At 39.5% G+C, this 72,089-nt stretch overlaps 2 protein-coding genes across 5 annotated transcripts in view; one reads left to right on the plus strand and one right to left on the minus strand.

The window, feature by feature from the left end:
• Positions 1-538: 538 nt before the first annotated feature.
• FNIP2 (folliculin interacting protein 2) lies at positions 539-49,561 on the minus strand. 4 transcript variants are annotated; one of them, XM_027882848.1, is made up of 18 exons: positions 49,440-49,561; positions 28,181-28,307; positions 26,618-26,752; positions 25,483-25,583; positions 25,329-25,400; positions 24,585-24,685; positions 24,324-24,413; positions 23,105-23,176; positions 22,360-22,489; positions 18,806-19,007; positions 18,160-18,248; positions 17,154-17,300; positions 16,848-17,017; positions 12,345-13,650; positions 11,392-11,548; positions 9,396-9,596; positions 5,595-5,710; positions 539-4,360 (listed from the first exon to the last, which is right to left on the minus strand). In XM_027882848.1, the coding sequence occupies exons 1-18, from the start codon at positions 49,532-49,534 to the stop codon at positions 4,282-4,284; spliced, it is 3,390 nt and encodes a 1,129-aa protein (XP_027738649.1). In that variant the 5' UTR covers positions 49,535-49,561; the 3' UTR covers positions 539-4,281. The 4 variants fall into 4 exon arrangements, with proteins under 4 accessions (XP_027738649.1, XP_027738648.1, XP_027738651.1 ...); XM_027882847.1 differs by lacking the exon at positions 49,440-49,561 and adding an exon at positions 33,313-33,573; XM_027882850.1 differs by lacking the exon at positions 24,324-24,413.
• A 9,591-nt stretch (positions 49,562-59,152) lies between these two features.
• The window catches only part of PPID (peptidylprolyl isomerase D), a 15,652-nt gene continuing 2,715 nt past the window's right edge, over positions 59,153-72,089 (plus strand). The window contains exons 1-7 of the mRNA XM_027882835.1: positions 59,153-59,286; positions 60,992-61,132; positions 61,573-61,679; positions 66,158-66,346; positions 67,121-67,243; positions 68,872-68,978; positions 71,492-71,633. Of these exons, the coding sequence (XP_027738636.1) occupies positions 59,202-59,286; positions 60,992-61,132; positions 61,573-61,679; positions 66,158-66,346; positions 67,121-67,243; positions 68,872-68,978; positions 71,492-71,633 (894 nt within the window). The 5' untranslated portion in view covers positions 59,153-59,201. The remainder of the gene's footprint in view (positions 59,287-60,991; positions 61,133-61,572; positions 61,680-66,157; positions 66,347-67,120; positions 67,244-68,871; positions 68,979-71,491; positions 71,634-72,089) is intronic.

A 72,089-nucleotide genomic window follows, 5' to 3' on the forward strand; every position in this document is an offset into this window, starting at 1 on the left:
TAAATAAGGATTTTCCAGTAAGCTGCAGGATACTGAAGAGAAAGCCAGGTTGTGGAGACTTAAGAGGGAAATTGATGACCTCTTTATTTTAAACTAAACTTCATCATTTAGCAGACACAAGGTGTCACTCATTCCCATTTGGATGAGCAATTTCAAAAATTGAATATTTTACCTAATAGTGACACATTTTTCAGGCAGCTCAAATGCTTATGAAAAGAGCTAAGTGCCAGCCACATAAGGGTGTAGAAACTCCACAGGACCCATTCCAACAGTCAGTGTCTTCATTTTCCATTATTTTTTGCCATTATTTTTCACACTATAAGAGCTCTTGTTACATATAAGTGGAGTAAAGCTTCCAAAGATGCTAAAAGGGTTAAATCAGGTTCCAAATTTTGTGGAGTCTTCCTGTCAGACACTTCTTGCAAGTTACATACTCTGCTAATGGGTTATTGAAGGTTCATGTGCGTTTAGACCTCAGCTACAACAATAACAGCAATTTCAGAAGTTTTAAAAAGGAAGATACCAAATACCACTTACATTGATTTCAGAAAGTTTATTGCACCAAATGCCGCAAAGAAATAGACCAAAATGATAGCGTACATGAACAACTATAAGAAAAAAACCCATGTAGTTTGACATTGGTATTCAGTCATTCCTAAAAAAGCCTATGTTCTCCAAACATGCAACAGCAACACACATTTTTTTCTACTATGAAAAACCTGCTATGTATGTCAAATTAGCTCATTTGACCTCAAAAAAAAAAAAAAAAGTCTAGACTATATTCAGTAGTTCAGACTTGATTTTTATTTGGATCCTTTTAACTGAAGTTATAGTTGGGGGTAAGTGATCATTTTGCTTAAACCTTATATACAAGAATTTGGTGCATCTAAAAAGAGTTTTTGACTTCAAGAGTAAAGATGCATACAGTAGTAGGGAGTGGGGAAGATCAATCTAGAATTCTGGAGGATGCTATTTGAAAAGTGAATTACAGAATCAGTGCCTATTAGTTTTTTTGGGGCAGAAGAAAATTGTATATGTTAGTTCAGAGAGTACCTACTTAAATTAAAATGTTTAATTCTTGGTATCGTTTGGGGTTAAAGAATTCATTTAGCTTAAACACTACAATTTAGCAGTTTATTTCTCCCCTCTGCTTAGTCTTGCCTGAAAGAATAGCATACATTCTTTAAATTTCACTGTGTAAACGGCAATTATGTGGGATTTTGGAAAGACTGTGCACTCCCACTTAACCAAGAAAGTATGTATTTAAGTTTACAAAAAACCTACATAATACTGATAAAAACAACTTTGGAATATTTGAAAATTAAGCTACATTATCAATTTTTAACACATCTGTACATTCATATCACTTTTCATCCTATTAAAATAAAACCAGAAACATGCCCTAAAAATGTCTAAAAACCACATCTGTAAATACTTACTGCCCTGTCATGCCACACCAATTTACATAAACATCAAGATGCTACTGAAAACAAGTTAAAGACTTTGAGTCAAAAAAAAAAAGCCCTAGAAAGTGGAATCCTGTCAACTGAGGTAGTACGTTTGGTGGAGGGGGAAATATATAATTAGCTTTCATCTGTGTAAAGCCTTTTAAAGGTAATAAAGAGCTTTCATTTTGAATTTTCTTTCCCCTAAAACTAAAACTGTAAGAATAAGATAGTTCAACGTGTAATTTCTGAAGAGCAGCAAAATGTTAGAGAAAGCAGCAAGAACTATAAAGTTTTAGCCTGGGCTGAAGAAAATCCAAGTGTTTTTGACCATCGGCTCACGTGCCACCATAAGGTTAATCGATCTCTTGCCGAAGGGCAGATTTTAAAAAAAAAATTTTTCTTAGTAGTTGATGTAGTAAAATCAGGTATTACTGACTATGGTATTTATATTGAAATCACTGAATGTCTACTGACCTCTGACTTCTTTAGTACACTCTGTGATAACAAAAGCACATCTCTACATTAGCTTCTATTTCTTGGAAGAATCGTCAGTGTCTGGTCAGATAAAAACCCAACTTATACTTTAAAGAACTGGAATTGACTTCTAATGATCTCAGCTACTATTTAAGAGTGACATGAAATAGAGAAAATACATGAGGATTCCTATATACACTCAGGGGAAGCAGTTTCATAGTCTTACACATGCACACGTTCTCCATCAAAAGAGTAGTTTAGGAATATGTGTCTTGCTCTATGGTTCTTACTTTGTCTTAAACCTTGTGAAATAGAAAGCGGTATCTGCTACAAGCTATATGCAGAGGTCAGTTTACTTTCCAGCAGATATCCAGAGACAAGAGAAGTCTCCTTAACTACAAGAAGGAGAAAACCTGAACCATAGAAATATTTTAGCCTTTTTAGGCAGAATACTAGGGAGAAGTATGAAAATGCAATAAAAAGTAACATTTGGAATGTCAGGTCAGAAAACCAGCATAGAAGGAACAGCTTTAGAAGTGTTATCAGAATATTAAGTATCCCTCCACGTGGAAACAACCTCTTTTCACAGTAGTTCAGTCTACCTATATCCCTCAAAAAGCAACACAAGGTTAATCAAGACCCCCATCACATTTAAACAATTCACAATATGCACATTTCATTATTTCAAATCATTGAAAGTTTACTGTAGAAAAGTCCAAACATCAAGGTAGTAGGAAATAAAAACACTTGCAGTAAAAGTGTGTCCCTTCAGTGTTAAAAATCTGTAATCATCAAGGAGAACTCACAACTGGTGACCAAGAGTTTCTTATAAGAATTCACTATTTTCAAGCAATTGTGTTGCCAGCAATCTGCTTGCAAGATGACAGTTTCAGACACTGCATTCACAGTGGCTCACAACAGAACAGTCCAACATCGAGTTTTTTGTTTAAGAATGCTTTGATCCTTTGTTCTCTCCTCAGTCTGGTCCGTAGTTTTATATCCAGCTTAACAGTGCTTGATGAAAAAAAAGCATTTTTTTACATTCATTTTAATCAACCACATGAAAACAGTGAAATACAAAATTTTATTTTGCTTTCTAGAAACACCAAAGGCCAGTATCAACTAGTGGAGAAGTAGTTTCTGGTGTCAAGAGTAGTTAACCTATTAAGGAAAGGCACCTGGATGATAGTTCAAGATTTCTGTAGAATCAAAAAGAGTAATTGCAAACATTCATTGTAATATCAAATATTGGGGTTTGTCCCCTACATTTCATTTTACTTCAAACAATGTTCCTCTTTTATTCCTACTGAGATTGACAACTTGTAAGTTGGAAAAAAGTAATACTTTTGACTCAAGGTTTGGTGGGGGTTTTTTGTTGTCTTTTATTTCCCCAATAGGATTGTCTTCAGTTTGTGCCAATGGCTTGGTGTATGTGTGCACGGACACGTGCTGACAGCACTGGCATCATTCAGAAGGTTTTCAGATTCATACTCCTTGGAGATGGTGATACTTGATGACACCAAGACACAGGTTTAGTTCCCAGGACTACAGTCATACAGCAACTCAAGAGTTATTAAAGTTGCATCAGCAACAAATGTAAACTTGTAGCAGAAGTTCCATAAGGCTTTCCCCCAAAATCCCTATCTTGGAAGTCCATTCCATTCCATCTCTAACCATGGGCCCATTTGAATGCCTCCTCGTTAAAACAGAAGCAGTCACAGCTCTCAGCCTCTTGTCCTTAAAACGAAAAGTCACATCAACCTCACGCACACCTCCATTTCCACCTAACGTTTGGCTGCTGAATCCAGGTTCCTTGTTCCGAGCCCATCACTTCTACTATACAAAATCACGCGTATGCTCCGCAAGAAGATCACATCCCACCTAATACACTTGCGTATGGGAATGCTATATACAGAGTTTACAGCTCCTCCTCCTCCCCAGCAAAGAAACATACACCACGCCACACTCACAAGCATAGTATTACAAAATCCATTCTAACCCACTTGTTCTTTTGACTGGTACTTCATGGTTTTGAGCAGCGTTTTGGATGGCAGTTCCTGGTCTGCCACATAGTGTTAACTTTTGTCCTCTGAATAAAAATAAAATACAAGGATGCAGTCTCTTTCTTAAGTCAGAAGTGAGATTGTAAGAAAAACCTGAATGCCTCTGACGTTATGTAAACTGAAGTCCTCCGATAAAACATCCTGTTGAAATCAGAATCGGAAGGTGGTAGAATGTACAGTCATCACCTGCTTTCCTCAGTGCTCACCTTTACCAGTGTTTGGCACCTCTGTTCTTCATTCAACATTCCCCTTTTCTTAATTTTACTTTAAGGGAATGACTATCCTGAGAGTTTAATTTATAAGAGTATTTGAGCAACATATGGGGAATGAGTACTTGCTATAGCAGCCAACAAAGGCAAGTCATTGGATTCAATCCTAGGAATTAAAAAAAAAGAGAGACAGACTTTAAAATATACAGTCACCTTCACAAGTGAAACACAAGAAGATATTTTTCATTCACTTTAAAGAAACTGGAAGTGTAAGTTCATTGTTTAATTATTATTTATTGCCATTACTCATAACATACCAGTGAAGGTAGGTAATAATCAGGAGTAGGTTTAAAATCAAGAAGTATGCTACCATTTAAGTCAAAAGACAGTATTACATTCTGTGCTATATAATCTTTTGTAGTTTAAATAAAAAAACCTTTTAGTTATTTGCTAAGCTATGAGCCTTAGCTTGTAGTCTTCCCAGTCAGTAGGTACCAATAAGCTCAGTTTAAGAAAGTACTAAGTATCAGCTTACAGAAGACTATGCATTTCAGGTTTTGAATATAACTCAGTTCACTATATCGTAGCACTTTCTTACCAAAAATGACCAAAAACTGGAATTACTAATTATTACACAGTATCAGTTCAAGGAATGTCTCTCAAACGCATTGGTCAGTTTCCAGCCATTTCTAAACATGAAGCTGCTCAGAGGCCAGGATCTACTTATATATTTACATATATTTAAAACATACACATGCACTGAGAAGAGTGCTTATTTCAGGTTTCCATTATTTACAGCTACGTTTCTGCATAGGAAATCCTGCATAGTCTGGAAAAAGATTAATTAGATTTAATTTACAGTGCTAAAAAGCATCTTGAGAATGTGTATTTGCTTCTTCTCCCTTTTCTACTGTCAGCAGGCACATCACTCAAGGTTATATGCCAATCAAGTACAATTATTAGGAGATAGCTGCCCAAGAGGACACCTCTTCGTTTTCCTACATCTGCTTTTTGAGACCTTCTCTTCCCTCAAGATACAAATGTACCACCTAACCTTCCAAAAATTCCAAAGTATGTGCTGGGATGAAGTTTTCATTAAGGAGATCACAACAGAAGGGAGTGCATATGAATGCATGTATAACTTTCTAATGACCAAAATCCAAACCTTCTTTATTCTGAAGATTTAAGAGTAACAGGTAATTTGTTCTTGCTGTATAAATGTCTCCTCCTGATTTCCCAATAGCTCAGTAGAACCTATTTTCACACCTTATTAGGCATATGAAAGACTGTTAAATATGAAGCAAGTCCTTGTGAGAACAAGATGTCAATATTCAAATGAAAAGGAAAAATAACTGCCCCAGCTTTTGCCAGTGGTTAAGACTGATACCTGCAATACTCACCCCAGTACAATTCCTAGTTCTTTTACGTGCACTCTTGTATGTCCTCGCAGATATTCTGAAAGCATTTTGCTTTTGAGATACATCTCTTGTAGTCTGTCCTCAAGATGCATTATGCACTGTAAACACAGATCAAAAACCTCAGAATGGCTTTAGCAATTGCATGCAAACATTACAGATATGTAAGCATATCACTTTACCTTGTACCTTTGCTAGAAGGTAAACTAAATCTGTATTTCAGCATCTAGAAGAGGCAATTGGCTTTGTTACAACTGTGCTACAAACATTAAAAAAGTTACGGTATCCCACAAAGAGGAAACCCCTGACAGAACTGGGGCATTCCAGCTCCCCTGGTCAGCCAGTTTGTTGCACTAACTGCACATCCATTTTCCACTAAAGCAAGCCACTGTGTTTCTGCTGACTTCAGCAGTTTTAGCTGAGTTCAAAACCATTCAGAACACCTTACTAAGAATCAAACCAGAATTCTTGGATCAAGATGTCTTTGTTACACATCAATACAATTTTTCTGAAAGACTTAGTTTAGCCAACAGTTCCTAAAATTATCACTCTAGCTCTAAGGCTCTAATGCCATTCAAGAAACTAACACTCAGAAGGTGGAAGACACCAGCACCTTATTCATCAAAAAATTATAATTATTTTACCGACAGCTTTACTGTAGCAGATAAGATACAAATCCATTTTAGGCTTTTGTTTTTATTATTTTTAGGTACTTCTAGTTTAAAATTGCTTAAATATTTGATGCTGATTGCCAAAAGGTAATAGTTCAAGTTGAAACATCAATTTAATCACACCCCTTTTCTTTCAGCAGTGGAATGCTAGAAATGCATATTATTTTTAAATACAGTCATGTGATGCATGGTAACTTCTCATACATCAACTACAAGAGAGCAGATGAACTTCAGCTTCAAAGAGAAATAGGGGTTATTTTGGTAAGACAAGATCAATAGTTAGCATGTCTTCACAAGGAGAGTAGGTAAGATGTCTTATCAGGTATTTTGTTCTAGGACAAAAGGCACATTCAGTTTGATATATTTCTTCTTTTCATAAGGATGACCACTTCAAAAAAGTTAAATTAGTTCAGCTCTCTAAACTCCAGGAGATGAAAGCAGGAAGTGCATGCAGAACCTCACATTATCAAACATATAATCATCCAGCAGGCGTAGACAGCAATTAGAAACAGTGTCAGCAAACAGCTTCAGGCCATTGTCCCATGTACTTGGAATTGAATAAAAGCCATAAGTATTAGAAATGAGGTCTGGTAAAACCTGCTTTGTTAATTAACAAAATAATGATGAAAAAAATAGACTCAGGCTTGTAGGTAGCCTACCATGCATTTTTCTGATTGTCTGGAGCAAGATGAAGATTTTTTATGATTTTTGAATAGCTAATACCAAGTCTTAATCATGGAAGATGAAGAGACGCATTTTAAAAAATGTGCTACATGGTAGTAGAGTAAAATAATTGATACCAGTGGAGGAAAGGCAAAAGCTTTTTGGCAGGAGTTCGCTCTATTTGCTTCAAGTAAATTTTCACTCAAGTCATTATATAATCATAACACTTCTGATTCTGGCCAAAAGGAAAGCATTCTTATCTTTTCCATTACAGGTAACTCTAATAAAAAATGCCTATGAGCACTTCCTCAGTGGTTCAGGGGAGCATGCAGATGATTCACAAAGCAGCAGTTCAATATATTTCAATTCCAGTATTTGTATAAAGGATTATGGTCTATTTTTTTTTTTTCCAAGTTGTGAGGCAACAAGTAAGAATGACACATAATTTTAAAAGAGGGACTTTACATAATATTATCTGCTCCTCCTGCAAAGAAGCAAAAGACATTTCTCCCCACAAGCTCGGTACATGAACCCCTTTTGTTGAAAACTTCCAGAGGTCTTTTGTTTTTAATGTTAGCTTCCTTTGTAGTTTTTCTCATTGACTAAATGGAAAAAAAAAGTCAAAAAGTCAAGTTACTTCTAAAAATAGAAGAGTAGCTTAAATGAGTTTAAAGGTGCAGGTAAAACTTCTGGCATATTGCTGAAATGCAGCAGTTGCAATCATCACTTCCCTCTCACCAGGGTGTACTGCAAAGCTCTCTGCAGCACTATTACCAGTCTGAAGTGCCAAAAGAAAGATATCACCGCTTGCCTTTCATCTGATCTCAAGCTCGGTTTTGTTTTCGGTTGTACCAAAAAAACCCAAAAATACTTATTCATCTGAACATCTAAAGAAACGTGCACTGCTAATGGAAACTTCAAACATGCTGCATTATGCTCATCTCTGACTGATACTAGTACATCAGTACATATGGTTTCTGTCCAAATTTAAATCAATAGAAACACTACAATAAAAAAGTCACACTTCTCCCCCTAGAGTTTAGTAGAACACTTAACTGCCATGCACCGATGTTCTGCTTTAGCAGAGTTGCACCATCCACCAACAGAAGGATCAAAGTGTCTCCAACACGAATTATAGAAAATTTATCAACTACTAGCACTGTCACTTCACTGTTCCTTTTTGTAAGAAAGAGCAAATAAAAATCTGAAAATCATTCTGCCTCCAGACCCCTCCCAAACCATACAGAAATTGCATACACAAATCCCCAGGCAACATTGTAAAGAACACTTCAGTTGCAGAAGTAACTGTTCAGTTTAAAAATGCCAGAATTTAAGATGTGACTGTGCTAGTGTTAGGATGTAATTTCAATCAAATATTTTTTGATGCCCAGAAGAATCCAAAGACAACACTGAAAAATGTGTGCACATATTTTCCCTAGCACTTGACTTGAAGAACTCAGTGCAATCAATACTACTAATTTTACCAAAACAGTGCCAACTAATACTACTTACAGCTGTCAGTATTTAGCTCTATCTTTCCCTTCCATCTGCTGGCACAGTCATTACACAGGTTTGCTACAAAGTTTCTCGAGGCTAACTGCTGAAGGACAGATCAATTCTGCTAACTGGATGCTAAAGGAGTGACCTCTGAAAAAAAACCACTCCATCTCCCCTCACCTACAATCATGCATTAAAAACTGCATTACAATTACTGCTGTCAGACTCGTGGGTAATTTTGTTGTAATAGCAAAGCCAGTGTTACTGATTTGCTCTGATGAACTCCACAACAAACGAGGACAGGAAAGGATGCTGTGGGACAGGGAGTAGGCAACATGACAAAGAAACATCCTCTGCTGCAACCCACCAGTTCTCCCAGGTGTCTCAGCCCATTAATCCTACAGAGACATCAGCAAGACAGTCCTTTGCTGATAGGGATGGCTAAAATTTGCACAAAATAGAAGGGTCAGATAAACGCACAGAGGCACAATTATTTGGAGAGCAGAGAGAAGAGGCATCCGCTGCATGGGGTTGAATAGAAAGCCCAAGAATAGAAAGTTGTATGACAGAAACAGGTTTAAGTAAATAGACACTTCAACATTTTAAAGAAAAGAAGTGTGGAAATCATACAAACAAAAAAAAAAAAAGAACCAAATTTAAGAGTCCTAAACAAACACATGAGGACAACGCTTAAAATTGCCTAAAAAAAATCTGAGTTTTGGCACATATATTTTCAAGTAGTTAACGCTAATTTGATCTATTAAACATAAAATTACAGCCAAACCAGCATCCATTACTGAACTGTAGTATGGATTCTTTTCAATGTATTGTAATAACTCTGCATTATTTCAGGCATTAGTTCATTGATATAGCAACACTGTATACAAAACTCTGCATCTGCCACCTGAGCTAAACCATTTTCATTAGCTTCAGTCTGCAGTAAGGAAATACTTACAAAGTCAGCTGGGACGTTGAGTTTGTAAAGCTGTAAAATAGACTGCAATAAACTGGATACTTGACTTGAAACCAAAACATCCTTGCCTAATTTCATACTGTCCATCATCTTTCTCTGGCTTGTAGCTACTTGTACGTTCCATTTATCTGTGTCTGCAATAATGCAGACAGCTTCTGCTATGGGCTCATCTAGCACTGGATGCTGCAACAGAAACAAAATACAATTATGTGACACTTCCATATGCATTTCCACAGCTCAGCTTGAGGTTCAATTTTTATTCGCACTGAAGTAGGGAATAAGAAAGTGATTCAATGTCCAATGGGGAACAAAAGGCATCTCAAAAAATTGTAAGGAATACCAGCTTCAGTGACAGGATTTATATTGAGCAACTTTGGATCAGGTCTTAACTGCCAATTTGATTGAGGCATTTAGTTCTAATTAATGCTTCCAAATCATTACTCCATTTTATTTTTCTTCACATATTCCACCTACCCTGAAAAGATAAATTTATTTCAAAATGAAGAGAATAATAATTACACTAATCCGGTGATGGTGAAAGTATGTTCAATGTTTCAGAGACATGTGAGGGATTTTACTATTCAGAATCAAGGACAGGGTATCACAGAATAGTTAGGGTTGGAAGGAACCTCTGGAGATACCTAGGCCAACCCCCTGACCAAGGCAGGGTCCTGTAGAGCAGGTGACACAGGAACATGTCCAGGTGGGTTTTGATTTCCTCCAGAGAGGGAGACTCCACAACATCCCTGGAAAGCTTGTTCCAGTGCTCTGCCACGTTCAGTGTAAAGTTCTTTCTCATGTTGAGGTGGACCTTCTTGCATTTTAGTTTATGGCCATTACTCCTTGTCCTGTCACTTGTCCTGTCACTGTCACCACCAAAAAGAGTCTGACATCACTCTTGACCCACCTTTGAGATATTTATATGCATTAATGAGATTCCCTGTCTCCTCTTCTCTAGACTAAACAGGCCTAGCTACTGCAGTTTCTCCTCATAAGAGATGTTCCAGATCCCTAATCATCTCTGAGGACCTTCACTGGGTGCTGCTCTCCAGTAGCTCCTTCTCTTTTCTGAACTGTGGAGACCAGAACTGAACACAATACCCAAGATGTGACCTCACTAGGACCGAGTAGAGGGGGCAGGATCACCTTCCTCGACCTGCTGGCCACACTCTTTCGATGCACACCAGGACACCACTGGCCCTCCTGGCTGCAAGGGCATGCTGCTGACTCGTAGGTAACTTGTAACCCACCAGTGAAGTTACACAGCACCATATGAGACCAATCTGATGTTGTCTCAAGAAGTTACATGCCCACACATCACTGTGTCGGATATTACATGCAGTCATGCCAGCAGGATGATTCTTAATTGCTATAGAGAAGCTGCAGGCAATTACTAGATAAGCATTTTAAATTGCATATTGAGGTCAGACAGTTATTTCAGTGAAAGGTTAGTTACAAATTTTATAGTTTAGGAGTACTTACAGTACAGTAAGAACATGGCAAAGTTCCTATCCAAAGACAATTACTTTCTGTAGTCAGTCATTTCTATTACAGTTTAGTATCATACAGGCCCCAACAAGACTTTACCTCCCTTGCAACACATGCAAGTGGTAGAATATGATGTTTCAACTTGCATATTGTTTTTCTGAAATACAGGTAATTCTGTCTGCTATTGTGATGGAAGAGAGAAGCCACTTGAGGGTTTTTTTTCCTTGTCACTTCAAGTTGCAAACAATCTTCCTTGTGTTTATCTTTGAAGAGAAGCCTTAAGAGAGTATAAATGAAAGCACACGATTCTTGTGTGAACAGGCTTTGCATATAATGTATTAAGGGCTTAGACCTTTCAAGAAGGAAGACTTGGCAGGTGTGGCTGTTCAGAATAGGTAAGTAAAAAAGAAACCTACTGAAATAATCTGCTTCTGTAGATCTCAGTAATACCACAACTCCTGCTATGACTCAGAACAGTACTTTAACTCACGTGCATCGCGTGAAGTAGATCTGCTAGTAGACACTGCTTCAGTTTTTCATCATTATTTATTCCATGCAGCACTAGATCAGGTATATATGTATGACAGTAACCACCCAGAAGCGATCTTCCAAAGTTTTTCACACACTGACTGCTGATGGTATTTGACCTGAAATACGGAAATGCAAAGCAAGTAAGATTCTAGCTTGACAAACTGCATTTTACATGGACATGAAGTTAGGTTTATCACCCCTGCTTCTACTGCAAATAGTAAATCAACAACTGTACTCCAAGTACATGTAAATGTTCACACCAGTAAACATTTACTGGTGCTCTTTGAAACAAGAATTTTAAAAGCCTAAATTTAACAATGTACGTATCCCTTCAAATTTATAAACAAGGAAATTTACATGTACTAGAGCCTGTGGTACATATGAACTCTGTTCTGCACCTAAAAAATTTGCTAATTTTGAGTTTTCTCCAATTCTCATGCTTAAGGTAGGCCTAGAAACCTACCTTAAGCATCATCAAGTTCCACATGTACCTATAATGCTCAAAAGTTTTCTAATAGGATGCCCATATTTATTCCAAATCTGTCTTTAAATTGTCAATTATGTCAAATCTAAACAATTATCTGTTTAAGCAAAGTATTCCTTGTCCTCAGATGATATGTCTACATGTCTACATTAAACGTTACAGGGAGTTTTTATACAAAAAGTTTGACCACTTTTTGTTAGACATTTGAACTATACCTTTGTTACAAAACTTCTCTACACCTGTTGTCTTTGTTTTCTTTTTACCCAATCTGTTTACAAGATTTTTAACCACATCAGTGTCTGTTACTGATTCGTTTGCAAGGAATTTAGTCAAGACTCCAGAGGATTTCAGACTTGAAATTCTGAAAAACTCTAAAGTAGTAACAGCTGTTGACTTAATTTAGTTCTAAATTAATCAGACAACTTTACCTTGGTAAAGGAAGTTCCACTTCTGAAAATTCTCCAAGTCGTTTGCTGACATTATCACGATGCACTTCATCAGGGATACAACAATCACCTTCTTCATCACTGGCTCCAAGAGCGCTGTCTGAACTCTCGTTCCTTGGAATGTCCCCTTCAACTCTGAAGGAGGTTTTCCTTCCAGCATCCCCATAGGGGACATCTTTAGAACCTACTTTAGGGGAACCCTGTTTGACAGCAGAATCTGCTTCTACGCAGTCAGAGGAATAGTTCTCTAAGCTGCCAGAGCATAAAGTTCTATTTTCTTTTATGTTTGGCAATTTTACAGTTTCTACGTTATCTGTGGGCAAAAGCAGTTCATTAGATATTGTATTCTTTAAATTCATTTCAGTTCCTTTACTTTCCATATGTTGGTTAAATATACTCTCCTTCTCCTCACACGGTGGGATTTGAGCATAGCAAGCTTTACGTTTACTGAAGGGTATAAAGGCAGCTTCACAACTGTCTTCTTGGTTCTGAGAAGCATCCATAGCCAGACTTGGGGAACTGGAGGCACAATGTATCACCTCTGTATTTTTTCTGAATGCCCTCAGATTTTCTTCCATTTCTCTTCTACGAGTTTCTAAGTCTGACTCTGGTGAGGCAGAACTTCCAATCTGAAAGGTGACCTTTTCTAAGTGGGAACTCCTGTGGCCAGACCTTTCAGGACAAGGTAAGGCAGATGACCTACTAGAAAACTGTTTTTCTGCTTTTTTCTCATTCTGGTTCTTGTTCTTCTTTACATCCATTAAATCCTCTAATTTAGATAACTCTTCAGAGGGATAGGATACTATTCCCATGTCAGTGACAGTTCTTTTCCTGCCATCAGCTTCTCCTTTACAGACACTGCTAGTTAGACAGTCCACAGATGCTTCAGAGCTCTGACTGGCCTTTCCTATTGCTTCCTTCTTTTCTTTTGAAGAGACTGGGACAGCATGAGTGCTTTCTGGATCTACAATACTGTTGTTCTTACTTCCGTCATTCTTTGGAGGTAGAATTGGAGGCACAAGAGCAGGTTCATTTTTAACAGTGACAACCACATAATCAGACTCTTCTACCTCTCCCTTTTCTAGTGCAGTTGTGATCTTGCTTCCATTCAGCACTTGCTCTCCTTCTCCAGCCTTCTCGCTCCATGTCAGCTGATTTTCCTGCAGCTCAGAGCACCGAATGAAGTAAGTCAGAACATAGAGCAGGCGCTGCACCAACTCCTTGCGTTTTCCAACAATAACAGTTCGAGTCAATCTAACTGGAGAGCCTATGGCACCGTACAGATCACCTACACAGGAAAGCAAAAATTTCACAGGATTATGTTTGATTGTAACATAACCTTCACTGGTCAAATTCAACACATTTTGAAACAGCATTTACTATGGACATAAATCAGACAATTAATTTCTTTCACAGTAAATTCATAAAAGTTTAATAGAATAAGGAAAGGAGTCCCCTACTGTTTCTTACACCTGACTTTTGTCCAGAAGTGTTTTGGTGTTTTTTTTAGGAATTAGCTGCTATTACTCATTTTCTTTCTGTTCAAAGCCACTCAGCTTTTTATTCACACAATACTTACAAGATATTATCACTTGGAAACTGACACAAGAGGGGGTGAAGAGGAAAGTAGACTCAGGAAAACTTCAAAGCGAGCTATAGTATTTTCTATTTTTCTACTTATTTTCTTTCACATCCAAGTGACTTTTTTTGCTGTTAAACAGCAGAAAATCTAAATTACATTTTTCAGGACTAAGATATCAAAAAAAGGATGAAATTAGCTTAAAAAATAAGGTTCAGGAAAAAGAGGCCTTATTGAGCAAAGCACATGGCAAGTACTTGGAGTCAGCCTCAGTAACAAGAGCATTTATCTGTGGCAGAGGGCAGTGGAGAACTAGATAATTTTACTACTTAAAGTACAGCTGTAATATGAAAGGTAGGTACAACAACATCTGCATCCCCCCAAGAACTACTTCTTTACTAGATTGTTTATCCTAAAGAACTGCTTTTTTAATAGAACTAAAGTCACACATATCCAACTTTCAGCATATATATTTGGGAGAGTGGTGGCTATCTTCCAGTTACTTATAGTCATCTATCAGCTACAGGGTTTCTACTCCAAAGTTTGAGAAAGTAAACACAGCTAGCCAGTAAAGGAATGTTCACATGCTCTCTCAAAGATGGGCTAACTCAAGAAGGGTTTATTACCAGGTTGAGTTAACCTGGTTGTCTTCACTCGTTAGAAAATACCAATTAAATTGTCTTTGCTTAACCAAAATTGTGACTGATCTCACCAGCACATGGGAGACAGCCAGTAAAAGCTCAATTTTCTTCAGCCACCTTAAGTGTTGAGAGCAGACTTCTCTGCCTTGAGACTTTATCAGCTACCTGCTAATCTACTGGATTGTTTTAGGTGCTAAATCCTTGCTCTGAGCTGCTCAAACACTATTCCGGACAGAGTTTGCCATCAGGATTTTGTATGAGACCTCAAGAAGCAACATTATATTAAAATTATAATCAGAGCTTCAGAAAAGTTTCCACCAAGGGCAAGGGGGTCTCTGGCTTCAATATGAGGACACCAACACAGCAAAAAACCTCCAAATGTATTTATGCCCACCCTCCTCCTCACTATACAGAACATAAAAGGAATATAGCTTCTGACTCCATTCCTACAAAACAAGTATCAATGAGACAGTAATTCCACAGCTCTCACTGTCTCCTCTGACAAGATCTGCCATTTGTCATGATTCCAGTGATGCACTGCAGAGGCTGCTGCATGGTAGCATCAGTGGTGCCATCTTTACTCAATTAGGAACACCACTGCAATCAACCTCATAGCCAAAAATGCCAGCAAAATTGATTTCTCAGTAACCAAAAGAGGGCTTCAGACTACTCAATTAACCTCAAAGCCTGGTAGGCCACAAGGACAAGCAATTTGGAAAGGAAACTGGAAGATACTGCTTTACTTTTGATTTGAGCACAGTTGCTATGGAAATCAGATTCAGGCTTCACATTCATTTGCACAACTGGTTTTTATATAAAACCATTACTAATAAGACAGTACAAAAAGTCAAAATTGTGATCTTCAAAACATACTAATACTTTTTGTTAACACTATTATATTGAAGCTGATGTTTAAGAGACAGTATGTCTTCCTGACAGTGGGACTTACAGTTGTATCAGTATGTAACTGCCATTGATATGTAATATGTAATGAAAATAGAGGTCTGAAGGTATTCAAAATCCCTTCCTCAATAAAATGTTATTTCCATTTTAAGCACTAAGACACATGATTTTTTTTTCCTCCCTCTTCCTAAAGAAGGAGACCAGCAGAGGGCAACATCTTACTTTCATGATCAGTTTTTGCAACCACCTAATAATGGCTTTTTGGGCTTTATAAAAATGAAATGAAACCAGAAAGCATTTTGAGTTCAGGCACCAAGAACTTGGCAGGGCAGAAGAAATATCAGATTCTTGACTAGTCACTGGTGGTGACGCCTAGGAGCGACCCTAAGAGCTGCTGCTGAGCTTACACCTCCAGTCCAGCTGTTTTTTATAACTCCAGGCCCGGCTCTGTCCTCAACACCATGAACACCCTTCTAATTCCTCCTTCTGTCCAAACTCTGCACAGTGTTTAAAAGACATCCTAAGCCAGGAAACAATTCTAATAGGACTACATGATCAATTATCAGTTTCGTAATTATTAGTTTCGTAACAATTGCTGAGAATAATGAGTATAAGTGAAACAATTAGCAAGAAACACAACCAGTAGCACGGTGTAAAAGTCACATTATTGCTTTAGTGGGCATGTGTTATTTTACATGGCAATATAGTATATCAGTAAAAGTGAAGGCCGATCTGATGTCAGACTCACATCTGCTGCCAAGGAAGACTTTTCCAGGATTTTCCACTGGCAGAATTATTCTCTCAGCTTTCACTCACCTATTCATTTGACACCAATTGTTTAGTCCCCTGTATCAAGATAACTTATTCGCTATAAATTGTCAGAGAACAGCCTGAGGCACGGAGCATAATAAAAAAATCTTGGACAAAGCCCACTCATGTAACTGTGAATGGAGGTACTGGCACTTGCCAGACTTCTGATCTGTTGTCTTGCTGTCTATCCTACTCTGTGAGAGAGATAAAAGGAGGTAGAACCAGTGCAGTTGCAACTACAAAGGGCCTCCAAGACCAGATAACTCCCCTCAATCCAGTCTATTCCCTCTTGTTCTTTTCCAAACTGCTCAGGCTGTTCGCAGCAATTGCACCATCTTAATATTTCTACACCAAGTTACTCAACCAGACAGTGTAACAAAGGATGACAACGAGGAATAAAGAATAAAAAGCAGGATATGCAAACAGGCCTCCAAACACTCTGATTAACCAGGCAAAGTGTGACCTGGATCACAACTGGCTCCTCTCTAAAAGGAGTGGATGCACAAAGGTCCTAGTTATAGAGAAGTCTGAAGCTTTCCATTTCCTACTGACCAAGCTGTGCCCAGAGAGGGTTATACGGGTGGGATTTTGCCAGCATGTTCACAGACTGTGATGTGCGCTTCTCAGAGAAGGCCTTGATGGGAGGATGGTCAACTGGCATAACTGTTGGGACCCAAGCCAGATGATATGTCAGCACTGCGGTCAACAAAGCAGCAAAGAACCTAGGAAGAAAAGAATATGTCCAAAGTAACACCAACAAAAGAATATCCCATTAAGTGCTTTAACATACCCACATGCACTGGGAAGAACACAAGTTTGTTTGTTTGTTTGAAGAAAAAAGCAGTGGGAGAAGCTTACTGATTTTTGTTGATCTGTTCTATCAGAAACGTAAATTCTTTCAGAAAACGCTGGCATAGCTGGTTCTTTTCCAGGGTACTGGACATCATATTAAGCCACACAGGCTCTGCAATCCTTGGAACAGAATATAGGTTCCAGATGGTAACTCTGCTCAAAGAAAATTCCCAAAAAGTAAGTGTTAACATGCACATTTCAATCGTGCAAATACTTACAAGTAGCCCCTTTCCTCTTCTACTGTCCACTGATTTTTATTTATTTTTGCAAGATGGAGGAGACTAAACAAAACCAAAAGAGTTTTTACTCTTCCAGTAATTACTAGTGTCCAGGACACTAGTCTGATTAATTCAGAGCATCAGTAATCTAGTGCCTTCATATCTACATATCTGGCTTCCCTTTCTTGCCTTCCCTTGCATATTTGATTCAGAGAAACCATCAAGAAACAATTCTGAGGGGAAAAAGAACCCGTTCTATTCATTGCAGGGATTTGATTCTACATATCAGGTATTACAGAAACTCCATCCCACTAAAGCCTTCTCTCTCTCGAGACAACTTTCTTAGCCTCTGACCATTCCTTCCTTCCTTCCTTCCTTAGGTACCGAAAAGAGAGTCTTTGATTGCATCTTTCTTGCCAGTTACATTGTTCAGCATCTATGGCTAGGAATAGACAACTCCTCTGTCTGAATACAACATCAATCCACTCAACTGCACGGGTATCAGTAGAAGTCAACTCTTGATGAGATCTTATAGAATTTAACTGACAGTTCCAGGAACACACGAGTGCAACAGAACTACTTATACTCTCATTAGGAAAATGGCTGAGCTGGTTTTGCTGAAGTTTTCTGAAAACATTTACCCAATATCCAATGCAGAAAATTCATTCACATTAACTTCAGGACTGTCTAAAATACAAGACCTTGCATTCAGTTGCTTATAACTGGAAGCGACAAATATCTTTTGAGGGGCATGAAAAGAGCTCTCCTTGTAATTCAGAATTCCATCAACTCACCTGAATTCTCCCAGGGCATCCATGACACGGCTGATATAAACCTGCACTCTCTGGCTGGATTCTGCTATTTTTCTACATGAGATCATGGCCTTGATTAAGAGTTAAAGACACAAAACAGCTTCTTAAAGGATTCGCATTCTTCATCTTTTTAAGCTTCATTAACATGTCAAAATAACTAAGTTCTAGCCCCAGTCCTATACAGCCACTCAGGACAGCAACAGTTGCCAACCTCCCTCCACCTCATGAGGGACCAATCCCTAATACTGGGCAAGGGGAGAAAAGAGAACATTTCTGAGCAACAAATATTTAGTGTCTCTCTTTTAGAAACTGCATGAAAGGATAGAATACCATCATTTCCACAGTCTCCACGGAGTCAAAAACCTCATAGTGAAATATGGCGAGAAAGAAAGAAAAGCCACCCCATAGCATAAAACTCTCCATTCTAATTCTGCCTAGAAAAGAAACCACACCCCTTTCAGCAAATGATGAATTCCTACACTGGGCTCAGGCTCAAGACTGCATGTGTAAGGAGGGAGGCAAGCCTGAAACCACGCACCTTCTCCCACTCTTCATCTATCAGATTCTAGAATACTTCATTCTGATTGACACTTATTTTTTCACATTATGCCAAATTAGTATTCTGTACCTTTTCTATTGCATATTTCAGCTTGTTCATGTGAGATTCAAAAAGAGGAAAGTGAGAAAAAAAGAAATCCTGGAAGTTTCTCTGTGCTTCTTCTTTTTCAGGCAGAGAAAAGATTATGCTGATTGCAATTTTTTTCCTCCGAACCATTGCAGGATTGGAGCTGCAGTTTTCATCAGCCATACTAAACATTTCTTCAGTGGACCTGTAAGACAGATTTGTTAGGACAGTTACCTACTTACTGAGAGATAATTCATCTTCTATCCCTCTCTATATAGTACCAGGTCTCCTTTGACTGACTACATAATGCTTTGCTGTCAGTCTCTGAACAGAAGATACTCAACATTTTGATGCACAAGACCTATTCTACTTCAAACAGGAGGAAGAAAACCCCCAGAGAGGCCTAGTGTGAACAGTTTTCCTCTGAAACAGAGTTACTACAAATTCCCTCCTGGATTTATCTTTGAGGGATATAAAGAAAAGGGAATGGAGATACATCACACAAAATCATTACCAAAAAAGGTTGAAGGTAACTTCAGAGCTCTGAACTGCATCTGGCTCCTGTCTAGGTGCTCAGCAGTATGTCCATGATGCTCTCGAATCTGTACTGTTCCTCATGAGGGAAGTTGAGAAACATGCTACCTACAGTGCTCTGGCATCTTAAGATGCCATCTCAAGTCTGCACTTAACAATACAAAATAAAACTTTCTATTGTAACTCAAGATAGAGCATCACCGCTGAGTAATTACTATGGAAACACAAACTTAATGCCTACCAATACACATGTGCCCAGGTCAAAGTTGGGTAGGTTTCACCTTAAATTATTTGTTTTATGATTAAAATTATTAAAAAAAGAAAAAACCAGACAACTAAACCCAGCAACAACAAAAACAAAACCCCAAACAAACAAACAATGGTTTATTTTACAACCATTATTATTGCCCCAAACTCTCTTTATTTCCTTGACAGTTTTGCCACATCTCCTTCAACAATCATGTCCCTCTTCAGTATTACACATGGGCTGCTACTAGGATCAATACTGCTCAATATTTTGATTATCAGCCTGGCCTGTGGATCAAAACACACCTTCTGTGAGTTTGCAGATAGAGGAAAAATGGTCAATAAACTGGAGGGCACTGTCCAGAGAGGCTGTGGTATCTCAATTCTTGGAGACTTTCAAGACTCAAATAGACAAAATTCACTGCCACCTGATATAAATGCCAAGCACAGGCAACTGATTTTGATGATATCCACAAGTCTCAGCCCAGCATAAGTTTTACTGTGATTATACAAAACACTGTTCTTCCACAAATACTTGCACTGCAAGTATTGATACTGCTGGGTTTACAAAATTATTCTTTTTTCTTGCTTGAAGCATCCTGACCAATTTCACAGAAAAAAACATCTTTTATATATATCATCAATATATATAAATAAGTAAAACAGGATGGACAGAATATCTTCTGGTAGGAACTTGAATAATGGTTTTTAATCTACTGAGAAATTATGAGGGGGGGAATGGTAAGAAAGATAAAGCCATGAAGACATTCAGAGCAGCAACTTATGTGGAAATAAGTTTTTGGGATTTTGGGAGTTTCTTCATAAGTTAAGACTGTAATTCCAGTGAGTGGCAATTAACAGTTTGAAGTCTTTTCATATCAGAATTATCTTGAAATGGAGTCTGTGGTATTTATAGACCACTATGAAGCAATTAACAAAAGGAAAGACTCAGAGCTAAGCATTCATTCTACATCCATTCTAAAAATAAGTGGTTTCCAGTTTAATTGGTTTGACAAACTTAAATATATAAAAGTTCCTCATCACAGAGGTATGAGTCCATGAATACAGGAAAAAACACACAATAAAACCTCAGCAAAAAACAGCTTGTGGGAAAACAGAGTTCAAGACAAAAACATAACCTCATTTGAACTTCAGGAACTTGCATGCAGAGACAGAAATTCCCAAGGAAGTCAGGCAAGGATGGTCAGTCAGCATCTATGAAACATCGCAAGCTTTTGTACTGCTTCCCAGGAACAGAAATTGAAGAATTTAAGTCTGTGAGAAAAGCCTTTTCAACAAAGCTACTTAATCTAGCTTGCTTGCCAATTGACTATGAGGACTTCCAGCAGGCATCTCGTTTTCTTTGAGCTATTAACCTAAAACACCAGTGACAGTGATTGTAGAATCTTGGATGGAAGTGCAGACTGTGGCACTAAAGTATTCAACTAGAAGCCTACTGTTTCTCTAGCAAGTAATCGGAAAACAAGTAAGAGGTTTTTTGGCTTAGGAAAAAAAAAATCACTGCCTAGAGCTACTCCTGGATTGGGAAAATAATAATGTCCTGTTTCCAATATCTTTCCCCAGCACAAGTTCTCCAGTGTGGAAGAAAAAAACCTACTCCCTACGCTGAATAAACAGCCCAAAAAGGCTACTTTCCCCTAAACAATTTGTAACTTTCAGACATTTTGAGGAAGCTTGTATCTGTGAAACTTTGGCTACTTCTTAAACTGGGCTGAAATGGTCCTATTTACCCTAAATATTTTAACTTTTTTACATGGACTGCTCTCAGCTTCATTTCTTTAGGTAACTAGACTAAAAAATACTTCAATTTACTGAAAGTAAAGTGTTTACTAGCTTGTTCTCAAGTGCAAGTGTGATTTAGGAAGCATGACTGCTATATTAGCGTCACGGCACGATTCTTCATGATAAAAATAATTCACTAAGAATATCCAGGAAAAAGCTGCAAGTGTTGACACTAGGGAAAGAAGTCTCTTCAAAAAGCGTTTCGTTTTAATTTTCACCAACTGCATACTTTTAAGTGGCAGATTTTAAGCTCTCCTTAACTGAAAATAGTGAAAAGGGAGAGAAGCCAAAGAGCAGGAATTTCTTGTAAATCTCCACTAATTCCACGCTGTCTCTGGGTACAGGTGGATGAGTAGAGTGAGAAGATAGTCAAGAACCATTTGATATTTAGCAACTGACAAGGGAAGAATTTGCTTATTAGCTATGCAAAGTCTGCTGCATTCCATGCTTTGTTATGCCACTGGGCTAGTAAAATTCCAAAACAGAAGCCAAGCTTTTTGATCACAGCTTTTTTTTTTTCTTCCTGTTTTGGCAGAAGTCACATCAGGAACATCCTGTACCAGCCAAGAGAGTCGTCACAGGCTATTACTCCAAAATTTCAGTAACTGCTCACTAGTCAGACTTCATTATAGTATAAATGTAATCATGGCAGCAGTGCCGTTACAGTCCCTTTCATCTCAACAGGATGTTCTGCTCATTCAGAAACAGTTTAGTTTGTTTTTCAGACTATGGCTTCAGACACAGGCTATACATTAATAAAAATAAGTATATTTCAAATTGGGCTTTGAAGTTCATATTCACCCAAAACTTAATCTTTCTTTAAACTGGCAATCTTATGTAACATGCAGAGGAGATAGACTAAGTCGAGAGCAATTAATAATAGGGTTCGTCCTTTTAAAGAAAAGAGGCTTAAGCTCTATTTAGCTTAAATTACTGCCAAACAGCTTTTGTAAAAAGAAGGGTGTGGCACTCACCACCTTGGAATAATTCCATTCTCTAAACTGGTTGTCTGACTTCGGAGCCAGCGACGTTGGTAGCTGCTAGAAGATGATGATGAAGAGCTTGGAGATGGAAAAGGAGTAACCAGAAGACTGCTCAGAGATGCTATGAAGAAAGCAAGAAATCCCAGAGATAATGAATTATAAAGAGTGCTGGTTAAATATTTTTCTTCATACTCTAACAGGGAACAATTTCTCACAAATACTGCTCTTTCTTGCTGATCTTTTTCACACAACTCACTTGCAAGAAAAGAGACAATTATTTTAAATAAATCTCACAGCTGAGGACATTCTTTTTTTATTAAGTCAGAGATCTTCCCTACTAGAACACACTAAAATTTATCTTATTGTCATTAAAAGGACCTAGAGGTGCTGCCCTCCTATTACAATCGACAGCAGTTCTGGTCTTCTGACACATTTTTTCTTATTCAGTGCAAAAAAAGCTTCTCTTCACTTGCTCTAGTAAAGGCTCCAACCAGTTCTTCCTCCAAATTATAAATTGGTTAAGGACTCAGAACATGGTGGCTGTAAACAAAGAATATAATTACAAATATTCTTGCATTAAGGCTTGGGGCAAATGCAGAAGGAAAACCACCTAGCAGATCAAAACCACTGTGGGTTTACAGGTCACAAGGTGCCTGTATTTCAGGTGAATCACTGCACAAAAGAACTGTAACAACTACAAAAGCAGGTAAACAAGAGATACCAAAACAGCAGATACCTGACCGAGCAATGCCGCTGTCTCTGTCCTCATTTTGTCCTCTACTAGGCATATCAACAGGTGTGCTGTGTGCTAAAACAAACAGATCAGATCAACAGAAAATATTACATAACTCATCATACTATTTTTCAGCATTTAAAAAATTGTTTAAGTTTAAAGGTCATACGGGAAAAGAATTACATCCTTTACTCTTACTGCAAATCAGCAGTATGGTGTGAACAGAGGTGGCAGCAAACAGTTTACCTATACTGAGTATCATGTTACTCAAGGAAGGTTATTTGACCCAATGCAAACATAAAAACATCCCTGAATTGCTGAGGAATACAAATACATTATCTGCATTATCAGAAATCAGATATGTTTTGAAAGTGAGGGCTGGTGATACCCTCACCTGCCACTTGATAAATTTTTCTGAGTGTTAAAAATTGTCATTTAATACAGGTTAATGTCATACTGAAATAGTCAAATACAAGGTCCATAAAAGCTTCTGTTTCACTCCCCAAGCAGAGATTTACTGTCCTCAAAGCCTCACAGTAAGAAACATTCAGCCTATGTCATATTACATTGAAGTGTTAGTAGTGCAGAGTCACTCAAATCGTAGAGCATGCAAGATTTGCAAAGGCTGTGAAGAAATTGCATTGGTATTTCAGTTCATATTTTTGCAATTAAGAGAAGTAATTAGGCCTAAGATCTACCCACCTGCATGGGTCATCATTATGCCTGTAAAAGGAGACTTTAGGTAGCTTAAAGTTTTGAGAATTAAAGAAATTGATATTGTTAAAGAAGAAAACCTTAAGACCTTCTAGATTTAGCTCAAGAATTAACTCTGAATGTCTGCCATCAAATTTAAAAAAAAAGGTAGCAAGAGGTAAGAGAAGAAAAAGTTGTACACCAGCAAGACACCTGCACGCCAGCAAGAAACCAGCAATAAGCCAGGAAACATAAGTTCTCTAAGAAATAGAAGGGCTAATTTATTATTAAAAACACTACATAAAAATATCTTTAAAATTAAACATAGTAATTTGAAAATAAATATGGACCAAACCCAATTAATTTAGCCATTTTTTTTGAAGGAAGATTTTTAACTATATGCCTGATACTTCTATTTTAGCCCTCTGTTTCTAGAGAGTAATTATGTATGCCCTGCAAGGATACCGAAGGAGCTGGATTTGTGTGTGCAAATGGATGGGTCACACTGTGGCTGGCATTCCACACAAACCTGCAAAGAAAGAAGCACTGCGGATGAGCCGGAGGGGACCTCCTTCAGACACACCCTGCAGCAGTTTGCTGCTACACAGCTGTAACACACCTAGGAAACAAAAGCAATGTAGAAAAAAAATGCAAAAAAAAGTAAAAAAAAAGTACAACAAAGCAAAAAAAGTAAGACACAAGGAGCTGATGTACTGGGGAAAAAACCTTAAAACTTAATGAACAGATGGCCTTATGTTGTCAGAAGGACATAGAACCTGGAAATATTTACCTAAATTACTTCCACTGCGACAGGTTCCCAAACCATTCTGATTTGAGCTCAGTTTTCCCAGGCTGGGATCTTGGTTGATGTATTCAAAGCTATCTTGCAAGCTAAAATAGGGGGAAAAGCCAATGTTCCTTAAGAATGCAATCAATAGGCATTGATATTAGCTTAAGAATTAGATTCATTTTATAAAAAAAAGAAGGCTGAACATGAACTTTACAATCAAACTCAAGGACAAGTAGGTTTCTGAAACCAGAGTGAAACAGATATTTATTCCTTATATATGTTCCCTCTTTAAATTATTAGAAGTTTCTTTATGTCACATTTGGGATTCAATTTATTCACATTTGCCCATTTTGGGGACAAGGAAGAACAGAACAGATGAGAAACAGTGGATTCGTTGAAGGAAACAGTGTCACTATTGAAGGAAACAGAAGTGGAGTACAGGGAAACAAAGCGCTCTCAACAAATATACCTTCCTCGCATTTTTGATACCAGGAAGATATAGAGGTTTTGACTGTTCAAAGCACCTAACCTCTGAACTTTACTGCATGCCCTGGACAAAATAAGAAGCAGAAACTTACAGAGATTTTTCTTTATTAAAAGCTTGGGTAGCCTGACTAGGATCTATTAACAGAATCCTTCTCCACAGCTGCCATTCCTATTTTTTTTCTAGGACTACAGAAGGAGACAGACAGACAGAGACAACTGCATTGGACAGGGAAGGAAAAAAAAAAGAAATGTTCTTACTTATTGTTGCTTCCACTGAAGCTTCCTACCCTGGCTGAGAAGACTTTACTTATCATCAGCTGTGGGGGAGAGCTGAAAGGATAAACAGTCATTTCAGTGAATCATCAATTCCAAGTGCCTGACAAGGGAGTGCATCACAGAAAAGGACACTCACCGTATGTAGTGAATTTTCAAGGTGGAGCCTTTGTAACTCATTGCCACTGAGCCAAACATCATTTCTCCCAGCATATTGACGTCAGAGGCTGGCCTGGTGTACTGCATGGACAAGATGGGAAGAGCAAAGTCAATAACAACTTGGCATATTATTTCAATTTAATATAGTGCCAGTGCTACATTTTGAATGGATAGTAAGATCAGTGTGGTTTTAACACACTGAATGCAAGTACAAGCGAGGAGAGCTGGAAGATGTATTCCGTTTTTCTCAGTAGATGGGCATTATTACCCTTGTTCCAGGGGGACCTCCAAAGGCAAGAAAGAGGAAAACATATCTACTGTATTTCCAAAGAAATACCTGTGTCCAGCAACATTCCCATACGGCAGAGTGTTTGATGAAACCTGCAGGTGCTAACAGGACTTGGATTCTGTGGTCTGGACCCCCAAACAAACTGCTTCCTTATTCAAATCAGTATTCTCCTTCTCCACCCTTACAAAAAGCTTCTTGGAAAATTTTTTTATTGGAAAATAGTTTTGTGATTATACTTGGAAATACAGTCTTCAGACCAATTGCTTATTTTGTTTCACAGACTGATCATCAATAGCAAATACGGAGAGAAGTTTGTTAATTCTGAGGGAAATCACTTACCTTCCAGTTAAATATATTTTTCCCACCTTAATCTATACATGTTGCAAATTACGTTTTCTAGCTGAAATGCTAATGCTTTCACTGAGAAACAGTCAAAGTACATAAAAATTAGCTCTCTTAAAAAACAGACTGAAGAGACTCTTAATTTACAATGTTCAACAGCTTCTTCAGAACTGACCTGAAGCATAAGTAGACAAGAACAGAGAACAGTATAGAGGTTCTTATGACATTGACAAAATTTTATTAGATTTTAGATTAGATTTCATAACTCCTTCAAAAATAAGACCAAGATGGACCAAAAGGTTAAGACGTACTCATATGCTTTTATTCTACACCACTTCAAGGACAGGGTAGAAATCTCAAGGTTCAGATTAACTTGTAATACAACAGAAGCATAAGTCATTCAATGTATGTAAGTGAAGGCTTTTATAAACTAACTTCTTCAGTAAAGTGGATAAATAAAAGCAACAAAAGTAATTAATATTACCTGATACTTCGGTATCTGTTCTTTGATATTTTGCATACAGCTTATTGTGGGACTATGGGAAGAAATACTGTTGTTCCCATTGCTTGCTTGGCAGTTTTTGGCACAAGTCTTTACAGAAGCGTCATCTGCCATTTTCTGTGTCAAAACAGAACAATATGATAAAAACTATCAAAGTCAATATAAGAACTCCCATCTCTAAACATACCACGGCATGGATTTTCTTAAAACCACAGGAAAGCAACAGAAATTAAAAAACTTATTTGGTCTTATATCAGTTTTAAAATATTTTATAAAATGCCAGCATCAGAGCAAGTGGAGAACTACTATCACATTTACAATGCCAGACAGATTTTCATAGAATCACACGTAGTCAGAGTAATTAGTCAGTTTCATGCAAAGATCATTCCCAAACATTATGAATTACTCTTTGTAACATTTACCAAAGTTTATGTAAACAAAATCTCAGCTTATGGGTTGCTTACAAACCACTTTTTGTAATCATTTGCACAATTAATCACTCAAATTGCACATAACTTTTGCTTCCCAAATGATTAACAGACTTCTTAAACAGAAGAACAGCCAGCAAAAACAAGGGGTGAATAATGCATCATTTGGTAGAATTAACAGGTTAAAGACAAACAATGTATTTGAATATTCAATGTAAATAAGCTTTACTGTATTTCAGGAAAATGCATGAATGCACAGTGTACACACATCTTCTTGATTTCAGTTTAAAGAGGACTGAGTTTGAGAGGAAGCCTGCTTCAATTTTAAACAAATCAAGTTTTAGGCTTGCTGTTTGATAACATATCAAACAAACGACCAGACACTCAAAATCACTTTTAACATCTATGTGTTTGCACTGCATTCTAAGTGCTTTGGCTGTTTTAAAAGGGTACCTAGTTTAGTGTCTAGCTAAAAAACAGGTTATAGCCTACATAGGCTATAATCTGTTTTATGTCAGTGTTGCATAGAGTTTCTGATCGGACATTTTTTAGTTAACTTTCAGCTTAAAGTATTCAAGTAAGTGGAATAATTTTAATATTTAAATGAAGCCAGAAATATATTTCTTCTTCCCATGCTGTGTGTTTTAAATCAACTTAGAGACACAAAGTAATGACCTTGATTTTGGGGGGGGGAGGAGCAGAGAAGCAAGATTAATAGACCAGTCTGACCCATTTACCCTCTTAAGTAGATGATCAGACATCAGCTGATGATGCTCGCCAGTCTTACTGATTCAGCACAGTGGCATACTTACAGTGTGACTGAAACAGAGACTGTTGCTTTTTAAGCATCTTGGTAAGTAAAGGTTCAAGAAATACTCAGTTTAATTTTTAAAAGAGTATAGATTTCTTTGGCAGAAAGGAAATCAGATCTCTAAGTTGTTAAGTTTGAATACTGTATTTATATTATAAATACCAAATACCAGATAGATACCAAAAAGTCTGTGAACATAACACACACTTGTTGCAGCTATCATGGAATCAAGATAAAGCAAAAGACTGCAAGATTAACAAGTTGATACTGTTCTATTAGGACAACAGCAAAATTAACATTTCATACCTGAACCACAGTTTCATCAATTTTGCGGACTGCTTTGGAATCAAACAAGACCTGTCTGCCTCTCCTCTCACAGTCTTGGTAAACTATCAGTCGGATTTCATTCAAGTCAAACTCCGAAGAGGACCAGCTACGGATTAGAAACGCAAGGTGTTAAAATAGTGCGTTTACTTGGCAGGTTTATTTAAGTGAAGAAACAGGTATTATGCAAATACAACTTTTACTCAGCATTTATAGGATCCAAGGTGCAATCACGTAACTCCAACCAAAAAGGAACTCCAAAGGAGTACCTAAGCCCAGTGTCACTGCTGACACAAAGGAAGGAAGGAACAGCCACACCAGTTTTCATCCAATCTATTTTCAAAATTTTGCAGAAAGAGAACACAAAACTCTGTCTCAGCAATCTGCCCCAGAGCTTAACTACTCCTAAATTTACTCTCTTCTTTGTTCATAGCCTGGATCATCCTTATTGTAAGGTAGGTGTACTGTTTTATGCAATACTCTCAGAGGCAATAAAATACAATGGATTGCCATTCTCTCTAGTGTTTCAAAAGCACAAGGTTTACACCCTCCCACATCCTTCCCTAAACAACAAAAACCCAATTCCTTTTGACCTATTCCTGACAATGTAATTTAAGATATTTCCTAAGTTTAAGTCTTGCAACTGAAAGACGAGGTTGTTCCGTTATTTTTCCCCCTTTTCTGAGACATTTCAGAGTTTACTGAGCAGCAACAGATTACTGAGACTTGATTGTCAACTACAGTAAAATTCATTTAATACATGAAATAAAGATACCACTGAGATTCAACCTGAAGAAAACAACTATCTTAAGCCAGAATCTGCCCATTCCCCAGAGATACAACATGGCACACGACTTGGCTCACTGCACTACGGCATGAGGCTGAGGAGCACAACTGCAGCATGGTTGCAATGACAAGAAACCTTATTTACCAATTCCAAAGAGAGTCAGTCTGCACATCAGAGCATGGAGGTTTGCTTGGTCTCAGCTTTAGCCACAGAAAATGCTTTTCATGTTACGTAGCTTACAAGCTGAAATTAATGGAAAAAAATTACTACTGCGTAAAGCACTGATGCTCAGCCATATTGCCTCATCCCTGACCTCGATGGACTGCACTGAGGGGGTAAGAGTACAACTGTTATTAATAGTTGTTGGTTTAACAGACTTCAGTCAAGGCCACACTGATCTTCGACCCAAACGGAAGTTTAATTTAGGAATTTTCCTGAACTGTGCCCTACAGAAAAGGAAGGCAGAGAATTGAGAGAAGAGCATAAAACCCCTATACAGCTTAAAGACTAGAATTTCTGAAGCTCTTTCTTTTTATTACTTGCTCTGTTAACATCCACAAGCAAGGTAAACACTTTCAAATACTGCTAGAGTCAGTAAGCTAACTGTGGATAACTACTTTAGGAGAACACTCAGACTTTTAAATTTAAACCATTTTAAGTGCAGCCAGCCTAATTTCTTCTTTGTGCTCTTTTTCTGTATCTAAAAAGAGAAATAAGCATAAATAGGCATCCTTTTCAAACCTGAAAGACCTCATTCTTGAAGTGGTTATCCTACTTTTAAATATCTTGGGAGAGAATAAGTCAGATACCCATTGCCACTGCAAGGTACTCTGATAAAAGTATGCTGTATGTACGTAATATGCAAGGTTCCAGTACACTTCAAAGCCAGATTACGGAATGCTGCTAAAGGCTGTTTTGCCATCCACAGTGAGGAAACTTCTTTATGTGTTTGTAACATGTTGCCTCCAAAACTGCCAGGAGTGCCAGGCAGACTTCTTTTCAAGTTTTCCTTTTCAAATGGAGTCACAGCATTAAGTTCACCTGTGTGAGACCAGACCCGATACCATTGTTGATAGTTGCCCAACAAAGATCCTACACACCTCACATATACAGAGAGCTGCAACTACACCATCTGTTATAGAAATCTGTTCCTAGTTTCTCAGCCCACTGCCTCTGCAACACTATTACAAAATCCAGTTATGCAGAATGCACGAGAAGTCAGAGCCATCAATAAATTTCACCCTAGCCTGCCACATGAATCTGATGCTCTTCAGTATCAGATACTCCAATATCTCTTCAGCTACACAGCTATCTATTTACTTACATGCTTTCTGCAACAGATGGCCTCAGGTAACTATTCTGCTTTCTTAAAAAGGCTACAGGTCTCCTCTTCTTTTAACTACAAGGAAAAGGCATATCTCTATGGCCTTAGTTAAAATTGTATGCAACAGCAAAGCCTTGCAAAGCAACCTCCAGGATTGGCTAAGCAGCATCAATACTTCAGACCACAGGATGCAAGTCTAAAGTGAGAAAGACTCATTTCAGACAGACTGAGCCAATCTGGCCCTGCATCTGCCCGCCGATGCAGGGCTGCACGCAGGTTGGATTGCATGAATTCCGGTTTCTTTCCCTCACTTTGCACTAAAGCAAACTTTATGTTATTTGTGAAGTGCCAACTTCTGTATAAGATTTTATTCTGAAGCAGAAGCCAATTCAACAGCCTGCTGAGGTGCCTTTTCCACAGAGCATGCTAGAACTAAAGACTGCTGCAGTCTGTCATAACTACAAACAGATTCTCTAATACCAAAGAGCAACAAGCTAAGAAGTTACATAAAATCTATCATACAGAGAGAATTTTATCTCAGTAATAGATCAAATCTGGGGAACTAACTTCAGATAATGCTTCTTACAGGACTAACCAAATATCAACCTTAGGTTTTAATGAGGTCTTTACTTTCAGGCTGTAAATTACCCAGAACACAGATGCAGTTTCTGCAGCAGTCCTAGCCATTACAGAAGAGATTCATCCTACTAAAACCTCATTTGGTAGAATCAAGCATATCTATAGGCAATTTATACAGGCATATAAGTCCATATAGTCTCATTACTTCCACGTGGAATCTAGCACCAGGTCCAAGACTAGTCAGATGACTGGGATGTTTATCCCTGTCACAAAGCTGATGAGCAGACTGCTTACAGTACTTCCAGTCTTTATTGTTTAAACCAGTTTATATAACGTAGAGCCCCCAAAACAGAGACAGCAGGAATATTCAATCATCTCCTAAAAGCACAGTGTTAAAGAACACAGACAGTACAAAGAATCTTAGGCCCACTCTGTTTTCACATGTATAAAAACCAAAATCCAAACCATTACTTTCTTATCTCTGTATCAGTTTCCTGCTTATTTAGATATGCAAGATCCTGCATATTCCTAAAAATTAGCTGAATTAATTAAGTTGAGCTTGTGCAGATATTCATGTTTCAGGTTAAATGTGGCTGTTCTGACTGAACATGTTTTCTTATTTGACCACAAAAATTAAAAGCCCCACATATCCTTTCGCCCCTTTTCGTAACTATGCGACTGACCCTTCCTGCTACTCATGTCTGCTCTGGCAATTCTTGGACCGTTCTGTAAACTGAGTTCCCTGCAGCAACAAAAGTCTGTCCAAGGACATGAAAGCAGATCAAAAACATAGTTGCAAAAAAGAAGGAAGAAGTAGAAAGCAGATTCCATAATCTCCACCTCTTAGTGGCAGCATGACCTACGCTCACTTTGTCCATGGAACCATATACCTTTGGGAAAGGGCAGAAAGAAAACGTTCCCTATGCATTCCAACTAACTATTGAGGCTAGTTAGAATGTTAATTGAGTTTTCTTGTTCCCAAGTCACCTCTCTGCCGCTTAGCGAGCTGACACCCTAAGGGGAGCCAGTTCCAAAAGGCCTGGAAAGGGGGAAAAGCACAAGATCATGATGCCAGAAATCAAAGAAAGAAGTGGCAATGTGATTACCTCCTTCAACATCACTGGCTTGGCTTATCTAGCCTCACCTTCAGACTGTATCTTTCCTGCATATGGAAGATGCTAGAACTAACATATATCATTTTCAACTCAAAATAAATAAATAAAATCAAGCTGTGTTCATACAACAGGAGAACCACGTCTACTAAAGATAATAAAATGCTATGGATTTTATTTTTTGAAGGAAAGTCACAAGTTTGGAACAGCTTACAGACAGCCTGAAAAGTTTTTTCCCCAGATTCCCTATTAAGCTTAAACTTGCTTTACATCCTCTTAAACTGGTATATGAACTAGTTTCCTTTGGCTTGTTCAACATTTCTTCAATTACATATATGAGACATGGAGGCAAGGAAATCTCTCTTAGGGGAAAGCAGACTTGTCTGTTTCTGGAAAAAAGCTACAAGAATTCTGCCTCATTCTGCCCTGAATCAGTACTTTCAGTTAATATAGATCTCCAAAGCCTGATCTTTACACAGAAAGCTTTTGCTTCACCTTCACAATAATCAGTATTCACACAATAACTGAAGAGTGATCTATTAATTTATATCCAAAAACTACTTCAGCTGACGTTAAACTGTTTTTCAAAGTGACCAAGCACTCACTACTTCAATGTAACATCTATAGGCTAGAGAAACAAACTGAAGGCTGAAACATCCTCTATATATGTTAAATAGACCAATAATCCTGAATATGTAGAATACTAATTCTAACACCCTTGGGTGTCAAGATTTGGAAAAAGCCAGCCTGAACCATATTCCCAACACAGTTACATAGCTGTAAAAGACTCAGACATTAGAGACATGCTGGCACATATCTAAAAAAGACACCACAAAAGTTAGAGAAACTATTCACACTTCAGATTACTTTGATGTGATGCTTGATCTAGAGGTAATTTACAAGTAAAACAGAGGGTTCCCCTCTCTGTTCTTCCCCCACTTCACAGCATTCCCTCCTATCTCCTCTGCACACAGTTACTACTTGATCCACTAACAGAGGAGGTGGCAAGAAGAAAAGGGGAAACTAATTAGAAAACTACAAAGAGAAGGTAACACTATTTAACCTTAATTGAAAAGACTACCCTTCATGCCTCACTTTGCATATACATAAATCTCACATATCAGAGACAAGAATGTAGATTCAGTTTCAAACAGGAAAGACTTTCTGGAGTTTCAGTCAGCATTATCATCACGAATAAGCTTCTATTAGAACTTTCCCAATAATTTACAAAATAGCCTTTCAGCAACATGATTATAAATCTAGTATTAACTAAAAACGTCTGTTCTTTGTCAAGAAAAAGTTACATGCATACCTGTTTTGCAGCAGTTGAGTCACTTTGCTCGCACAGCTGACACACTGGTCTCTCAAAGACTTTCTAATTCTTTCATCCAGTTTGGTACAGGAGAGATTATTTCCAAGTAGTACATCGTTGTTGTTTCTTGCTCTTTCTATTTGTCCCCCAGTGCCATCTGTAGTTTTTGGCGTACCCCCACACATTTTCTTAGCTACAATCCTCTTGCAAAGCTCCCCCAAAGAAACTAAATATCTGCTGAAGAGGTACAGCCTCAAGCAGATTTCTTTACTACTGATCAGCCATTAACAAGGGTAATTTACCATCAGCTTTCTTCCCTATACAGGAACCCAGTCTGCTGAATTTCCTGCTAGGGGAAAAAAAGGCAAAGCAATCTTCATATAGTCTATAAGCCATTAATACAGAAAGACAGGTGTATCTAATGTACTCCTGCAATTATTCCAGACAGAGAAGACACGACTTTTAGGTCTCAGAAGCCATCCTAGATTTGCTCCTGCTGCTGTCAGTTTTTCCTACCAAGCCTGGCACAAGGCTGTAGCAGATACAACAGCTAATATTGACTTTAGCTATGTTTGTTTCCTGGTATGTGATTTAGGTAGCTGGCAATTATGTAGTCACAAGACTGAACCATATGGCCTCTTAAAAAAAAAAAAAAAAAAGCATAGTTGCTTTTGCAGTGACTCGCCCTTAGTTGCAAGGTTGTTCTAACACTGGCTACAACACCCTGTTAATGGCTCTCATGTGAGCAAGTGTCATCTGACAACCCCTAGCAACCTCATATAGCTTAGGAGCAAGTAAGACTCTGTCATCATTGCCATATGGCTATCAGTTAAAAAAAAAACCAACTACCAACACCAAGAAACACGCTAGGTATTCTGCACCATAACACTTTTACTTCTAAGGACAAATAGGATTTACACTTGGCCAAGAACTTGAAACTACCACCTTGAGAAGCCTTTTTAAAAAAAAAGTAGGAAGGAAAACAACGAGTAAAGAATTGTTTCAGACAACAAGTTGGTTGATGAGAGTTTATAGCCATGTACCTATTAAAGTAATTTAATGGCAATGCTGATGAAAAAAAAATCTAATAAAATATTTTTGACTGAGCAAATTTAAGTTTTTGAAGGGAGGAATCAGATGTTCTGCAGTAGAATTACCTGAGCCTGACAGAACAAAGTCCTCTTCCTCATCCATGATTTAAAAAAAAAAAAAGTTATTCATATATAATTCATGTCTTACATAGCCTTCCCCCCATCAGTAACATTTTATCAAATGACAGCTCTACTGCAATTTCCCTTCCAGGTTAAAAAGGGAAAATAACTTTGCTAGTAGTCAACCAGAAATACAGCATAGAGTTCAAAAACACAGTAAGATTTCAAAACTTAGTGCTACGTGCTACCTTCTAAATAGCACAGCACCTTTGCTAAAATGATTTTGTAATCTCAGTTAACCCCAACCTCTAAACACTGGACAGAAGTCAAGGAAAAAACTAGAGCAAGGTTAGGTGGAACAACTCACTCTGTTGCTGAGGGAAGCCTGCAGCAATTAAAAAAAAAGTTCAGTTTCAATTCCCAGAGTAGTGACAAGATCATCATCACTCTTCCTTCCAAGTGCAGGGAAACAAGTGAAAAGCTTTGGCCTGTTCTCAAATGGTTCAAATGGTCTAGGAGAGGGCAACCTTTAGTCCTCACCTCACTGAGGAGGACTACTTTAAACATCACTGTTCCTAGTTATCTTTGAAGTGTGAATGAAATAAGCAGCTGAGGGCCAGGTTCTCACACTTCCACTAAGGTCAGCACTTAAAAGCCTTCACTTCTGTCCTACCTTTTCCCCAAACAAACCAACACTGACCACAGTATCAAATTCACATCAAATATTAGAACTAGGAAATCCTGTAAGCTTACTAAATAGACATGCTTCACAAAAACTACCTCATCTGTAGATGCAGTCATCTGTAGAATACTATAAATCCCAAAGTACCTGGGGAATTAACTTTGAAAATCCACAGAACAGTTTCACAACAATAACAAAATACTCAAATCCACACATCGAAAACACTCAGAGTCCATGAAGTAGATAGAAAATGGAAGAAAAGCATCTTTCTATGATTCTGTTATTGCGCTCAAGATATAACCCTCTGGAAAGCAGAGTTTAATCACACTTTTTCTAGGCTGTGTGACAGCACGTCACCTGCTCTGTTTGTAGGTCATTTCCTGTCCTTCGTCTCCACTGAGCGGCAATTGCCCAAATGATTTCAACTCAAGGTAACACTTTAGCAAGAAAATTTGGGGTGAGGGAAAGAGGAAATATACGTGATGTAGTTGTCTAATTAAAAATAATTTTCTGTGTAAGTTACAGCTGTTCACTAAAACTTCAGCGTTGTTTTCACATCTAAGAGAATATCTGCAGAGAACCCTGTAAAGTTTTATTTTCCCGAGACTCTGGCTTTAGAAGCTGGCTAGAGAAGCTTAGGAAAACAAAGTTTGAATCATACCTGCTGTTTTGGTGAGCGTTTATTTTTGCAAAACACACGCTTAGCAAAATTGATACACAAAAAATGCCTAGACCCAGACATTCAGGATTAGTGCCAAACACTTGTTTAAAGACACAGTGAAATCTATTTTGGATTGCTTAATGACAATTTTCCTTCTTTCAGTCCTTCAAATAGCTTATCTGGAAGGTGTAGGTTCCCTTCCTCTCTCCAAATTTGAATCATTTACCCTGCATTGTTTCTCCTCTTTTTAAAACCCCAGATATGGAAGAGTTGTGCTGATGCCACACCGCATTCTTTTTCCACGATGACTTAAAGTAAGTCCTTATATGGTAAACCACTATTAACCTCAGACGAACTACCTTGTTCAAGCATGATACATAGTTACTAGTTCCACACGAGTTAGGCGGGATACATGGCAGATTAGTCACGCAACAAGTGAAGGAACATATTATTTGCGGCACTGCTCTCTCCCAGGTTAGATTTTCCTGTAGAAAGAGCTCAGGTAGACAAAAATAAAATTCACAGTATTAGACCACTATACAGAAAGGTTAACTGTTTTAGGATAATTTCATATGTTACTGTATGAAATGCAAAACAAAACTGGATGTATTTGTTCAATCAAAAGTTAGAATTTCACAGACTCTTGGCTTAAGAAAGGAGAATACACTGGATTTTTGTAAGGTTGGAAGCATTTTTCATCATCTTGGTTGCCAGAAAGCAACATCATGATATGCATGCACAAAAAAATGACCACAAGACACACACACTGCTAATAGAGGCTTACAAACAGATCTACCCAAGTTAGTCACCATAAATTTCCACACATCAGCCTTCCACAGACATAAAGAACAGCCCATTAAACCAGTGTTTCATAACTCAGTCAACTTCCATAAGTTGGGATTGCATGAAAAATTGCATGTATTTAATTGTGTTTTACCATTAAGGAAAGTGTGGTTTTGTTAAACTAGGTCTCTAAACAAAGAAAGGTAAGGTATGCAATAAGGTTAGTGCCTTAGATCCACCACTTAGTTCTTTCCTCAGTACAGAAAGCCATGTCTAGTTTTAATTAACTTTCTCCTTTCCATCCCACTTTCTGACCTCACTCCTGTAGCTACTGAGAGATAATCCAAAGCAAGTCAAACGCTTTGCAGAAGCTGTTTCATAGTGACGATCTTTACAATTTTCTGATGAACTGAAAATTTACTTGTAATTTAACACTCTTTAGGATTTGACTTTGCTTCTTCCCCTGATTATTTTTTTAAGGCACCTGCAGTAACCAACTTCCAGCTTTCACTGGAGCCAAACAGGTTGAGCCAAACAGCAGCAGCCATCTGGGAGCAAGAGGTGCTGAATGCAGCACCTGCGTGGAGCGCCAGGGTGCAGGCAGCCCGGCCGGCTGGGCCACCCCACCTCCTCCAGCACAGAGCACCAGGTCTCAGCTAATGCATCATTCCCATGTCACTTGTTCCAGTGGCGCCATGTGACTGGGCCTGCGTCCAGGAACACAGCTACTAAATACAGACACTGCCAAGGCACGTCTGAGAACTGCCTCTGCCAGAAAATGAGATTAATAGAAATCTCTTATCCTACCGGCTTTACTGCCTCTGCCTTCCCCACCTTCTCTTGAACAGAGGGAAGAACTACACATTGTACATCTGAAGGAGAATTCTGAGGAGAAATGAGAGGCAGAATCTGCTATTTATAACACCATCAGCTCTTGTTGCATTTCCATGCTGTATAAAAGTACTGACTGATCTCAGACCTTGGTATCTCCTGCAAAAGTGGGCAGGCCAAGACAGACCACCACACCTTAGGGGCGGTATCCTGAGGCATGGATTTGCTTGCCTGCTCCTTTCCTGTTCCTTCTCCCTCTTCTATAAACACCTATTTTATTTTTCAAGAAAAAAAAGTCTGTATACAGCTTTCAAGCCTCTGTTTAAAGAAGTAATTTTGGAAAATGAAAATTTTTAAAAATTACTAGGAAATAATGTTATTTATTAGATAAAAGTAAATACATATTAATACCAACAGATGAAAAGTGTCTGATATTTAACATTCCCCCTCCCCAATTTTTTCTAGCTAACTGAAAAATCCTCCTTTTGCTGAAACACACACCTTCCTTCAAAGTAGCTAAAAACACACGCATATTAACAGCAACCATTTCTTTACAAATTTCCCCCACTTCTACTATGAAAAGGCTACGTTCACAAGAGGGTTTTGTAAACTCCAGAGGACATGGCACTCTCTCTCAAACTTTACAGCCAAACAAGTTTAGGGTAATCCCTACAAGGGTGCAGAAAGCATTGCAAATGGCCTCCTCATCCTTGTTCTGAACACACACACACACACACTCCCACTGCGCAAAAGAACACTCTTCAGGAAGGTAGAGACAAGTGCTACCCAGGGACCCCACATTTTTCTTCCAAGGGAAATTGCTTGGGGTCAATTTCAACTAACTCAAAAGTGCAAAGTCAGCAGTATCATTTCACTTTAAAAAAATTACTAAATTTAATTTAGCATTAAATTACTTTTTAATTATTACTAATTTACCTGGTTCTAATTACTAAATTTACCTGGTTCTAGCTGCACCTTCCTAAATTCCTAACATATGAAAAGGTATCAGATATGCCTCTCTGACAGTCCTGAGAGCTGAAGCCTCCCAATTTTTTTGACCACCTAGCACCATAATGGTGAGACTTCTGTAAATGGTTATGTTAAAGTGTTGAAAGCACAAGATGTTTTTTGATTCTTTTAAAACAGAGATTGCAACTGAAAAGTTAGTCGGCAATAATCAAGAAGGGAAGGAAGAAAAACCTAACTTGAGTATTTCTGAGAATGTTCTGATTTACCCAACTAGCAAGAATATGGGAAAGGACACATACACAAGAAGCCATGCTTGATCACCCAAAAGTTGCCATAGCATGAACAGCAAAGTCCATTGCCTCTGCCTAGATGAATGCCAGGAAATCCTGACTTAGATTGAATGAAGTGATAACATAGACGGATATAACGTCAGCTCCGGCATTTTTCACTAGTTATAGCCAAAAATATGTTTTGCTGCTCTTGTTGTTGTTATGATAACTTGTCTATTCCATCCAAAACACTTTCCTTAACCCTCACTTGTAGACAGCGTGGAAAGTAGTTTGGTAGTAACTAGCATTGAATCTTGGTAGTCTTGGACACATTTACTTTCAAGTTTCACTGGAAAGGGAAGGAGGAACAATATTTTGGGACCATGTACAGAAGATCAGGGTAATTAAATCACTCACACCATGTACCTCCTCAATGAAAAAGACTACACACAAAACCAACCAAACAAACCACAGTCCTGCAGCTGAGTGGCATAGGCAAACCTAACCTTGCTGCAAGCCATTATACCAGAGACTCACGTTCTGTTTACCACCAATTGCGTAGGCCTTTGAATGTATAAATAGTCATTAAGTTATGAAACAGTTTCCCCTCTTTAAAGCAGCCCAACCACTCCAACTACTCACGTAGAACCCCAAACATTTTCTCAAAAACACCAGTATTATAGGAGACTTAAAAGTTTATCCAGTCAGGTTTGCACATAATTACAGTTGACCGCACCCAGTAACATGCTAAGATTTGGCTGCCAAGTATCTGTCCATCAATCCTGAAATAACTGGGCAAAAAAATAAAAATCACACGAAATGATCCAGTTGCAACCTTGTCCCGTAATAGGAAAATGCTCTCCATATTGACACAAACAAACTTCAACCAGCAAGCTTATGTAGCAATTATTTAGACAAATTACAAGCTTTTCTCTTTATAAGAAGGTAAGAATTGGTCAAGCTCCTTTGGTGTTCCCCAGAAAAACACTGTACAAGAAAATACTTTATAACAGATCTGACTTACTTCTGAGATGAAGTCTATCAGAGCAGACTTACTAGGAGCCTTCTTAGCAGTTACAGATTCAGGATATTTCATTTAAATACAAACAAAATTCACCTTCTTTTTGAGTCAAAACAGGGCCCAACGATACAACAGTAATTAAGACTATAGTCAACTTTTAGTACTTCAGAAATGCAAACAAAAAGTCAAATTCAAATCAAATTTTAATCAAAATTCTAGTTCACATGCCAACACCGCATTTCAGTACAAACACAGAATTATTTCTTTAAGCATTAAACAAAGTTTAATTCAGAAGTTCAAGGCATCTTTGACATTCCACACTGGGTGACTGACATATCCCCACATTTACCAAACACTGAATTCACCAGGTTTCACTCACCCACACCAAAACTGGGAATTACATCTGAAATCATTTTAGCGCTTAGTAAGCGGGATGTATATCCACAGCCAAATCTCATCAATAGCTTTATAATATGAGAGAGGTAATTTTTCCAACTCTTTAACTTGAGGTAACTCTTTTAACAGTTGGAAGGCAGAGGTTGCACTCCTGAAGCTGTTTCAACTGGCTAATGTATGAGAACAACCTTCCTCCAGCTGAAAGCCAAGACCAAGTAGGAGCTCCGATGCATGTCACTATGGCCGTCTGCTAAATGAACTGATTACCAATTCCCTGCTCTTTATTCCAGCCTTCTCAGCCCAGCTGAGGGTTAGAACATATTAGCCCTCCATAAGCATTCCTGCATTGTGTGACAGCTTAACACAGACTAGTGTAAGAAGAGCTGGGTTCTATCAGTGACCATTACACAGACATGACTGAGAAGAGCTTCCATGTCCTCTATGCCATCAGCGCTGCTGTGGAAGTGACAAATGTCCAGTCAATAATCAATTTCAGCACAGCACAGCAGAATGCAGTAACATCTTGTACCACTGCAGCCATTCACCAAGACCAGAGTCTTAAAACACATGGGACTAACTCTGTACAGATGAGCAGAGTGGTCTCTGCACCAAATTCACTTCTTCCTTGTGAATGCACCAGAGGTCACCAACCTTCCTCTGCAGTAGCCGCACAGGTCTCTGCCCAGCTTGTTCAAGTCCTGTTAAACAAGCCAGGATTTCAGAAACAAAAGGCCCATGAGCTTTCCTATAGTAGGATTTGCCCTGAAAAGCATAACCTGTTTTAAAGTGCTAGTTAGAGCAAAGCATTAAATGTGAAGACTTTAAAAGGTCATTTCGGGGGAATGTGAAAGGAAGGGCAAGGGAATATGATAGACACAAGCAAATGAACAGCATTAGTTGGACGGGCTCAGGTGCCAACACAGAAAAACAGAAGACACAACAAAAACTTGTCTGAATATAAGCTAATTTCTGTGAGTTGCACGTTTAAAGAAATTTCCGTAACTGTCTCTTCCAGCCCACAGAGGGCTTTAACATTACAACATTAAATTCTGTAAAGTGATCCACATTCAGTGAAATAATAATAATAATAATTAAAGAATAACTTGTTCAGAACTATGTATTCAACAGTTTGTAGATTCTCCTCTTCAGGGTTTCCTTCCAAAACTTTATCTAATGTACTCTGCTCAGATTTCCCTGTACTCCTGGAGCTGTGCATTAACAAACCCAACCCCAAGAGTTGAGCAACTTCAGGTGTTGGATAATATCCAGATTCAGAATTCAGTGCAAATACTCTGCACAGAAACCCGGAGCACTTAGTTCATTCAAGCAACTGTCTTCTTTCACAGAAGTCAGTAAACTCAATGAAAACAAAAGCTAAGAGATGTTACTGTAAGAAAGTTCCCATACATTATAAAAAATACGTACTAATGTGTTCAGACTTCTAATTTGAAAGTGCTAATACCAAATTTAGACTGGTAGAACTTCTATTAAAAAAAATAAATATTGTCAGATTGTTTACTTAATAGCTGATTTCATTAGCATGTGTGAAACTCCACTGAGTACCTCGGAGGAGAAAAGCTTAACTGTATTAAATTGAGGTGAGAACATCCTGCAGAGAAAGCTCCATACAGTAATTACATCACACAGAGCTCAAGTTTCACTTCAGCAATCTGTGGAAGGAAAATCATGAGTCAGTTTTAACAGCAGTAAGGGTTGATGTAAAGCCCTAATGCCCATTTATCTAAGAATCTAACCAATATCCAAGAAGCGTGCTGACTGGCCAAAAATATTTCAGCTGTTGGTCATGTAAATGCACCCACACCTGTCCTATTTGACAAGGGAAAGGCACGGGCTCTGCTACCAAAAGCCCTAAGCTAGTCCCCTCAATGCCTCAAAAGAACACTTTGCCTTGTAACCTGCAAGGGAGCTTGTCCTGTGACCTGAGTCTTGTATATTAAAACATGACATTGCTATGGTATTTGAGTGACAAACCCATACAAACAGGGCAAATGGAGTGACTTGAGAAAGGCACTGTTAAGGTGAGGAGAAAGCAGAATGGAGGAGAACCTGAGCCTGAAGATTAAAAAGCAACATAGGCAGAGCACACATAGAGGAGCTGATTCATGACAGCCAAAGGTGAACCACCGTGTCCATGCCTGTTAGTCAGATCAGCAGTAATCTGACACTATCACAAGAAGCACATGAAAAAGAGCAGACAGATATATTTGCTGTCTTCACACAACAAGTACCCAATTCAAAGTCCTCCTTTTCTTGCTTATTCTCTCTAGCAAGCCTGTTAACCACCACCACCATAACAGAAATGCATTCCTCTTCTTTTGCCTAAGAAGTGTACCCATGGAAACCCTCACATAGCAAATACTGGTAAATAGGACAGCATAGGAACATTCCTCTTACACCACTTCATCTAAAGCAGCATACAAGATGACAGTGTGCTGTTAATTAAAGTGCACTTAGAAATAACTGTTGAGAAATATAAAACATAACACAAGGCTCAAAAACTGAATCTACCCTTCAGAAGCTATCCCTGAACATCACGAAGGTGCAAAGTACATTACAGATGAAAGTACATGATTGTTAGCATCAGAAGGAATACTTAAAGGAACAGGTACATCAACAAGGTTTGTAGCACATGTAGTCATTAGTAATCCAAGGAATTTTCCTTGCAAAAGAAGTCCTTAGCAGCTTCAATACTACTGAAATGTCAGAATAAGAAATTACTTTTATGAAAACAATTACTTAATTTTCTGTCCACTCTGACACCAGCTATTTTGTTACATCTACTCTCTGTGGGCTTTCAGTCTGCTGTTACTCACTGTTCAGTCCAAAGCAACAGCTAAAGGCCACTACCATGCACTGAAAACATCCAGACCTCACAATGTCAAAGTGGGATGACGTGACGACTAATGATTAAACATATTCGCCAAACCTCTTCCATCTACCTTTTCCCTAAATATTTAATAAAGCTATTTTGCAACTTTAACTTAGTTTACATAAGAAAAGTTACGAAGTTTATATAACTTTCACGAAGCCAGCCTCTATTGGCAACAAAGCTCTGCATCAGCTTTTGAAATGTTTCTCTACAAATTCTGCTTTTATGAATGATAGTCTACTTTTTTTCAGTCCCAAGCAGCTTTATTTTCTCATTCACATCGAGCCACTTATGTCAACTCTGAAGTATTCCCCTACAGCATTAGCATCACTGTGTTAGACTGTAGTGTACCCTGCTTTAAGCTGTGCTAACGACAAGGAAAGGTAGCTCCAAAGCTTTCTGCTGCTACTATTCCACAAATCACTTTCCACTGAGCATAGTATGTAGCAGAGTACTCACTCACCCAGTTTTGGGTATGTCAACAGCAGAAGTGCCCTAAAAATAAGGAATCAAGCACCTACTATCCAATTACACATCAATTTAAGAATCAATGAACGAAACTTTATGGATAAGTTACTTGTAAATCAGAAATAACCTACAGGCAAAACCCGTGCAATTAGTCAGGCGACAATGCATCTTTTCATGGAATTAAATAACTGAGGTATACCCATTTCCCTTGGAATATCAGTAGCTTGCGCATTTCCACCGATTTTGTGGTCTTCTGTGGAAAAAAAAAAAAAAAAAAGGAAAAAGAAAAGGCTGTCTTTCACCTTTAAGAGAGAATGAGTTAGCCTCAGAGCAAATATAGAGGAAACCAAGAAGTTGTTCTGTGACAAAAGTGTGCAGGGGAAGGGAAATCCAAACAACTGAAGAACGCCTTAATTCCTGCAAAGCTGAATACCAGAAGACTTGGGGGTAAGTTTGTTTTCCTTCAAAACAGCCCCTGGCTGGAAGTGTGGTTTCCATGTCAAAGGACCATACTTTCAACCACTTCCACTCTAAGTTGTTTTCTTAAGTGAGACTAATAAATCTCTTTCTGCAGAACTTACACCTTAGCTCCCATTACTGAGGAAAGACTAGTGACAGCACAGAGGTATAATACTGCAATTTAAGGCTCACTTTCAGCTGTCAGTGAAGCAGTGTAGGGCTTAGACTTGCTCTCTGACCTTTCCTGCCCCCATGCTCAGGTATGGCCCTAGGCTGGGTTCCCATTCTTACAGCAAACAAAATAGTAATTTTATTTCAAATGCTCTTTGAAAGGTTAACAGCCAGATGTTTGATGATATTTCCATGTATGAAGATGTACACGGGTGCCCAACAGCGTTATTGCTGTGTGGCTATCTACAAAGCTGTAAGAAGCTCAAGAAAAACCCAATTAGGCCACAAGGGTTTACGGAGGAGTGTTTCATTTGAAGAACGAAGTAACAAACTGACATGCAAGCAGATTCCAAGCTCACTACTGCTTTTTTTTCCTTTTTCAGATGGTGGAACATTGCCAGGCTGGTAATAAATGCCATGAAATAATGCTTAGCAAGTAGGATCTCACTAAGCATTTCAGCACTATGACCAAAGGAATCAGTAGTACCAGCTGCCAAACAAGTGATCTCATATACCAAAGCTAACAAACTGTTACCAGATAGATATCTTACAGCTACAACACATCTACTCCAATATAGACATAAGAAGGAGCAGCTGATACTTAAAGCTGAAGAAACAGACCGTGGAAGAAACAGACCATAAGTTTCAGACACAATTGAAATAATACAACTTTTTTCTTCTAAAGGCACATAAAATGGTCCTTCACTAAATATAGCAATTTTAAAGAAATTTCAGAGGTTACAATGCAGAAATTATACATTCACAATGAAAGCAGTCTTCCAAAGACCCCAAGGCAATTATTTTCATTAAAAAAAAAATTGAAACCAAAAACTATTAAAGACTGAAATGAAGGTAAAACCTTAGCCCTCAGCTTAAGGATAACATCAGATTTCATGTCAAATACAGAAAAGCAATGACATGAAATCTCTACTATAATCAGGTAAACACAATCACAGAAAAACAGCTATAAATTTAAGTAAAATCAAACTATCTGCAACCCATATGAATTTCCTTAAAGCCATTCCCCAGTACCTTACTCAAATACTTGCTTAGCACTTGAGACACTCTAGTCTTGAGATACTATGCTTATAGGATCCATATGCATACATATATGCTTATACTCTACATAACCCCTAAAACTTAATGGACTGTTCAGTGTGTAAGGAACTGTTTGGATGGTTGCATCCAGAGGGAAGTGTCCAACAGCTTACAGTCCCAGTGGACATCCATGACAAGTGGTGCCCCTCAGGAGACATAGAAAATGGGGTCAGGTGCACCCTCTGTAAATTTGCAGATGATACCAAGCTGAGTGCTGTAATCAACTCACCTGAAGGCTGGGATGCCATCCATAGGGACCTGGACAAGATCAAGAGGTGGGTCCAGGGGAATCACATGAGGTTTAATAAGACCAAGTGCAAGGTGCTGCACCTGGATCAGGGCAACCGCCAGTATCAACAGAGGCTGTGGGATGAACAGATCCTTGACAAGAAGGACTTGGGGGTGCTGGTGGAGGAGAGGCTGGACATGAGCCAGCAGGTCAAGGGAGGGATTCTGTTCCTCTACTCCGCTCTGGTGAGACCCCCACCTGGAGTGTTGCATCCAGCTCTGGGGTCCCCAGCATAGGAAGGACATAGACCTGTTGGAGCGAGTCCAGAGGAGGGACAATGAGATGATTAGAAGGATGTAGCCTTTCTCCTAGGAGGAAAGGCTGAGAGAACTGGGATTGTTCAGCCTGGAAAAGAGAAGGCTGTGAGGTGACCTAACTGTAGCCTTCTAGTATATGAAGGGAACCTACAAGAAACATGAAGAGAGACTATTTACAAGGTCATGAAGTGACAGGACAAGGCAGAATAGATTCAAAATGACAGAAAGCAGGTTTAGATTAGAAGTTAGGAAGAAATACTTTACTGTGAGAGTGGTGAGGCACTGTAACAGGTTGCCCAGAGAAGCTGTGGAAGCTCCATCTTTGGAAGTGTTCAAGGCCAGGTTGGATGGAGCTCTGGGCAACCTGATCGAGTGGAAAGTGTCCCCATACAAGGTAGGGGTTTGGAACTAGATGATACTAAAGGTCCCTTCCAACCCAAGCCATTCTATGATTCTGTTGATCACATGACCCTAATGGTGCTCCAAAAAAAGTGTACAAACTACTTTAAACCAATTTTGTAAGGAAAGTAACATTTGATATGGAAAGAAAGAATTTAGGGGAATTTAGCCATATAAATACACATTTCTTGTAAATAATTAGGATTTCCTCAGAGCCTCAGCAGCTAGAAAGAAATATATTGAACTATAGCCACTCAAATGTCTCTGTTGAAGTGGGGGGTGCATATATACATATATTTTTATGTATGCATTACACAAAAAAAAATATATATTTTTAGTCAAGGGGAGCAAAAAACAGTAGTAACAAAAACCAGAAGCTCCAGTGTCTGTACAAAACTGCTTAGAACAAATGTGTCACTAATACACATCTGTTCTCCAGTTGATTTATAATTACTCTTTTTTAAAATAATTAAGATATTTCATAATTCTAACTACTACCCTTCTATGACTTCATAGTTCCATTATTTTGAAGGGAGGCCTGAGCCAGTAGAAAGTCCCACTGTCCTAATAGCTCTATATTAACATTTATACTTCATGTTTACATTCTCCTGACCCAGCAAGTAAGGGTTGTGCTTACATGAAGATAGTGTGGTCCAACCAAATTAGATCCACAGAGTGAATTAATTGCTGCTAAGCACCTGACACCCACACTTTACATGTTCTGGAGTTTACACTTTTGATCAGCTGTAGTCTGGTCCCAGGGACTGAAAGCCCATTAGTGTTAGGAGCACACTTTCTAATCTCATTCATTCCAACTGGAATCCAGTTTATGCACTGAAGCCACCTGGCTATGCAAGGTAAAGTGCAGTCAGTGGAGACAACTGAGAAGTTTTCTTTAAAAGAGCACTCTTGGTCCAAATCAGTATGGTAATGGTCATGCACCCAACAAACCATTTCCTATGGCTCCACATTCAGCTATAGGCACCACGTCTCCTGCTCTTTGAGGCTGTGCCAGCTCATCCTGGTAAGCAGCATGGACCTTGAAACTTGCTGTTTCCTTCAGAGCCAAAGAATGCAAGCAGCACAGATGTCTGGTCAAGATTTAGCTCCTGTTATAGAAGAGGGGGCAATAGAACTTGCAGGACTTGTTCCAGGCAAACCTCAAGCCTAACTGATGGACCTCTGCAACTTCTCCTGGTGTTCTGAAGAACACTAGAAAACACAAAGCTTCCTAACACCGTAGTTGAAAAAAGTTGTCAAATTGCATTAATTTGAGAAGGTATTATCTACTAAAGAGATTTTTGGTGATTCTGCTGTTGTTCAGGGGGCATGAATACACTTAGGCTTCCAAGGATTTCAGAACAACTGAAAGTCCAAGGATACAGATAGTGGTCTTACAGGGCTGCTTAAGAGAGCTAAACACAGCAAGACAGATTGAATGATCACTAACCAAAACTCAAAGTGGGAATAAAACTAACTAAACCCTTAAAACTAAAACCCTTAAAAATACAGGGCTGCCTTTGGAACAAAAAATGATTCTCCCACTTTGTCTCTAACAGTAAGCAGCAGTATATGCTTAATACAGAAGCTACCAAAGGATTAAGTCTTTTGCTTTACTTAGGTCCAATCATGTCTCTCCATTCAAACAGAGATTACTGCTCAACAGAAAGTCTATTAAAAGGGTTGTAGCAGAGCTTCTAAGACCCAGTAAGTATGCTCCTGTAGGTCATCAGCAGATCACTAGAAAGAAAGAAAAAGCATTATAGAGTATTTAGAAGTCTTAAATAGGAAGCTCAATGTAATATTAACAAGCACAAAAAAACATCCATGTGTAAATGAAATAGATAGCAAGGGAGTGTGGGAAAACCAGGGATAAAAAGAGTGAAGGGTATCTCCAGTAGTATTTTAAATATAACAGTTTTTCTTTCAAATGTCAAATCATTTCAATGTTATTTAAACTGAAAACTGGGTGCAGAATATCTTACCTAAGAAATAAAAAGACAAAGAAAAAATATAATCTCTGATGTCAAAAATACTCCAGATGGAACAATCTTACTCATTCTAATGGAGAACACACTGTGAAAGCAATCAGTCCTCATGGAGATCCTTGTTAGTCTAATACCCTAGAACTAACAGCCCTGGCTTCTTACACCGAGGCTTTAAGCACAAGCCAAAATAATAGTCTGGAATTGTCCCTCAGTTTAAATGTGGAAAATTGTTTTCTTTCAAATTAAAGGTGATATTTAACTCATAAAGTGAATAACTACTACAAGAAGTAACTAGCAAGTATAGTGTATAGACTTTACAGCTTTCCAAAATTCACCAGCCCTGCTTTCTGATATGAATGCAGCTCCAATAGTATGTCCAATGACATACAAAAGAATCACCTTATAACTCAAACATGCCGATGTTATTTTGATCTTGCAACTTTGGCCATGCACATAGCCACGACCCACATAGACCATCTTTGAACACATAATGACTCCATAATTGTCACCTCTCATAGTTGGCACTATGGCACTCTGTGGATCAGAGTACTGTCTCCCTTAGCACTCTTAATAGTTTCAGCAGTGAAAGCCCAGATTCCAAATCAATCCTGTATACCATCTGATCACAAGACCAGTCAACTCATGCTGCAAAACAGGCACAGAGGTTACGGGCATGCATGTGATTGTCACTGCGCTCACCGGCCGCTCGGTCTTGTGAGCAGCACAGATGTGACAGGAACAAAGCTCCAAAGCACCAGCCTGAGCAAAATGCTGTCCCCGAGGTTCAGAAAACAGTAATAATTCAATATTATACGAAGACCACGTATTTAAACCCTGAAGCAGCAATTGCTGCTGAATCTCACCTTTAAGCAATTGCAGTACCAAAAGCAGAGGGGCAGTGAAAGGTATCCAATGCTTAGCGGGTCACCAGACCGCGCACGTGTATTTAGGTCACGACAATCAAGCCACGTTTTAATTTTCCAGGGCTGATGAGACCCGAGCACGAGTTACCGCAGCAGTCACACACAGTCGCCGGACAGAGGGCCCGGCGCCTCTCCCCCGCCGCTGCCCGAGGGGCGAGCGCCCCGCGGCTCCCGGGCGTGCCACCGCCAACTCGCCCAGAAAATGGCTGAGAGATCCAACGAGAGGGAAGGGCGGGAGAAGAGCCTCCCGCCGCACCCCCGCCCGCCCGGTGGTGCCCCATCCCCGCCGGCCGCACCGCCCGGGCAGTGGGGCACTCCGGGGGGCTGCGGCTCACCTGCCACCCACGCAGCCTCTCGCCCCACCGGCCTCTCCGCCGCCTCCCCCGCTGCCCACCCGGGACAGCCCCCGCCGCGCCGCTCACCTGAAGGCGGGCCCGTCCCCCGGGGCCCGGCCGTGGGGGGCCGCCGCGCCGCCGCCCCTTTTGTTGAAGAGCTTCTGGAGCAGGGTGGGGGCCATGCCTCCGCCCCGCGCGGCGGCGCTCCCGCCGCGGCCCTCGCAGCGGCTCAGCGGGCGGCGAGTGGCGGCGGCGGCCGCGGCAGCATCCCCGGAGCCGCCGCGGAGCCGCCCAGCATTGCGCGGCGGCGAGGAGAGGGGAGGGAAGGGGAGGCGAGGGGAACGGAGCGCCGGCCCGCTCAGCCGCGCCGCTCCCGGCGGCCGCCCGTCACCTGACACAGGGGCCGAGCGCGCCCACCCGGCGGCGCTGACAGCCGGCCGTGCGCCCTCCCGGACGGGGCTCTCCCGGGCCGGGCTGGGTTGGGTTGGGTTGGGCTGGGCTGGGCTCGGTTGAGTTGGGCTGGGCAGCGCTCCCCGCGCCGCCACCCGCCGGCAGACGAGGACGGGCCCACCGTGGCGCCCCGCCCCTCGGGCGATCCCGATTGGCCGCGCGGCGCCATCGCCCCACCCCCGGCGCGTGGTAGGGCGCGGAGGCGGCCCTTAAAGGGACAGGGCCCCGGGGAGGTGCCCGAGATACGGCGCTTTTACACGCCCGCAGTGGGCAGCGTGGCCGTGGACGTGGGGCCGCGGAACGGCTTGGGTTAAAAGGGATCTTAAAGATCTCCTAGTCCCAAGCCCGCCGCCGCGGGCCCGGACACCTCCCACTAGAGCAGGTTGCTCAGGGCCTTATCCAACCTGGCCTTGAACACTGCAGGTGTTGGGGCATCCACAACCTCCCTGAACTGTTCCAGTGTCTCACCGCCCTCGCAGTAAAATATTTCTTTCTAATGTGTAACCTAAATTTTCCCTCTTTCCATTGGTACCCATTGCTTCTTGTCCTGTCACTACAGTTCCTGAAAAAGAGTCTCACTCCAACTTCCCCGTAGGCCCTTTTCAGACACTGGAAGGTTGCTATGAGGTCACCAAACATCCTTCTCTTCTCCAGGCTGAACGGCCCTAACTTTCTCAGCCTGTCTTGGTAGAGGAGGTGCTCCAGTCCTCTCATCAACCTTTTGTTCCTCCTCTGGACTTGCTTCAGCAGTTCCATGTCCTACTCATGTTGGGGATACCACAGCTGGATGCAGCACTCCAGGTGGGGTCTCATGGGAGCAGGGTAGAGTGACAGAATCACCTCTTTTGACTTGCTGGCCACATTGCTCTTCATGAAGCCCAGGACATCCACACATTGATAATGTATATTTTGATGATGATATTTTACAATACACTTCTCTCTATATAGATCTGTGTTTGCATATGTACACATGGACATATACATCCCCTGTATATGCACACACATGTAAATTGGGTACTTCTGGTTTACAGCAATATCTTTGTGCAATGAAGTAAGGCTGAACAAAGCACTGCCTGCACAGAGGCTGTTCCCCTGTTTCGGCTGACAGCAGAATGAAGTGCTTCAGTGGCCTCTCATCCTCCTCATGCCAGACAAGCCCACAGCCCGACAAATATCCATTTGGTTTTGGGAAGCTCACATCCCTCGTTTTGCTCCATGCACCAATCTGTCACTAGTCTAGGAAAGTTTTCATCTGACTTTTTTCTAGTCCTTATGTCTGTAATGGACAGATCCCTGGTATGATTGTAGAAGTACTGGGATTTCCTCAGAAAAACAGAACTTTAGTATTTGACCCGGCAAGTGAGAACATTAGAAGAAGAGTAGCTTGGCTGGGATTGTGCCCATTTTCACTCAATTCTGTGAAATGAAATTATTTGTGAAATGAGTGATCTATTTCATTCACAAATAATTTGATAATGCTACAGTATTTGGGCATCATTTGGAACTTTATGTTTGTTTGTTTAATTTGGGGGAAAGGGTTGTTTGTGTGGTTTTGCCCAGCAGCACATGACTCCATGATGCACCCACTGAGGCAACACAACTTCAAATGCTCCTTTTTAAGCAGCTGGCTCTCTGCACAATTTGGTGCAAAAAAACCCAACCAACCAACAAAAAAACTCAGAAAAAAGAAAACAAACAAACAAAAAAAAACCCAAAACAAACAAAACCAACCAAACAAACAAAAAAACCCACAAAACACACATAACCAAAACCCAAACAACCAAAACACCCCGCAATCAAACTAAACCAAAAACCAGAAAAAACACCACCAAAAAAAATAAAATCAACCAAAAATAGCCCAAGAAAAGCAGAATCACAATAGCTTCCCGATCTTTTCAGACAACTGGGAGATGAGACATGGAGAATGGTTTTAATACCATATTTTTAATGGACCTTTACAATGGACAGCAAACTCAACATGCAGTAGTGGCAGAAGAGATGGTGGAGTCAGCCCTTCAGTGTCTGGAGAGGTTGATTTCTCTTTAAAATAAAAATCAAGAGATTACATCTACTAGCCTGAGAATATGATCCCCTGAATCCTCAATAATACCAGATTGAATCATGTAAAGCTCAACTGACCCTGCCTGGAGGTGCATTTTCAGAAGGGCTCTTAACCACTTCATCTGTGAGACTGAATACCCAATGTAAATCTTTCAGCTTGGATGTTATTACTGCCTTTGACTCTTTACTTCCACCATTATCACCAAATGCCCCCAGTCATCAGGACCAACCCACTCAACCAAAGCCGAAGGACAGAAAAGTAAGCAAGTGGCAATGAGACCACACTGAAAGGGAAGAGAATGGCAGAGTGTGACTGGACAAGATGAAAGACATCACAGTTGACATAGTATGCAAATCAGAATCTAGGCATCCAGCTCCAGAAATAATCACTGGAATGCATTTCTCAAATGACAATCCTGAGAATCTTTAAAATTGCAAATACTGTGGCTGCCACTCTACTGTCCATCGGCATTAGCAAGGAGTGCTGACCGGCAGGGGCAGAATCCTAGACTGAACCAGTTGTCTTAGAGAGCCCAGTGTCCACACCACAAACATTTTACAGGGTTTTATTTTGGACTGATTGCAATCTAGTCCTGTGAGCAGAATGAATGTCAGTGATTGGAGCACACTGAACGCAGTTCTGAAAACAGCTGGTTTAGTTTCATCTGAAAATGAAGCACTTTGTATGCCCACATGCCACTCCAAACTGTGAAGCATGACAAAGTCAGTGAGGATAACAGAGATACTGACTTAAGAAACGGCATTGTAATGCTCCATACACATTGGCTGATGCTCAGTGCAAAATTAGTTTTTGATGTTTACTCTTAATATGTGTAACAGTCACTATGGTCTGAAATTGATAATATAACATTAAGATACTAGTGTTCTGAAGGTTATTTCTGGGGAAAAAAAAAAAAAAAGAGGCAAATACAGCAAAATCAGCAAAGGACTACAAAATAACTTTCACAGTCAGTATGCACTGTCCCACCCCAAATAGAGTTTGGCTATAAAGAACACCTGGCAAAGCAAATGCAGTGATTTTGCACTAATCCAAGAGTGCAAAATATGAGCAGATAGAAAGAAAAAAGCCATAGCATCTGCTAAGCAAAAACCATTTACAGCAATATGGTATGTCTCCAGGCCTCACTCTTCTAGGAAATACAGGAAATAAAAATAGCATATAAAAATCAAAAACGTATTGCTAATTTTCTGAGGGTCAGACTCTTCGTGTGCAGAAAAAGACAATTTAATTGTTCAAACTTCAGTCAGAAAATGAGCCAGATTCTCAATGCAGAAAGAGATGAGGCTTTGTTAGGAAATTGCCAGTACATAAAAAGGATCGTTCAAATCCTGGAATAGCTGAATGCTTGGAAAAGCATTTCTGTGTTTTGTAGGGCATAAATCTCTCAGAAGATTCCCTTCTGAGAATATAGGAACTAGGTTTTACAGCCAGGATAAGGAGGGTTAAAAGCCAAGTCTCTTAAGTCATACTTTGCTTCCCTGTCACTTAGACCTGGGTGAAATATTGAGTTCCTTTACAGCTACTTCCCTTCCACCCTGAATGCTGAAATCCAAAATACTCCTAAACTTTTGTTGTCAGAATTAGGCTTTGGAGGTACCAGAAAAAGAAGTCAGGGGCCAATGCAGGTAAACTCTGAAGATTTAACAAAAAGTTGGTTAATCCAAGGTGTTTGTTAATGATTTACTGCTTGGTGTGGTGGTACATGCTGTTTAAATTATGTGAATACAAGTAAGTCTTGCTACATTTTGTAATGCATCAGCAATAGTTTGGATTCTGTAAAATAAATAAAATCCAGTTTCTAATCTCAATTCAAACATGCCAAGTAAAATGTGGTATCAAGAAATGTCTAGAGTTATTCTCTCTCCATATTAGTGGAGTACCCTAAGTCTACATTATTCTCCACAGAGAATTTTAAAACCTATTGTAAAATGTATCCCACTTCACAGGCAGAAACAGAAACTGACAGAAAAGGAAAGCTTGGGATGGCAGCCCCCTGCAAACCAGCATTACTCATCCTTCATTGAAGCGTTACATAATTTGCACTGTTGCTGCAGCAACTTTCCTCAGCCCCTGAACACAAAGTACCACAAAGGTGCTGCTGTAACACAGATAAGCAGTTTAACTGTCTTTTTACATAGACTATACACTCAGTTGAAAACAAAAGACAGTTTGAAGGGAATACATTAAGGTAATTGTTTCAAAGTACTGGGAATTATTGATGTATGTAATAAAACATTTAATTTTCAATAGTCTTTGGTGTTAAAAAAAGAGAAAGGCCAGATAAAGAATGTCTTCTTTTAATCAACACAATATAAATATTAAGTAATATGGCAAGAATTGGATTGTGTGAAGGCAATAGATATTTACAGTCCGAAATGACTGCTGTACTAATGCATCTTGTCAAATTTTCTAAAGCAAAAGTACTTCTTCCTCCAGAAGAGCTTGAAGATGTACACATCTGTGAGTGTTCAAATACTTGTTTAGAACCTGGTTTGGTTCCTCTTCTCAACAAAGTTGTTAGCATAGGTAGATTGCTTTTCTAAGTCTTCTGCCTAGGACTCCACCCAAAGACCAGCTGGAAAACCTCAAGTCTCAGATTTTCAATGGTGAAATCTGCCATGGGACCTACTGTTTGCTGGTTGCACTCTTATCTTAAATCCATGCAGATGTAGTTCACCTTGGACTCCATCCCACCCACATTAGATGCAGATCCAAAATGCTTTCTACATAATAAAGAATGCAGACATCATAATTGATATTTCAATACCTTTTGGTGGTAACTATGATAAACAGCATTATATATTTACATGAAATTGCAGTAATATCAGGACACACATTTGTATCAAAACTGAGGGTGGGAATTTAGCAACAAAACCAACATCCTGCATTAGCATTGTGGCAGCAATGACCAGCTGTTAGGTAACACTTTGTGCTTCTTCTTGCAAGGCATGGTTTCTACTGTTATCAGAAATCACAGGCACTCTCTACCATCCCTCCTCACGTCCTGAGGTCCTAATGCTACTTTATATATTTGCCTCTAAAACATGTTCTAAGCAGAGCTAAAATATATAGCCAAAAAGTCTAATTATTCTTGCTTGGTTCTTAACCATTTCTTCAGGGATCAGCATATCTGAAAGTTAGTGATTTTCTTTTAGATTTCTGTCATATTATGTCAGTCTCTGTGTGGATAATTTTCTATTTAAAACATTCTGATAGAGGAACATATGGTTCTTTCATTGTTCAACATTGTGGTTTAATTCAGCTTACAGGAATCAGCACAAAGTCAATTACTGCTCAGAATGGGTTTAATCTGGGACCTCTTTATTCAGTTTTATGCAGAAAAATACTTGGTGAAGATGGGGAACAATAAACCCGATGATGAGAAAACAGATTTATTTTTCCTGTCTCGTGTGTCTCTCATGAAGGTGACATGCTTGATGTGCCAGGTCACATGGGAGTAGCACATGATGCATCCTGTGTGTCACACAGCAGCAGGGTGACTGCTCTGTTTCACAGAAAGCAGTGGAAGCATCCTTACCAAGAATGTAACCAAGAAATTGCACATTGGAAGCTTCTTGATAGCTTTCTGAAAAGCTTATGACGTATGTGTTTCAGTCACTTGTCAGATGGATCCCATCAGTACTCTACTGCACCATTTTCTGAAGCTGCAATTCAGTCCACTGAAAACTCCACAAACATGATTTCTCCTGTACAAATCAAAAATGGTTTTAATATCCTTAGACAAAGCAGTGCTAAACTGAGCCAAAGCATTCACTTTCTGGTGGAATTAACATCTTTAAGCCTCTATTTTCTTCACAGTGTCAGATACAGATTTAAAGGTGAAAAAGAAGAGCAAGAAAATTAAACAAAAAAAATTCTAGCCTGAGTGTGTCCATATTTGCCCATCTAATACAATCTGCAACAACTATTAATATTTTGCAGTTTATTCTTTTGTGAATACTATTTGCCTGGCTAGAATGATTATGAAATAAATTTGCTTACTGTGTATTCCATCAGAGTAACAGTTTTAGATTTTTTTTATGCATTTAACAATGATTGCTTCTTTAGTCAGGGAGTAAAGGAGAGGTGAAAATAAGGATATCATAACAGGCTGATCTTTGAGTTTAATTAGGCTGGAATGTTATACTCCAGCAAGTAGGAAGTACCTGATGGATGGGACACCTGTATTTGAAGCCATTTTCTTCAAGATTTTAGCACTCCCAACACATGTTTACCTATTAATGATACTCAAATTACTTTTACTGAGTAGCCAAAGCTGTATGTGCAGAAAAATAAGTAGCATAATAAAAAGATTGACAGACAATTCAGTTACAGTGTGTATTTTCAATGCACTGTTTTACAGGTATTTACTACATAAACTACTGGAAGTGTCAAAAGATAAGAGGTATTTTGGTGATAGGAAATATTTCTAAATAGATCTTATAGATCAGAAAGCATTAGAGGATCACAGGGGTAACTAGTGCTTCCAAACCCTTTTTAGAGAACTTTATAAAGTAAGTCTGACTTTGAAATAGATTATTTGTATATCAGTTCAGTGTATAACTTAATATATAAATTTGAACATGAAATCACAGAAGTCACACTATGTTTGTTTGTTACAATCTGTCAATGTCTATAAATTAATATGAAACTAATTATGCTACTGCAGTGTTTGGAAGGTATTAATTCAGATCACATATTTTCCAGAATCTCCTACTGACAAAGAGAAAACAGTTTGATTTCTCTCTTGTTCGTCTCGCATCTCTAAACTAGCACAGAGATGGCCTCTTTCTTTGTACCTCTAAAGTACCTTGCACATAGGGACTTCTGAGTGACTGGTGTAAGAATTACTCATCTAGAATCTAGACTAATCCAACTTGGCCAGTAAAAAAAAAAACCTGCAGGGACTGCGTAAGTCTGCTCCTGGAAGAATGAATCACTGCTTCTTCCTGAGAGGAAGCTGCCAACAGCTCTTGCGGGGGACACACACCAACAACACACACTTTACTCTGATGTCTGATAAAGAAATCTCTTCTAGACTGTACTCATTTGGCTAGCAACTGACTCACTGAGATCATAGAATATTTTGGGTTGGAATGAGCTTTTAAAGGTCTTCTAATCCAACCCCCCTGGAATAAGCAGGGACGTTTTCAACTAGATCAGGTAGTGCAGACCCCAGTCCAACCTGGCCTTGTATGTTTCCAGGCATGAGGCATCTGCCACCTTTCTAGGCAATCTGTTCCAGTGTTTCACCATCTTCATTGTAATAACCTTTGTGAGTAGATAGGGTCTGGCGTTCGGAAGACTTCGGGATGTACGGAAAGGAAGGGACCACCCCCCTCCGATGCCTGACAGCCAACAGTAGTTTAGATATCGTAAGCAGACGGAAATGACGGCGCAATTAAGCACTATAAAAGGCCGTGTTACAAGCTAATAAACGCCATTTTACCGTCCACCACATTGGTGTCTGTGAGTTAATGGCCCAAGTGACTAAAGAGTAGTCACTGTGCCCTTCCCGGACCAGGTCGTCACGCAACAAACCTTCTTCATTTTATCTAATCTAAATTGACCCTCCATCAGTTTCAAACCATTACCCCTTGTCTTATCACAACAGGCCCTGCTAAAAAGTTTGTCATCGTCTTTCTCTCCATCTTTCTTATAGGCCACTTTCAAGTGCTGAAAGGCAGCAGTAAGTTCTCCCCCAAAGCCCTCTCTTCTCCAGGCTGAACAACCCCAGCTCTCTCAGCCTTTCCTCACAGAAGAGGTCCTCTAATCATCCCTCCATCCATCTAATCATGTTGGTGTCTCAGCTCTGAGCTTTCTCCAAAAGGTCAATGTCCTTCCTGTGCTGAGGACCCCAGAGCTGGATGCAGTACTCCTGGTGAGATCTCATGATGGCAAAATCTCTCAATCTGCTGGCCATGCTGCTTTTAATGTAGTCCAGGATACGGTTGGCCTTCTTGGCTGCGAGCGCACATTGCTGGTGTGAGATCCCTTCTCCTACAGCATTGCTCTTAATCTATGCTAAGTGTAATGATAAAAATATCTCAGCCAGTGACTATGGCCAAATGCCTAGTGAATTACAGATGACTTAAAGCTTTGGTAGCCTTTGACATTGTGGAGCATGCGAAATCCCTGACACAGCTGCATGACCTGGCTCAGAGAGAGAAATGCCTTAGTGTGGTTTCACTGATTTCTCACTAAGTGTTCCCAGATGCTAGCAGATGGCTTTCCCTTCTGTTAAGGGTTCCCAGATGCACCATGAAACAAGCAACTAGTGCTGATCACCTCTCCTGTCCAACATCTGTAGAGAGGCTGTGGGAATGATCACAATGCAGTATATGGACTGAAGTTATTAATATCAATGCTATTTTATCTTTTCTTTCAATCTAGGAATTACAACTGCCCTCTGACACATCTAATATTGAGAACATACTGAGAGAGAGATGAAAACCAGCTTGATGAAGCTCAAGTCCAAACATATAAAGATGACATGAATTAGAGGAGAGAGCCTTAGGAGGATACAGTGAATCAAAGAATGGATGTAGAGGTTTCTGGGATGGATTAGAGAAGAAGTCCAAGAAATTAAGAGGCTCATTTTGATGATCAGCATTCCCAGAAAGACTATAAGTTTGCAGGAGTCAAACCCCAGCAATCTTCTTCTCCTTCTAATTTTACCTCAGTACATGCCTTTTCTCCTTGATGCCAGTGAGCACAGGATGTGGCCATGTTGACCATTCACCTGTTTAGGAATCCTACACCTTGAGGAGCCCCAACCAAGTGTGTTGATGGTACTCACATCCCTTGGCCAACACGAGTGCCTGAAAGAGATTGTTTGCTTTGGAGCAGCTATCATAATATTCATACTTTGGGAAGAAATATATTCTGTTTTCAGACCTTAAGAAGACTGGAGTTACCGTTTCTAAACATTTATGTGGCAGAAGTCACTTTTGACGATTTGCCCATTTTTTTTTTTTTTCATGAGGGTCACAGCTTTTCACAGAGCCTGCAAAATATAAACCCAGGCAAAATCTAAAACCCCTCTCCTTAGTCGCCTTTTCAGGCCTGGCTTTATGTGTGTGTGTGTGTGTGTGTATGACCTCGAGAAAGACAGGGTTTTTTTCTCTGCGGACGCAGAGGCAGCCCCGTCCTGCATCCCATCTGCAGAGCAGCGGTCCAGCTCCCGGGATACCCGCCGCCGTCCCCGCCCGCCCCCGGCGGTGGGAGGAGCGGGAGCGGCCGCGACCCGCGGGAGGCCGGGAGGGATCGCGGGCGGCCGAGCGGGCGGAGCCAGCGCGCCAGCGGGCAGCTGCGGGATGGCGCACCCGTCCCCTGCCGCCCGGCCCAGCAAGGCCAGCAACCCCCGCGCCTTCTTCGATGTGGACATCGGGGGCGAGCGAGGTGGGGAGGGGGCGGGACGGCGCCCGGGCGAGACGGCCGGGGCCGGGCCGGGGTGTCCTGTGCGGACCGCGCGGGGCCCGGGCCGGGCGGCGGGAGCGGCGGGGATCGTGCCCGGCCCCGAGCGGAATGTTCTCCACGTGGAGAGACCGCCGGGGCCGACCGGGAGCTGCTCCCGCGGGCTGCGAGCGCACAGCCCGGCAGCGGGGAGGAGGTGGAGGAGGAGGAAAAAGAGGAGGGCGGCCCCGCCGCGAACAGGCCTCCCCGCGGGGCCCTGTGCGCTCCCGCCGCGGCTCCAGAGTGGAGGGGAAGGCGGCATTGCGGCACTGGCGCCCTCTCCCCACGGCCGGGGAAGGTGTCGTGGGTGATGCCGGGGGGGCCGGTGCGCACACGGCGCCATCAGTGACCCCCGCCGCGCGTTCCCATGGCAGCCCTGCCCGCCCGTCCCTGCCCATCCGTGGCTCCCGGGGCTGCCCACGTGGGCCAGGGCCGCTCCTGCGCGCCTTTCCCACGTGGTGCCCGTGGGCCGGGGCTGCCCGCTCCACGCCGGGCTCCAAGCCCCTGGACCCCCCCTTCCTCCGTGGCCTGGGGCCCTGCCGCGGCGTGGCGAGCCGTACCTGGCTGCTGCGTGGGCAGTGGGGTCCTGCGGGAGTGAGAGCTCAGGGCAGTCCGGCAGCCCTGGTTCTCTGGGCATCGCCAGTGGTGCCAGAGGTCATTCGGGAATCTGGGCGAACGGTCAAAAAAACACGGAAGCTGGGGAAATACTTGGAAGTGTAGGTTTTCAAAATTCGCACGGGTAAAGATTGAGGCTGCCTGAATAATGTCGGGATATTGCCTCTTATTTATCCGTTCTGCTATGCAAAGGAATAAAAGAAGGTCTGTAGGATGATTTGCCTTTTATTGACTTTCAGTTGTCTAATTTGTTTTCACTGCCGTATTAATTAGAATTAATGTATTTACATTTAGCTTCCGGTAGAGTGAAGTTATGTTAATTAATTGAGGCTGATGAGAAAACAGGAGCATCAACTGATGGCAGCTGCTAGGAGTGAGAAGTAGCTTCTCTGGGAAGCCAGTTTGTGAAGAGATGAGAATTTGGCACAGAATCCATTTATTGACAGGATTTGCTAGCTACTCAGGTTTCATGTCCCTTGGTTAAAACGTTGCATATTTTTGGAATTAATGTCTATCACTGCGTCTTAGTAAAATTTAGGTTTAAGAGAATGAGGAGTAGGGTTGGTATATGTGTTTGGCATAAGCTTTTTGTTCAAATAAAAGTCTCCAAAAGCCATCTTTCTTGTATTATTGCATCTGCTTTTCATTGAACAAGCTACATATATATGTTAAATTAGACATAAGTGTGCGTATTAAAAGACATCATTTGGCTTTGATATATCTGTATGATTTTCTGTGCACATTTTTGTAGCAGAAAATGCATTCAGCATTTTCATTAGTTTTTGGCAGAATCTGTCTCTATTCCCCTTACATTATTCTTGACAGTGGAATCTATTGTTGGCAATAACCTTGCTAAAAGCCCAGTATAACTGCCAGCAATTGCCATGGCGCAGCCCCCCAAGTAGAAATTTAATAGTCATCTAAATAAAATAATAAAGTTAGAAAGATTAATTTCTTTTGATGTATAATGCTCAACACATCACTGTGCCAAGGACAAGACCTAAAAATATGTCTCATTCTCTCTTTGTCATTTCAGTTGGACGCATTGTCTTTGAATTATTTGCTGACGTTGTACCTAAAACTGCTGAAAATTTCCGTGCGTTATGTACAGGAGAAAAAGGAACAGGGCCTACCACTGGAAAACCTCTCCACTATAAAGGATGTCCTTTCCACAGGAGTAAGTTCTGTGAAGCCCTCTGTTTTCCTGTTGGTAACAAGTTGTCTACCATGAGTATTTGAAATAATGTTAAATAATATTTCGAGGACTTGTTTAAAAAATAACTTGACTGAAAGTTTTTGACTTTCTGATCCTGCTAATGACTAGATGTTCTTACCCTGCATTGACAATAGTAAAATATAAATTTACCGGTAAGTTAGTAATAATAAAACTAGTTTACTCTGAGTTGTAAACAGGTTGAAATGAATCTCAAGTAAAGGTTGAAATGTCAAGTGATATCCACAAAATTGAAGGAGTACTTAGTGAACACTTGATAAATAAAAGGTGGGTTTTGGTCTTTTTTAGGTGCTGGTGACAAGGATTGCTCTTCATCTCTGAATTGTTTCTCTTCATGCCTTTCCTGCCTTACTGATACATTTTATAATTATTTTATTTTACAGTTATTAAGCAATTTATGGTCCAGGGTGGAGATTTCTCAAACCAAAATGGCACAGGGGGAGAAAGTATATATGGTGAAAAATTTGAAGATGAAAACTTTCATTATAAGGTACTGTATTGAAAATATTAGTTGTATTCAGCTTGTGAAGTTTCAATGATTTTTATTTTTGTTAAGGTTAGAATTAGTGCTCTTTAGTCCTAGTTTAATGTATTTTTAAGCAATTAATTTGAAACAATAGTTCTCCCTTAAGTAAGGATGTTATTTTAAAAGAGTGGCAAATTTTGTCACTCTGAAGCACCTACAATATCTTAGCATTAACTAGATTATATGCTTTTTTCATAGTCTAATTACATTCATAAGATTAGGTGTGAGAAATACTTTTCTTAAGAAGTGGGGAATCCATGGTAGATTGCAGAATTAATCTAAAGGAAAATTTAAAAGACAGCGTTTTCATTACTACAGTTATATTTAATGATATGGGAAGTAAGTTTGTTTGTGTATAGCTTTTATTCAACCAGAATGTTGGGAAAATGTCCTGTGAACAAAGCAAGCTTTTGAAAGGTCTGGATTCGAGGATGTCATTTAAAGAGATCACAGAATGGTTTGGGTTTAAGGGACCTTGAAGATCATCTGGTTCCAACGCCCCTGCCATAGGCAGGGACACCTTTCATTAGACCAGGTTGCTCAAAGCCCCATCCGACCTTGAACATTTCCATCTTGTACACCAAACAACATCTAAACTTGAACATTCAAAGATACTGGCTTTCATGTTAGAAACTTCTGCCTCTGCCATTACTTACCACTGTTTCATTACTAGCAATCATTAGTGTGTCCCAGAAGCAGTTTTGTCAGCCCAGCTGCAGGAAGAGAGGAGGGAGCTGTGCTGCAAGAGTTCTGCACAATTCTAAATCTTTGTCCACAAAATCAACATCTAGTGACACCAGGGAGACTGCATGTGCGTTTTGCTTTACACACACAATGAGCGTTTCTGTCAACATGTCTGTGTACCTTAAGCCTGTAATTTATACAGCATTTGAAGATCTCCAAATTTAAGTATTACCTGTACACCGTGACTTACATTTTTGGCTAGCAGTCAGCTATTCTAGAGAAAAGTGGCAACCATAATAGTTGTTCTGAGGGTTCATCTGTCGTCTCATCTGTACATAAAGGGCTATGTGACTGGAAAAAGCCCCCTGTGCTTGAACTGTCAGTAAATGTGGTTTGAACCTGGCTAAGAGGACTACTTGGAAAAAAACAAAAATAACATGTTCTGCAAGTACCTCTTACAACAGCCAGACATGCTGCTGTAGGAGTAACAATTCTCAGCATTTCCTTTAGCTGTTTTCATATCATGTTATATATGATAGCAAATGAGAGACTCCTCAACAACACTGACTAAAAAACTTATAGTGGTTAAAGCAAAGCCTTGACTGCAGTTGTGCCTGCCTCCAAACAGTATTTTAGGAAAAGAAAATATGACACTCCTTTAATCAGACATCAAAATCCTTTACCAAGTTCACAGAACCATAGAACCAGTTAAGTTGAAAAACACCTTTGAGATCATGGAGTTCAACCCTTCACCGAACACCACTTTGTCAACTAGATGATAGTGCCACAACTAGTCTTTTCTTTTTTCACCTCTATGGATAGTGACTCCATCACTTCCCTGGCCACTCCATTCCAATGTTTCACAACTCTTTCTGTGAAGAAATTTCTCATGACCTGAACCTCCCCTGGTGCAGCTTGAGGCAATTTCCTCTTGTCCTACCACTAATTGCCTGGGAGAAGAGACCAGCCCCCACCTTGCTTTCAGATAGTTGTAGAGAGTGATAAGGTAAGCCCTGAATCTCCTTTTCTCCAGGCTGAACAACTCCATCTTCTTCAGCCACTCCTCATAGGACTTATATTTTGAGCAATAGCTGGAAATGTGACTCCAGTATTCATCATAAAGATAATTACAGTTGTGAGAGGTGTTCTCTGATGTCTTGACACTTGCTATAGTGGTGCCCATAGCACTGTTTTTAAAAGTTACTCTTTTGGATTGGTCCTTGTCACAGGATCTCTAGCTCCCAGAAGGAGACTGTGTCATCATTACTTTTTTGGTTGTTCTTTGAGATCTGGATATAATTATGAACATGATGCAAATGATCCCCATTTCTGTACCTCTCTGACTGCTCAGCTATAACAAATGTTGTTGAAGTGCCAGAGATGAGTTGAAGAACTCACGTGAATCTTGTACAGAGTTTGGGAGTTTGATTCCCATTATCAGTTTGCCAAGTATGTTAGGATTTTAGTGGGAGTTCAGATGCCTCTACTACATAGAAATTCACTGCATCTTGCACTTAATCTAGCAGTCCTGCAAAGTGTTCTCTACCCACTGTCTTGAACAACAATGAATTGTTTTGTTGATGCTTGAAGAAATGAGCTGTTTGTTCTTGTTTTGTTTACATGGTTTGTTGTAAATTGCAGTAAACTGCAAAACTTTTGTCAGTAGTCAGCTTACCATCTCAGATCAATCCCACTAGGCTTTTTTTGGTGTCACTTCTCCGGCTGTTGTGGAACACCCAACTTACCAAGCATGGTTACCATGGCACAGTTATGCAAACCTTAAATCTGTCAGAGAATCTGCTTTTGTCCCCATTTTTTTGCTTGCTTTATAAACTTGCAAAAAGGACAGCTGAAACTGTCATGGGGAAGACGCTCTATCTGCAGTGTTTTTCAAAACACTCATGGCAAGAAAATGCATGAGTGACGACAGTGTTCTTTATAAATAGAGGCTCTCATCATGGAACTAATGTTGAGACTTGGTCCCAAATGAAGTGGGGTAGAGCTAAGTGTGAAGATTGAAGCTACCAGACTGCTGTCTGTAACCTTCCAGCTTGTTCCCTGATCTTTACAGACAAAAGTTAAACCTGTGGGTGTAAGGCAGTGCCAGAGCTTACTATGACTTGGCTTTTTGTTTACAAACCATTGCTGTCTAGCATTAGCTGTAATTTTAGGGGGGTGGGAGGGCAGAGGGAAAGGTAAGATATGCAGGTCTTGAGCAGTGAATCAGTGACCAACTTCAAATGGTATTTGCAAAAATCTTCTATGGGGGAACCCTTCTTTGTTTGCCAGCAAGTATAATGCAAAATGTCAGATACTTCTTTTGGAGGCTGCATTCCTGAAAGGCTCCATTCCTACCAGATGCCTTCTTTTGCTGTGGAACACAGGCTTTTCTCTCTGTTGTTTGCCATCTGTGACTCTCAGGTTGAGTTTCAAGGTTAGAATAGACGAAGTCAAGATTCCAGTAGACTTCTGTTGGCTAGGTGCAAATCCAGCTCTCAGATGTACAACTTTTTCCCAGAGTTCCTAAGCTAAATTGTGATGAAAAGATTCAGACTCAATGTGCCTTATGACCAGAAGAACAGCTTAGGCAAGGAGTTCTCCCTACCACCGTGGAAGTCCAAACACTGTGTGGGAAAACAATTTTCAACAGATTCTTCGAAACGCTTAAGAATACAGGGACAAACCAGGAGCTTAAATACTGTTGTCCTAAACTAATCAACCTCCCACCGAGCTTTGAGGTATACCTCACAGCAGTTTCTGTTTCCATGTCCTCTGTGCTGTCATACTTTTCCTTTCCACTCCCCTCCTCCCTACAGTATCAAATTTCTTAGGAATACCACAGCATGCATGCTTCAGACATGTACCAGTGCCTTGGTATAACATACTGACTTATATTAAACAGAGTTCCTTGCACTTAATAACCAGATCAACTTGGAGAGAATAAAATCTTACTTGGCCGTATCATGCCAGTTAAACAAGACATTCACAACACATATGAAAAGTACATTTTTTGCAGTACAAGTGAAAATGAAATAATCTGTGTGATGGAACAAGATAATTCTTATTTCAAAAAAGGAAAAAGTACTTGTGGGAAACAAGATAAACAGTATCATCTCATATTGGGCTGTTTAATAATTTTTTTTTTTAGTTTGTGGCCTGGCAGCATAAGCCAAAATAATTAGATGGTTAAAAATTCCAATAGATTAAAAACTCTGTCTACAGGAAAGTGAAGGAGTTAACCCCCCCCCCACAAAACCAGCAAAACACTACCCTGTAAAGACCACAGTCCTCTAAACTCCACTGTTCTGCAATATAGTTCATGTGAATAGCCCTTATAAAATTAACAGTACATAGCCATCTTGTTATAACATTAGAGCTGGTTTAAGTGATGTTTAGCTTGTTTTTTTGAGGGCAGTAGTCTTGAATAATCCAGTGAGGAATTTTATGCCTCTGAGGTGATGTCTAAACCTGGCAGCTGTGCAGGGAGTCCTATGGAGAACAGCGGACAGGTGTTACAGCATCAAGTCACACATGTGGCTGTGCTTGCTGGATTGGTGGGGGGCAAATAAAGACTATTTGCTCTCTTCAGTCTGATAGATAAAATTAGTTGCCAAGTGTATGTAACTGTCTGGGTTACCACGTTGTTGCTATGGCTGTCCTTGCTATATATATGAACAGCGTTATATGAACAGAATCTTATGTATGGTTTTATAACAGATATTTTATATGTTGTGATTTTTTTTTTTTCCCCAATGCAGCATGATAAACCAGGTCTGCTGAGCATGGCAAATGCAGGACCTGGTACTAATGGCTCTCAGTTCTTTATTACAACGGTGCCTACTTCTCACCTGGATGGGAAACATGTGGTGTTTGGCCAAGTGATCAAAGGAATGGGTGTAGTTAAAATACTAGAAAACGTTGAAGTAAAAGGAGAAAATCCTGCTAAGGTAAACAAAATCCAAAGCACTGAGGGATGATGTTTATTATTCCATTGTATGATGCATATTCATTTCTTCTAAATACTTCTTCTAAATATTCTTCTAAATACTTGTTGTAATAAGTATTAAATGTTAGACGGCTATTTCTGCTAACAGTGTTAATCTCCATTTTACTGTGCTTGTTAAGAGGCTTTTGTTCTTACACTGTAAATTTCCCCTGCACAAACAATTTATTGTTCAACACAGCTGGGAGGGTGAAAGCCTTTGCTAGAAGTGTAGGATGGGTGATGAGATTAAAAGGTGGAATTCACAACTCTGCCTTCTTATAAATTTTGTGTCAGAAGTCATATTTCTGAAAAAGCAATCACTATGTCGGTCATGTCAAGTGGGTGTTTGAAAAATTAATACCTCTGTAACTTTAAAAGACTTGGCAGTTGAAGAAGGAACCATCGTCTTTAATGTAGTAGAACTTCCATGTCTTTTGTTTTGCTGCAGCTCAGCTTGTTGCCAGTTCCTCTTCCAGCCTCTCTGTGAAGCGTGGGTATAGTGTTCTTGGAATGATGCTCCTCTGAGCACAACACTTAGCGTGATAAAAGCCTTTTGATGAGGATAGGCTAGCGATGTGATGGGCTTCTGAGACAAATGCACCCAAACAACAGATGAAAAAGCCTTTTTACAGAATTTCAGAAATATCAAAGAGCACTCAGCAGTTAAGGCTCTTTTTTTTTTTTTTTTAATCGTCTTAATAAGCAGTACTGCTATCTACACTTTATTTTTTTTTAGTTGTGTGTCATCGCTGATTGTGGAGAGCTGAAGGAAGGAGATGACTGGGGAATTGTTCCCCAGGATGGATCTGGAGATGCTCATCCAGATTTTCCTGAAGATTCAGATATAGACCTGAAAGATGTACGTATTTTTCTTCTTAGGTATTTTACAGAAGGCGAGACTTGTACGTGGTCTGAGTTATGTGGTGTCTGTGATGATGTTCATTAAGCTTTTTTTATTAAGAATGGATTAATGTGCTGATTAAACAGTAACATTCTATTTTAAGAAAGAAAATGCTATGGAGGAGATTGCTATTTCTTTTTCTCAGTGCTAATTGCAGCTGATTTTTTTCCCCCAGTAACTAAAACCTCAGTTACTTACAATCGTCACAGGTTTTTTTCTGTTCTTGGTTTCTTTATACTTTTGTTTGTGCTGTAGTGTCAAATTGCAATTACTAGAACTCCATCCTGCAGATGACTAACTTAATATTGTACCTACACACTTTTTCTGGGCAATATTTTAAATAACCACCTTTAAACAGACTTTGCCTCACTTACTAGAAATTATAAAGGATCAACCTTTTTTTAAAAGATTTTTACTGCATCAGAGCTAGTCATTCTAAATTCCCGATAGTTATTTGCTTTTCAGATTGTTCAAACTGAAGGAAAGTCTGTTGTTGGAATTTAGGGAGCAGACTGGTGAAAGCAGTTCTTCTGCAGATTTTACTCTATAATGAAAGTGAACTAGACAAACTCTGTAAGTCAAACAGTGATTTGTGAGAGAGGAAAAAGGGGAGCTGCATATGTAGATGGCATATACATAATTACAAAATAGAATAGTAAAAACAGTTAAAAAACAGGAGCTCCTTGTATCTGGCTGTTGAGAAGCACTTCAACTTGTAGAAATGGTTTTGGATAGTATTTGATGTGGTGCAGAACTGAAATTGGCAGGTGCCTGCATCCTTTAACTTTGAACTTGTTCATATAAACCAACTATGGAAATCAGAGTGACATTGGTCTGACACTGTGATCAGGTTTTTTTAAGGTCATTATTTCTAGTAGGGTAGAAGCGTAAACTGATATTATTACAAATGGCAATATATACATTTGACAGAGCTTAAGACAGCTGTTACAGACAGCAGTAATTACAAATTGTTTATTGCCACTGGAAGAGTAACTTTACAGAAGTGTATATGATTATGGAAATAGAAATGATGGATTTGATAAAGACAGGCAGTTGTTCTTTTTCTCCCTCCATGGATATTTTAAGTGTTTAGAGAGAAGGAGAACTGTGCTGATATGACTTCTAGTTTGAGAGGGTGCAGATTTCATGTGACTGATACCATTCTGAGAAGCAGAAGGTAATATTTTCTCAGGAATAGGCAATCGTGGTTGAATACTTTGATTGTTAACACATCTTCTTTTCTTTGAATAATGGTCAACACTTTTATAAATAGCTGTATATGGGTAACAGCATATAGGGGAAAGAGTTGAACTGTTATGTTGTCTCTGGTATTTTCTCATCTTTTATAGTGTAGAAAACCCAGTAGGAATTTAATCTTTCAGACATGTGTGTTTCATGAAGTAAATAATATTATAGAAGTGGATAATATTATAGAAGCTAATATTTGTCTAAAATTGGAGTATTTCTATTCTAAGGTTTTATGGCTGAAGGAAGACTGACACGGGATCCTACTGTTAAGCATTAGTTAATTCAAGACTTCTTTCATAAATACATTCATACTGTATATTTCCCATCTATTTTATTAGGTTGACAAGATTGTGGCTATAGCAGAAGACACAAAGAATATAGGAAATACTTTCTTCAAATCGCAAAATTGGGCAATGGCAGCTAAAAAGTATAGTAAAAGTTTACGGTAAGGCTATTATCATTCAATCAGATAGTTCCTGTAACCCAAAAAAAATACTGCTATCAAGCAATGATTTGTACATTTAAAAAGTGCCTGTTGCATTGCTCTTCTCTTTTTTAAATAAAGAGCCTTGTGAATCCGGAAAACATCTGGTTGATTTTTAGCTATTTACTCACATAGGTCTTCTACTCATTGCTATGTAAGAGTATAGGTGGAAAGTATTGTTTAGAACTGACTAGTCCTTTTTTAACACTCTTGCTGTGGTGGTGCATAACTGGGAAGAAAAGCACAATAGTATACAGAGTGGTTAATGGATAGCAAAGGAGGGAGATACTGTTTCTCTGATTTCTAAAGAGCAGTAAGTTTAGGAAATCAGTAAGTTCAAAAGACAAATGTGACCCTTATTCATTCATTGCTGTTTTTATTCTGAGGCTCCATACCATCATCCTGACTGAATGTATAATTCAGACTTGCTCTCAAAATCATGGCCTTTCTGCTTTTATTTCCATACTGCTCTTTTCTTCTTTCCAAGCTTTTTGCTTTCAATATTTGAACATCTCTTAGAAATAAAGTTATACTGACCTTTATCCCTGCCTTAATGACCACTGGTCATTAAGAAGTAGCGATAATGAAAGAAAAAATTCACGCATATGCAGTGCTTCAGCAGAGTTTTAAAGTGACTGGGTTTCAAATAACTTATGTCTTTCTGAAGCAAAAAAATGAATCCCTTAATTGCAGATATTGACCCACGATGCAGTGTCTCCCACTGCCCTCAAAAAAGCCCATCACAGACCAACACCAACCCTTGAACCAAATAGGATTTCTATGCAAACCTTTTGGAAATCATATATAAAACCAGCTGGAATGGATCTTTAAGGATCTTTGTGTTGTATCTGTCTATTTCTCCCCCCCATACTTAGGTCTTGCTCACTTTTAAGCACACCTAGTGAAGGCTCTTCCAGTTTGAGCTTCTTTGGTGCTTATTTTTCCTTGTGGAAAGCAAGGTAACTTTTCTAGACTAATCAACTCTGATCATTCCAGCTCTTCCTTATAGGCTATACTTTTGTGGACACTCTGTTATTGTATCTTAAAATCTCATACTTCATGTAGGAATGGTGTCCTTTAGCTGGCACTTTGCCAGAACTGATAGGAATGGAATAGCTCTTACCAAGATATCTCCAATGGCATATGTACAGTTCACGTAGCACACCATGGCTTTCTCTTTTTATCAATAGTAACCATTGTAGCCTTCTGTTGTTGTTTTATTGCTTCTTAGCCTTTTTTTTTTTTAATATTTTGTATGTAAGAATTTAAACCTTTTTTGTATAAAAAAATTATTACTTCCTGTTATCTCCCTTGATACTCATCTTACTAATTTCTTTGACTTGGAAGCTCTAATTTTGTTTCTAGAATGGTTGCAGCCTTTCATGTTTTGGTGTGATTTATAAATATCATGTGTGTTCTGTTTGTTTTGAACATCATACAGATTTGTGTTCCATCTCTCCTTACCTTTTTACTCTTTTCTTTCTCTTATGTTTCTTATCTTTTGCATAATGCCCATCAAGTGGAAAAATCACTGGGACTACTTCTATTTCACTTTTTAAGTACTGCTTATGTCTGTGATCTGAAATTACATACAAACCATCAACACTCAAAAAACAGAGCATTCAAAATTAAACTTACACAGGCATTGAGGTGCAAAGGCTGCATTAATTATGGCGTGCTTAAAATGTGAATGTATACAAGCACATGATTTTTATTTTTTTAAAATAAAAGCCACCGAAGTTCTATTAAGTAGGCCATTAAAAAGTTGAGACTTTTGTATCCACAACAGACCTTTGCCACTTGAAATAAAAAACAGAGAGCTGTAGTGTGTTGTAAATTAGGAATCAGATACAGTTTGCCTGCCAGTTTGCTTTTGAGACAGAAATGCAGTAACTGTTGTGGCTTAGTCTTGAACTATTACCAGTTTTGTAGTTCAGGAAAAAAGTCATAAAGGAAGACAGTGGGAAGAAGGTGGTGTTACTAATGCTCATAAACCCACACTCCTGTAAAAAGTAAAGCTACCTTCAGATATTAACCCTAAATGCCTAAGCAAATTAAAATATTACTGAGAGAACTGAAGAAGAGATGAAGCTTTCCATGAACATGGAAGGTGCAGAAGTGGTGTTGATTTTTTGGCTCTAATGAGCAATGTGGTTTTTGAGAATAAAGTCACTGAAATAAATTCTAACAGTTTTCTTGCCGTGTAGAATAGTACCTTTGTCTAAGAAAGTGCTGCTAGTACAGTGGAGGACTAGGAATTACAGGAAAGCATTCACCTGAGTTGATCTTTTTCATCAGAGTAGGTTTTATGTATTTAGTTTAATAAACGTTTGTAATAGTGGAATTGAAGCTGCTTTAGAAATAGTAGTTTGGATAGGCCAGTTTGCACATATATGTGGAAAGATAGACAAAGACAGGACAAAACGGAAGTTGCAACACTAACACATGCTCTACATGAATCTGTTTTTCTGCAGGTATGTAGAAGCTTCTGAAGCAGTGGCGGAGGAGGCAGACAAACCGAAGTTGAAGGCTGTTGCTTTGACCTGTGTTTTAAACATTGGCGCTTGTAAACTAAAACTGTCAGATTGGCAGGGAGCCATTGAGAGCTGTTCAGAGGTAAATTTAATATTTAGCATTTTGATTAACATTTGGTCTAAACAGAAAAGGGAGACTGAAACTGCAAAGCTTTTTCAAAGAGTCTTCTGACAAGCTTACGATTTGAAAGTAAACAAAGTAGAAGCTCATTGTGGAATTATTACTAACTTTCCAGTATGTGGCTTTTTAAAATGATTTTGAAATTGAAATGAATCGTTAGAAACAAAGGAAAGAGGGCTGTTGCTTACTGGCATTGTCAGTTTGGTTTGCGGAACAAAGAGTTAAATTGTCTTCATTGAAAGGGGAGTACTTTTCTCTGGGAGACTAATATAAGCAAAATGTTTTTCTTGCTCTTACATTTGATGGTGTTGTATTTTATTCATGGAAGTGACTTTTCTAACTAAATAAATAACCTTTCAGGTAGGCTTAGTGGTGAAAAGAAACCAGGGAATAGGAAGAAAGAAAGAAGGTAATATA

The sequence above is a fragment of the Empidonax traillii genome, unplaced genomic scaffold, assembly GCF_003031625.1.
Source record: "Empidonax traillii isolate 1590-97213 ecotype Southwest subspecies unplaced genomic scaffold, ASM303162v1 scaffold112:size1231168, whole genome shotgun sequence".
NCBI lineage: Eukaryota > Metazoa > Chordata > Aves > Passeriformes > Tyrannidae > Empidonax > Empidonax traillii.

Excerpts from the sequence above, each read along its gene's own strand:
- FNIP2 (XM_027882847.1), bottom strand. The coding sequence starts at position 33,497 with ATGTGTGGGGGTACGCCAAAAACTACAGATGGCACTGGGGGACAAATA. Across the intron at positions 17,301-18,159 it reads GATGCCCTGGGAGAATTCAG|AGTTACCATCTGGAACCTAT; the intron begins GTGAGTTGATGG and ends TTCTTTGAGCAG. Across the intron at positions 9,597-11,391 it reads ATCTACTTCACGCGATGCAC|CATCCAGTGCTAGATGAGCC; the intron begins GTGAGTTAAAGT and ends TTTCTGTTGCAG.